Source organism: Ictidomys tridecemlineatus, chromosome 3 (assembly GCF_052094955.1).
Source record: "Ictidomys tridecemlineatus isolate mIctTri1 chromosome 3, mIctTri1.hap1, whole genome shotgun sequence".
In the NCBI taxonomy this organism is placed as follows: Eukaryota; Metazoa; Chordata; class Mammalia; order Rodentia; family Sciuridae; genus Ictidomys; species Ictidomys tridecemlineatus.
The window spans coordinates 66,119,635-66,191,165 of NC_135479.1; the positions used below are offsets into that span (position 1 = coordinate 66,119,635).

Sequence of the window (71,531 nt, forward strand, 5' to 3'; positions counted from 1 at the left end):
GGTTGGGCTTGTATTTCAGTGGTAGCACGTAGGAGGGTGCTAAATTAATTCCCAGCACCAAAACAAACAAATAAGTACTTTGCATTTGCATCTGAACAACAGGAAAGATATTTGAGGGCACCTCAGGAATCGGCCAGACCCCACCTATCTCAGGCTCAAGGGTGTAAAAGAATAAACTCATAGGAGAGCGTGCACAGCTTACACAGGGCCACAAGGTCCAGGTGGGCCCTGCTACTGTTTGAGCTGGTGGCAGATCTTGGCATCATCTTTGTGATGCTGGTTTTGCAGGAATGCTGAATACAAGAGTTTTGGGGTCATGGCTCCCTGGCCACCAGGAGGTAAGCAGCTCTGCTCTGCCACATGCTGCGCACTATGCTGCTGCTTCACCACAGGCCCAGAGTGATGGGGCTGGACAGTGTGTGGCAGGGTTGGGACCTGAGCATGAAGCCCCAGAAGGGTAGTGTGTGAAGCTGCGAGAGAAGTTAAGAGATGCCAGGAGCATGGCTCATCTACCAATGAAAACTGCAGGCAGCAAGCAGAACCAGCCCAAGAGAGTGGCCCTCTGGACTACCGATGGCAAAGCCCAAACCCATTAGGGCCTCACCCACCCCCACAACATGCCCCAGGTGCCAGTCGTGGAGCTACAGGACTCAGTGTTTGCCTTGCTGGGTTTTGGTCTTTCTTTGGTCTGATCCTTCTGTGGTTTTCTCCTCCTCCTCCTCTTCAGAATGGAATGTTCACCCTGTACCATTGGTATACTGGACATATGTAACCAGGTCTGTTGTTTTTTTAAATAGGTACTCACAGTAAAGGTTGGCCCGAGTCTCAGAAGAATTTTGGATGTGTACCTGTGTTGCTAGGATTGAACCCATGGGATCCTAAGCACTAGGCAAGTGTTCTGTCACTAAACTATTTTATTTTGAGACGTGGCCTCACTTAGTTGCCTAGGTTGGCCTTGAACTTGCAATTGTCCAGTCTTAGGCTCCCAAATAGCAGGGATCACAGGCATGTGTGCCATACCTGCAGCATCTTGGACTTGTGAGGAATGCTCAGACTGTCGAGACCAGGGGATTCTTGGAGACCAACTGAATGCATTTTGCATGGTGGGACGGGCACCTGCCTCTGGAGACCTGGGGTGGAGGTGGGTAGGGAGTCTGGATCTCAGGCGCCCCCCAGAGGCAAGGTATTGAAGCTTTGGTTCCAGGCCGATGCTGTTATTAATAGATGGTAGGAACTTCAGGAAGTGGGGCTTCACTGGGGGACCTGTTGGGACTCGTCTCCTCTCACTCTGCTCCCTGGCCACCACGAGGTAAGCAGCTCTGCTCGGGCCACATGCTGCGCACCATGCTGCTGCTTCACCACAGGCCCAGAGTGATGGGGCCGAGCCACCACTGATTGAAACCAGGACCCAGAATAAATTGTTCCTGATTTTAAGTTGTTTGTCTCAGATATTTGTCACAGTTGTGGAAAGCTGGCTAACACACCCCCTGGGGAGAGCAGAGACAGGCAGGATGCTCTGCTCTACCTGGGAACCCAGGTGCCATATCCCAGCCTGGACATCTTCCCAGGGAGGGAAAACTGCCAGTTCTCACTCTTGAGGTGGAGACAAGAACTGGAACAGATGCCTGGAGCCCTACCACCTAGAGCCTTCTGCCCTCCCTTCTCAGTGAGAAAATCTATCCCTTCCCCTCCCTGCTCCTCCAAGGAATCCTGAAAGGAAACACCCCGGCCAGGGTCTTAGAGGGAGCCTGGCCCCAAATGAACGATGGGGCCAGGAAACCCTGTGTATAAATATATAGGCTGTGTGTTTATTATATAAAGGCATCTGGTATGTATATGTCCATGCACAGCTCAGGAGCACGGCGGGCAGCCGGGCCCAGCACTGGGAGCAGAGCCTCAGCCTGGAGCAGGCTGGAGCCAGGTCCCTTCCCAGAGGCCTGGCCACCTTGGGCCATCACTGGAAGTCAAGAGTCCTGTTGCTGGGGACGTAGAGGGACTGAGTCTGGCAGCTGCAGCGCGGCGTGGCGTTGAGAACATCCACACTTTTTCGGCTGGAGTGCACGACATGGGCCACAAAGCTGGTGCAGTCACTGCAGACATCCTTCAGGGTGCAGCCGTGGGCATAGATGTGGGGGAACTCCTCCTCCACACTTTGACACTGAGGCCCCTGCAGGGATCTGGGGCGGGTGGGGACCCAGAGAGGACTGTCAGGCTGGGGAGCCAGCAGGGCTCACACATCCTGGGGGCCCTGAAGTCCCCTAGGCTCTCCTGCTGCCTGCCCCTCCCCTTCACCACCACAAACCCACAGAGACCTGGGGAAGCAACATGCCTAGCAAAAAGCATCCCAAAAGGGCTCTGGACAGGAACTGGAGTTCTGGGTCCTGACCACCCCAGCTCAGTTTCCATCTCACCACTCTGCCTCCCCACCCCTCCAAAGCCATCTGAACTACACCTCCAGGGGGCATCCTCACAAAGGTGAGGCCAACCCCTGCTCCTGCTCCCAAGTCCCTGCAGAAGCCTGACCACCACAGACACCAGTACCCAGGCCAGGGAACACACTGGAAGATGTCTCGCCTTGGCGCCCGGTTTTGGCAGCGGGTGCCCTCTGAGGACTCTCAAAACCCAGTGTGTGGACAGGGATGTGTGCACACTTCTTAGAAGGCATCTTCATCTGCAACAGAGGGAGGCGTGGGAGGCCCCACAGGCACTTTGGCTGGATACCCAACAGGACCTCCTTCCTGTCACACCCCAACAGTGTCTTCTGCTCAATGAGAGAGGACTTCTTAGGAGTGGGAACTGTACCCCTTTATACCAGGAAGGGTGCAATGTGAGCCCTAGACACAATCGGTGTTCAACACCGGGGAGGAGGAAGTTGGCACTGTCGAGGGTGGATCGTGAGGAGGGTGTGAAAACAGGTGGGCAGAGGCCCTCCTCAGCGGGCTTGTTTCCAAGCTGAGGCCAACGGACACGATTCTGAGTGACACTGTCTGTTCACCTGGGTGCATGCTGCATGTCACTGGGCCACAAATGCAATGACAGATCTGGGGGAAGGCACTCCCAGGAAGGAGGCTTCAAGAGGGGCGACCTCCTCACATGGAGTGCTCACTGCTTCCTAAAAAGCCTAGCAGGCCTGGAAAGCGTAGGGCAGAGTCTGCCTGGAAGAAGTGATGGCAAGGTGCCTGTGGGGCTGGAGCGCTGGTCCATGCCCATCCCATCTGGGAGAGACCCTGCAGATCCTAGGAGATCCTCACCTTCGTGCTACAGGAAGTGAAGACGGCTCTGGAACAGAACAGAAGAGGCAGTGAAGAGGCCCAGGAAGGCACAACTGCCTCCAGGCCCCTGGGTCCCACCCCAGACCCTGCAACTACCCGTGCACTCTGCCTGATGCCAGGTGGCTCTGGGCTTTCACGGTTCACTCCTGGCTCTTTTTCTCCTCCTCCTGGTCTCCCACCCAGTGCCCCTCAGCCCCTCAGTTTGCTCCTGGTGCATCTGGCTGTAGTTCTTCATGCATCCATACCTGGGTGTGCCAGACCCGCCTCACTGAGAAGCACCATCTAAGCACAGGCCTCTTGCTGAGATGCTCAGTTTCCAGCATAATTGAACATGCTTGTAGTCCAATGCCCAATGTTATGGAATGGAAAGGTTTTCTTATAGAAGATTCAAACATCAGTGTTACAATTTACCCACCCACAGAGGTGATCTCTGTTAGCAATACAGCCTTCATCCTCAAAACTATTCTAGACAAATAACAAAATTATTTACACATGGAAGTGAGGTACTGTGTAAGCTATTCTATAAAGATACACCAACATCTCTTCTCCATAGTGAGAGAAATCATCCAGACTCATTTTTTAGAACAATGGGCTATGTCCTCTGGAATGAATGTCCTACATTGATTTTTCCATCAACAAACCCCTAGGTTGGGGCTGCAGACTTGGCTTAGTATTGGAGCATTTGCCTAGAATGTGCAAGCCCTTGGGTTCCATCCCTAGTACCATATTAAAAAATAATAACAGGGGCTGGGATTGTAGCTCAGTGGTAGAGCACATGCCTAGCATGTGTGAGGCACTGGGATTGATATATATAAATAAATAAAGGTCCATCAATAACTAAAAAAACATTTAAAAAAATAATAACAACAGCCAGACACAGTGATGTACACCTATAACTCCAGCAACTCGGGAGGCTGAGGTAGGAGCATCACAAGTTTGAGGCCAGCCTCGTCAGCTTAGTGAGTCTCTAAGCAACTTAGCAAGACTCTGTCTCAAAATAAAAAATAAAAAGGGCTGGGGATGCGGTTTAGAGGTAAAGGGCCCCTGGGTGCAATCCCTAGTACCAAAAACTCAACAATACATTATCATTAATTTAAAAAAAATTTTTTTTAGTTGTTGATAGATCTTCATTTTATTTCTTTCTTATATGTGGTACTGAAAATCGAACCCAGTGCCTTACACATGACAGGCAAGTACGCTACTGCTGAGCCACAGCCCCAGCCCAGTTGTCATTAATTTTGTTTTATTTTTTTATTTTTTGTTTGCCTGGCAATCTCTGATTGGATACCAAGTCATTTTTTTTTCTTGCGTATGTTTTGTTCCTTTTTATTTATTTATTTATTTTATGCGATCCTCCTGCCTCAGCCTCAGTTGCTGGGATCAGAGGTGTGCACCACCGCACTCGCTATTCCCATTCTTCAACTGTGTTCTGGGAAACAATGAAGATACTTGGAAGCAGTTTGGTCCTTTCAGGTCTTTCCATAATGACCTGTCAGGCCTGGAGAAATGCCGACTCCAGTGACTTACTCTACACCTGTGTGGCAAGACCCGCCTGCCTTTCCGCCCCATGCTCCAAAATCATGGCACTCCAGCGGTAGCTAGTGGACACCGACATGACACTTGGCCCTGAGTACCTATCACTTTCCTTTAAGTCTGCATGTGCCCCTGCCACGTGGTACTGGGAATTGAGCCTAGCAGAGCTCTACCATGGAGAGACATCTCCAGCCCTTTTCATTCACTAGGATCACAGTATGTGCCACCCTGCCTGGTTGTTCCACTGAATGTTTAGGACACAGGTAAGCGAACACTTCTGTAAAGGGCAGGACAGTGAACATCTCAGATGTGGCTAAATGAGAAATGCTTAAGTGCGTGGCTGTGGGTGTGCTCCGACTAGCTTTATTTACAGAGCCAGTGGTGAGCAGATGGGCCCAGGGGCTGCCTGCCAGGGCCTGCCTTAGGATGGATTTGTCCCTAGCTTCAGCCATCTCCTCGCACCTCTCCTCCAGCGGCTCAAGGAGACCTCTCTGGGGGCTTTCTATGCGGCTGTGCCCTGAGAACTCCGCTGCCAGTCCTCCCTCCACGCTCAGCCTTGCCTCCTGCCTGAGGAGATCCTGGCTCAGACCCCAGACCTAGATGCTTCCTGTGTGTTGCCAGTACCCTGGAAACCACCATTTCCCATTCCGCCATCTTGTTCCAGCTGGAAGGTGCCTGTGACCCCATCTGGGTTGAAGGTCAGAGCCTATTGGCTATTTATGTTTAATTTAAATAGAACTCAAAATTCCATTCCTCAGCCTACTTTTCCCCAAGACTACCATTTTCTGGTCTTTAGTCACAGGGAGGAGCACAGAGGGAGGAGACAGACCCTCACATGTGTCCTCCGGGCCTCGAGAAGCCAAGGAGATGCTGCTTCAGCACATACGTGCAGATCTACAGGAAGGCTGGCGCTGCTACTGAGAAGAAAGGCCCACAGAGTTTCTAGGCCACCAGGAGGGTCCAGGGTTAACCCACCTGTCCACAGAGCCACCACGAACAAGCAAGTCAAGGGCAGACTCCTGCCCAGAGGGCCCCTGTGTGTCTGGCTAAGAGCCCAGGCAGCTTCCCACAACCCATGAAGGAAATCGATGCCCAAGAGACAAGTCCCTATTTCCACTGAAGCCCCTGCCTGCTCTGCCCAGGAAGCCCACTGTGGGAATCCATGGGGGGAGGCTGAGTTCCACAAATCCACCCCTAATAGATGCAAAGAAAAAAATACCTCCTCAGTGGCACTGACCAATCCCAAGGACTCAACAGCCACGGCAGGTGACAGAACATCCCACCATCACGTGGGTTGCCCACCGCAGGCCCACTCCTCTTCCTCCTTGTTAATTGGTAGCCAGGTGCACTGAAGGCTCACCTCTTGCAGAAGAGACAGGTGGGTGGCCAGGAGAAGAGTGGGAACTTGGCTTGGCAGTAGCAGCAGATCTGTGAGGGAAGGCACGCTGGGGCTCAGCTGTGTTCATGGCCCACCAAGGTCCTGCCCACACTGGCCTGCCCCTGACCTCCTATCAGGAGAGATCCGCCTTTAGCTGTCCCCAGGCCCTACCTTCCCCCTCTTCAGGCTGCTGAAGAGCTCCTGGTCCTGGGTGAACTTCTCCATCTTGGCCTTCACCAGCACTCGACGCACACCCACCACCTCCTCCACAGTCAGGGCCAGGCTCTCCACGGGGTGGTGGAACTCCTGCACAGAAGGTCCTGCTCACGAAGCCCAAGAGCAGGACCCCACCAGCTGCATCCCTTCCCTGGGGCCAAGCACTCTGTGGCTTTCTGAAGTCAGACAGCTCCCGCCTTCTCTGAGGAGGCTTTGCTGCAGCAAGACTCCCCTGCTGGCTCTCCAGCTCCCGGTCCCCACCCTTGGCTGCCCGTGCTCCCCAGCTCCCCAGCTGCCTGAAAACACACACCCTGGGCTGATCCACATCACCAGAGGACAGGCTGTGGTGCACGCCTATCATCCCAGAGACTTGGGAGGCTGAGGCAGGAGGATTACAAGTTCAAAGCCAGCCTCAGGCAGAGAGAGGCGCTAAGCAACTCAGCCCTATCTCTAAATAAAATACAAAATATGGCTGAGGATGTGACTCAGTGGTCCAGTGCCCCTGAATTCAACCCCAGGTACCCCTCTCCCCCCAAAAGACTGCCAGAGTCCATTTCAAATTTTCCTCCCCTTGGAAGTCTCCAAACTGAGCTCTCTTTCCTCTCCACTGACCACACAGTAGGTGCCCTGTCCATACAGCATGGCACGGAGTCAGCCTGGTGCTACCTCCCAGTGCTCAGCACGGAACTCATTGTGGACCTCACTGAGCTTCACTCCTCTGTCCATGGGGTGGATTTCAGCTCCTCTGAGGTAACATATATAAAGCCCATAGCCCGGTGCTGGGCACACAGAGCTCAAAAGGCCAGCTGTGTTCCCAGGGCCCAGCCTGTGAGTGCCAGAGACAGAGCTGGGAGGGCGTCCTGTCTGGGTCTTCAGTAGGCCGTCCGTATGGGGCTTCGTGGCAGGGGAGAGGATCTAGACCCTGCTTTCTTCTCCACTTGGCCTAGAGCCTCTGGCTTTGGGTCCAGGCTCTGTGCCCATTGCCATGGCCAGGAGTTCTGCTGTCAGGTCAACCATGGCCTGCAGGCAGGGGAGGCACCGTGTGTGCCAGAGCAAGCCTGGCAGCCACCAGCTCTGATTTTGATAGTCAAACTTTTCAGAAGCACTTCCAGAATATTAAAGCTGAATTTTAAAACATGTTTCTGATTCCTGGACCCAGAAGTGGTTCTCAATTCTTCTCCCCTTGGGAACAGGCTGGATTTGGTGACTCACGCGCAATGAATAGTGGAAGCATGGCTGAGACCTGATTGTCAAATACACTGCAGCTTTCACCTGGCCCTCTCCTGGTCCACTTGCTTGGGGGACGCAGCCACATGTGGTGAGGATGTTCAGTGGTCCCCAAGGCTCTGAGTGGCATACCCCTAGCATGAGAGAAGCTGTCTGGGCAGCAGCTCCTGCAGCCCCCAGACAGCCTTCAAATGACACTGCAGCCCCTGCTGATAACCCAACTGCAAGCTTGGAAGACACAGCCAGGGCCCTGATGGGCTGCTTCAGGATCTGACATTCAGAAGCTTTAAGGAATAACAAATATTGATTTTTTTCTCTTTTTTTTGGAGGGGGGGGCATACTAGGGATTGAACCCAGGAATGCTCTACCACTGAACTACATCCTAGCCCTTTTTTTTAATTTTTATTTTTACTTTTGGTGGGGATACCAGGGATTGAATTCAGGGGCACTGGACCACTGAGCCACATCCCCAGCCCTATTTTGTATTTTATTTAGAGACAGGGTCTCACTGAGTTGCTTAGTGCCTCACCATTGCTGAGGATGGCTTTGAGCTCACGATCCTCCTGTCTCAGCCTCCCTAGTTGCTGGAATTACAGGTATGCACTACTGTGCCTTTTTTATTAAAATATAATATATATATGTTTATTTTTAATATTATATATATATATATATATATATATATATATGGCATTGAAATCAGATATGCCTAACCACTGAGTCACATCCCCAGCTCTTTTTATGTTTTACTTTGAGACAAGGTCTTGCTAAGATGCTTATGGCTTCATTAAATTGCTGAGGCTGGCCTTGAATTTGTGACCCTCTTGTCTCAGCCTTCTGAGTTGATGGGATTACAGGTATGTGCACTTCATCTAGGCTGGCCTTGAACTGTGGTCCTCCTGCCTCACCTGGGATTACAGGTGTAGCCCTCACACTTGACAATAAATGTTAATTTTTTATACCTTTATTTTGTTTATTTGTTTTTATGTGGTGCTGAGGATTGAACCCAGGGCCTCACATGTGCTAGACAAGCTCTCTACTGCTGAGCCACAACCCAGCCCATAATTTTTTTAAATATTCATTTTTTAGTTGTAGGTAGACAAACAATCTTTATTTCATTTTTCTGTGGTACTGAGGATCAAATCCAGTGCCTTATGTGTGCTAGACAAGTACTCTACCACTGAGCCACAACCCCAGCCCCTAAATGTTAATTTTTAAAAAGCCAAATGGGGATAACTGTTTGGGGAGTAGGGTACTAGAGATCGAACCCAGGGCCTTGCACATGCTAAGTCACGCCGACCCGTTTATTGATTTATTTGTTTGTTTATTTTAAAAAATTTTGGTACCAGGAATTGAACCCCATGCTCTTAGCCTCCCTAGTTGAGGGAATCACATCCCCAGCCCTTTTTACTTTTTATTTTGAGACAGTCTCACTAAGTTGCTAAGACTGGCTTTGACTTGCAATCCTCCTGCCTCAGCCTCCCATGGCTGGAGTTAGGGGCCTGTGCAGCTTGAGAAGGAATGTTAATGCAGGAACAGTAACTAACCCTGAAGGGACAAGGGTCACCGTCCAGTTAAAATCAACAGCACTGCCTTCCTTTCACACAGAACACTTTTCAAAGCATTTCCACACCCATTCTCAGAGGGGTGTCTTGCTGCCAACCACACCCAGCAACCCTCCACCTGCCTGAGTGCCTCTGAAGCTCCGTTCATTCCTGTCACCTCGCTTGATAGAATCATATGTTGACAGGTCTGGGGCGGGGGCCTCAGAACAGGTGTAGGCAGAATCTCTGCACCACCCTGCATCAGACTTGGTCTCTGCTGATAGACCGAGAACCAGGAAAATCTTGGCCAGGTGAGGGTCTCATCTCTCAGCATGTATGTTACACAGAAGGCCCAGGATGCAGCCTTCAGGGCTTACAGCTGCCTCAACTCACACACTCCACCCTTGGGGTCACAGTGCCAATGTGCTCCAGCAGGGGGCAGCAAAGACCAGTGTCCCAGACAGCACCAGCAGCACAACCTGAGGCTTCGGGGACAAGGCCAGACCCAGCCAGACCCCAGGATTGGAGCCTGGGTCTCCCTAGCACCAGCTGGTGCTCAGACATCATAAAGATTCACTCAAGAGGTCCCCACAGGACCATCACTCACCAACCACAGGTGCCTGGTATCTGGTGCAGAAGCCTCAAGTCTGTCTGCTGAGCTCAGGCTGCTGAGCTGGGAGGAGCTGGGATCCGGCTGGTATTGGACACTCACAGGACAGGAACCTGAAAGAACACAGGCCTATGAGGGTCACCTGGTGGAGTGCTGGTTGGAGGGCTGTGAGTGAAGGGGGTGGTGTGTGCCTCTGTGGGCTAGGATGATCGAGTCAAGTAGAAAGCATGTCCCCCTTGTGGGAACCTGTACCAGGGTCCATGCTCTTCAGAGGCCACATGGGACCCTGAAGGGTCCTTCTACTGAGCCCCATGACAAGCCAGCATTAAGCCCCCGTGGTGCAGCAGGCAGTCTGAGAACTGGCAGGCACACACCAGGAGGGTCCCCTTCCCACATGTATGCTGGAGGCTCCAGGGCAGGGGAAAAGGGACAACTGGCCCAGGGAGAGACCTGGGCAGCACATGGTGTAGAAAGGCCTGGCCCAGCCTCCGACCCGGAAATTGAATCATCAGGACCAATGGGTTGTCCTGAGAGTGGCCAGAAGGCTGCAGGGCTGCTCAGGGGACCATGCAGGCCACCAAGAGGCCAGCCATCCCTGGGGGCTGACAACCCACTACCTGACAGCTCTCAGAAGAACTAACCCTGCCTGGCCGCAAGCATCAGCCGATGCTCTGTGTACTCCAGCGGGAAAGGAACCTGTGGAAAGACCCACATGCCTCCGAGGGACTCCTGCTTCTGTCCACAGAGAGGACTGTGAGCTGGCTGGTGTCTGGCCAGGCAGCTTCCCTGCTGTGTGTCAGCTGCCTTGAGATATAGTGAGGCTGGAGAATCAAGTTCTTGAGGAAATGTTTTATAGTAAATGAAAATGTCCTCAAGTGAGAAAGGGGGTGTCAATGGGAGACTGAAGGTCTTATTGCAAGCAGCAGCTCCTGTACCCTCGGGAGCTACCTGCTCAGGACGGCCTGGGCCTGAGCTGCCCTGGGCAGATCTGAGGGAAAGGTCAGGCAGGAGGTGGGAGCAGCACTTGCCCTGGTCTCGGGTGCTGGGTTTCCAGGTGTGCATGCTGCCTGCTCGGAGCTGGGGTGGCTCCGTCCCTCCTGGGGGCTGTGTGGCTGGCTGCAGGCCAGAGGCCATTTCACTCCGGAGCTGGGCCAGGTCATGCTCCGAAAAAGAGCGGTCCCGTTTCAGTGCCACCTCCCCACAGGGCGACTCTTCTTCCTGCAGACACGTCAGATAGAGCCCTGCCCTTGCCACGATGCTCCCAGTGCCCTGCCCATCCCTGATCGAAGCACCAGACCCAGGGGTGCTATGAGGTCCACAGACACCCTAGGCTGCCCTCTGCCCACTGCTGGGCTGCTATGATAAATAGCATCTACTAGAAAGTTCATAGCAAATGCCTTAAAAACCCAACCCTCCCCTGAGGTCTTTGGAAAATCCCGGAGAGATGTACAGGAGAAAGCTGAGCCCACCAAGAGGACCACCACAGGAGTCATCTCCTGTCCTCTTGGGAAGGGGAGGGCTGTGGTCAGAGGGCAGCAAGAGTGACAGCTTTTCTTATCAACCAGGGACTGATTAGCCTTCTGGGCCCAGATGATGGGTCACATCTATTCTCAGCTTTTTTTTTTTTTTTGCTGTGGGAAGAAGTGGCCCCAGGCCACTGTCCCAGCATCCCAAAGTTACTTCTGAGCTGCCAAGATGGGATAAGGGCCCTAAGACCCCTGCCACCCCTGGCCAGTAGCCCTGGCAGTAGATGCCCCACCCAGCTGAGCACTGTGGCCCCCCTCTGGTCCTCAGGAGTCTCTGTGGGCTCTGACCTCAGATGTGGTCATCTCCATCTCAGCCAAGGTGGGTGCCTTGAGCAGGACTCGGGGTTGCGAGCGCTGCACACTGCTCCCAGCATCGGGAATGGACATGTTGATGCAAGAAGTGGACTTGACATCGCCAGAACAGGCACTGAGGATACAGGGCAGAGAGCCGAACCCTGAGAGGCAGGAGGCCACGCAGGTGGGACATGAGTGGGGAGGAGACGCACAGGACCCGTGCGGCCAGCCTGGTAGACAGGGATTGGCTTAGTTCCCTACTTTACAGAATGGGAGCCTGAGGGCTAGTCAGTCACTAACAAATTGGACACCCAACCCGAGGGACAGTGCAGGCTAGCCTCTCAGAGACAGAGAACAAGGACTGCAGATGGTCTCCACTCTGACCGGGAAGATCAGGTCTCAGACATCTGAATAAATGCCTGAATTTCCCAGACCCCAAAACTTCGGTTTAATTTTGTTTTCCGCCTAATTGTTGAAATTTATCATAGCAAAAAGTACAAAGTCAGGTCAAAACCCAGAGTAAAGTCAGGGCACTTTGAACTTCACAAGGCCAGACTACAAACTGGGACGTCCTCTGCCCAGGAGCTCGTGGAGCGGACACCGACTCCTGATTTGTGGCGTAACCAGGGGAAGTGGGGGACTTCATCCAGGGCCTCCTGGGGTCTCTTCTCCCATCACCCCTCCTCTTGCTCACCACGGGTGCCCAAGCACTGGTCCCCCACAGGGCGCAGCCTCCGCTCCTGCTTGATCTCTTCCAGGATCTTCTCATGCAGGGTCCTCTGCTTCTGTGGCAAGGGGCGCAGCCTTCTCTCCGAGACCTGCAAAGAGGATGAATCACAAGGTAGGAGGGACTTAGACAGTGACAGGGGCTGCTCAGGAGTGGGGAGATACTCAAGGTTCACAGGACACAGGGCGCTAACTCTTGGCTCTCCAGGAAGGAGTGCTACCCAAAAGAGCTCTGCCTGCCACAGGCATGGGGGGAGGTGACCAGCACCATCCTTCTAGAAGGACGGAGGCCCGGGGCCCATGCCCAACCTTCCAGCCAAGAGACAGGGAGCAGAGCCCACCCCATGGTTAGGCAGATGTATGCTCAGGGCCCCCCTGCAGGAGAGACACAGGACAGCACCAGGGCTGGAACGCCCTGCAGGAGGCACAGCATGGGCACCTGCTTCAGCGGAGGCCGGGAGCAGATGAAGTCCAGGATAAGCTCATGTGCATCCTTCTTCACTCGTGGGGGGATGTCCCCATCGACCTGCCGCAAAGAAGCCCCAGCTCAGACCGGGGCTGACCTGAGTTCATAGGGGTTGTCTGATGGTGACTGGGAGGGCTCACTCAGCCCCTGACACAGCCTGGCCTTCATTTCTGACCTGCCTCTGATGGCATCGGCTCCCTGGGACCAAGCTGTCTCTAGGACAGGTACACGGCAGGTAGTCAGCTACCACCTCCAGTACTCACACCTCTAAGCCCAGCCATTTGATCTCTCTCTACCTTGGATTCTTCTAGAAAGAAGCTTGCTAGTACCCACCTCAAAGGGTTGTCACGGGAATGAATGAACCTGTTCATTTAAAATTCTAAGAGTAGCTGGGAGCTGTGGTACACGCCTGTAATTCCAGAAGCTAGGGAGGCTGAAGCAGGAGGATCACAAGTTCAAAGTCAGCCCTGCAACTTAGTGAGGCCCTAAGCAATTTAGCGGGACTCTCAAAATAAATGAATGAATGAATGAATGAATAAATAAATAAATAAATGGTGCTGGGGATGTGGCTCAGCAGTAAAATTAATGATAATCATAAAATTCCAAGAGTGGCATCAGCCCACACCAGGGCTGCTGGGTGCTCCTTAGGTGGAATAGCCCTGCAGCCTCAGTTCCAGGCCTCCAGGGCAATCTCCATATTCCCCATCTTCTTTGTCAAACTGTGTCCCCAACACAACATTGAGCTGTGGGGCCCAAGGGCCACACCTGCCTTATTCATGATCTGTGTGCAGTAAGGGGTTCAGTGTTCAGCCTAAGAAGCCAGGGCCTCCAGCAGAGGTGGGCAGGAGCTCGGCGCTCACCATGACCTTGCGCAGCTGGTAGTTCCTGGTGCGAATGTCCTGCATCAGCATCTCGAAGGGGGTGAGCTGGAACTCGGTGGGCAGGGGGTTGAACTCTTGCTCCTGTACCTTCTTGAGCTTCACCCCATGGCGCAGCTCCCGCATGAGCTGGACCCACAGCCGGGCCTGCCCCAGAGACAGACAGGGTCCTCAGCCTGTGCAGCCTCCTGGCACAGCCCTGGAGTGACTCTCCTGTCTTACCCAGTCAGTGTGTCCCAGGTTGTCCAGCTCCACCAGCGGCTTCTCCACCTGAGGCTCATCCTTCCCCAGCTTCTGTAGCATCTGAGACCACACATCTGGTTAGTCCAGAGAAGGTGGGAGGTGGCAGACATGGGACATGGGCTTCCTCACCACACGGCTACTGCTAACCAGCTGAAAGGGGGCCTGTGGAGTCCTGGCCCAGGTTGTGGGGCTTGGGAAGATGTCTGGGAGAACCACGCTCTCCACCTCGGAACCAGACAGGTACCTGTCCGTCAGCTCTAGGTGGCTCCTTCTGGGCAGGGGCTGGTGAGAATCTAGTACCCATGTGGCACCTCCTCCCGTCTCATCCACATAACCCAGGGAGGTGTGGCAGGGGTGGGAGCCCAGATCTCAGTGCACACAACACCTCCTCAGGGGCACCTTGGCCAGCTATGGCCCACGCATTCTCCTGAGACATTCACAGCTGCTCCTCCACCATGATCCCTACAGGAGGCCACATGGAACCCAGCACCTCAGAATCTGCAGCTGGACCTGCCGCAACATGGCACAGGCTAGGTCCTCAAACTGTTTGAGCAGATGGTGGTGGGTGCAGGCCAGTGTGGTTGCCAGCAGGTATGGGGGGGGATCATTCCCAAACCAGGAAAAATGCCAACATCATGGTGAGGGCCAGGAAACATCCTGGCATTAGGGACTGTCAGGTGACTATTCTGGAGTGAGAATTTGGGGAAGGCTGCTGGACTAGCTGCCTTGGTTGCCCTGCATCTCAGTGGCAGCCTGACTACTCTGACTCCCCTGTCCTGGAGAAGCATCTGCCCTTCAGCCCACAGCCACTCTTGACCAAGACAGAACCGGTTACCCTGGCTGCACCCCAAACTACTTGCCAAATTGCTCTGAGACACTCTAGGAAGTACTGCCAGCTCAGAGAAGCACAAGGCATGCCATTCTAATAGCAGTCCCCAGGTGGGACCTGGCCAGCCCAGTGGCACAGGGCAGGAGGGTGGCTCTCCCATCCTGAGCAGGCTGCTTCTCTCCAAAATGCCCGCCTAGAATAGCACAGCTGCACCCCACCGAGGGACCTGTCTCTGTGCCCCCTACCACCAGTTCCCTGAACTTCAGGCCAATGGCTCGACGTCCAGAGCTGTGTGTTCCTGCTGAAACAGGAGCCTTGCTGTCTGGGTGAGAAACTGAGCAACAAGACACAGGCTAAGTTCAAGGAAGGAGGAAAGCATCAGGACCACCAACTGTCTGTGGAGTCACCGGAGAACACCCCTAGGATGTCAAGGAAGAGCTGGAGAGAAGGTGGGATGACCACAGGAACTGGGCACGGGCTGGTAACCTCCCCATCTTGGCATGTGAGAGCTGCAGGGGAGGCTGGCAGCTCCAGCCTTTTCTTAGGACCCAAGGGTCAGTGAAGCTGCCAAGAACCCCTCTGTATTAGAAGGAAAGAGCACCCAAAAAGGTGAGGGTGGAGTCAGGGACTATACCAGGTAACTCCCAAAATACCTTCCAATACCTAAGCAAAGGAGTGCAGCCAATCTCTCTGACCTCTCCAGGTACCCCTCTCTCCTCTGTGGAAAGCTGATGGGCCCAGGGTCCCTGCACTTAGGACACTGCCAAACAAACCCATAAGCTCCATTTGAACAGCACCAACTCCTCCAGGAGGGGCTGAGAGCTGGGAGAGCAGACTGCACACCATCCCTGAGGTCCAGGGGGATCAGGACAGCCCCAGAGGAGAACTGTGGCTTGGGAGCCCAGGGAGACCAGCCCTGCCCTATACTGGCTCTGCAGCTCCCGGCAAGGATCCAGCCTCCCAGAGCCTACATCTGCCCACCTGCAAAACGGGTCTAACCTTAGAGGGGTACCTGGAGAGCAAGGCCAGGCACAGCATGTACCCACAGGTACCTTCACGGAACTGCCCACCCACCCCCTTGAAGGGTCTGTGTGGTTCTGAGAGGTGGGAAGGGGCTGCCATTGGCATTGTCTTCAGAAGAAACTGGGACCTGGGGAGCAGGTGGGGGCAGCAAGCAGGACTCCCTCACAGAATCATGACAGCTGGCTTAAGGCAGCAGGAACGAGGCTCGGGCAGAGGCTAGGAGCCAGTTGCTGCCTCCCTAGGCCTTGGTCCCCTTCTCCAAAATGTATGAGGCTTCAGCACACAGCCCAGAGCAGCTGGGGCACTCCAACCCGAGGGGCAAGGTACCCACTAGTGACTCACCAGATCCCCTTCGGGTCTGGCCATCCGCGGGCCCCACCTTCAGCACTGTGTTCCCAAGCTCACCTCCTTGGCCTCCAGCACCCTGGCTAGGAAGGCCTGGAGCTCCAGCATCTCCACAAAGAGAGAACGGCACACAGCCTGGTAGTGGGCCTGCGCACCCCGAGGGTCAGTCAGCTGCACCACGCACAGCCGCATGGCCTGGGAGAAGGTGCGCAGGGCCCGGGGGCCACCGTCTGCAACCTCCTCCTCCTCCTCTGGACCCCCGTAGCCCTCTTCTGCTGCCCCACAGCCACTGTCCTCGCAGTCGCTGTTGGCCATGAGGTTGATGAGCTGCTCCAGCTGTGGACTGAGCTCGAGCTCCTCGCTCTCGTACAGGCCCCAGTCCAGTGTGCGGTATATGGCAAAGCCCAGCAACTGCAGCATCTGCAGGACAAAGAGGGGTTGGCGGCAGGCGGCAGGGAACAGTGCAGGGCGCCCCAGAGCTGGGCAGGCTGCCAGCCCCTTCACAGGCGGGGAGTGGCCAGGCCCAGTGACAGGCCAGGAGGGAGGAGCCAATGGCCCACTGAGCGGATACACCAGGTGCAACACGGTGAGGTGCGTGACTGAAGGGACTGCCTGCGGCACACCACTTTGCAGAACAGCTTGGCCCCTCGCAATCCAACAGACGTGGGACCAGTGCCTCAGCAGCTCTCTCCAGGTGCTGAACTGATGGGTCCCCAGCGCTGCCACTGGAATGTTCTCCAGCTGAGAGTGAGACCGCACTCGGGACACTCACAGGGAATGCTACCACACAGCAAAGAGGAACCAACACGCACTCCTACGTGCTGATCCAAGGGATAGGATTGGCAGAGAGCCTTCAGGACACACCGTCCCTTCCAGGAGCCTCGGGGAGCTGAGCCTGATCAGATGCAGAGGGTCAGGGGCTCCCCACAGGCATCCTCACTGGGGTGCCACTGAGAGGGGTGGAACTTCCAGAGGTTCCACTGCAAGGTCTTCTGCTGGAGTGGGCCCTCGGAGAGAGAGTGCAGCCCAGCCCTTCCCTCCTCTGCCCTGTGCTCCCACCATGAAGTCCTGAGCCACACTGGCCCAAAGCTGCAGGGCCAACTGCCATGGACAGAAACTTGGACACTGTGAGCCAAGATGAACCTTTCCAGGTACTTGAGTCTCAGAGGCGGAAAGCTGGCTGACCCCAAGCCAGACATAGTGAAGTCTGACCTAAAAAGTCATAACACTGGAGTGGGTGGTGGGTGAGATGAGGAGATCACCAGGCAGGGTGGGTGCGTGGGTGGGACCCAGTGCCGTGGCACCCAGTGAACCACGCACCCTGGGCTGTTCTGCCTGCTTTGGATAAGATTGAGGCTCTCTGAGTTCTTCACCTATTGGTTCGGTTTGGTTTGTGGCACTGGGTCTGAACCCAGGCCTCCAGCATGCTAGGCCAGCACTCCACCTCGGCTACACCCCTGCCCACAGGAAGTGTTTGTTGTTTGTTTTTTAAGCTCATTTTTAAAATCCGAGAGGTCTCTTGGTGGAGGCCTCTGGGCTCAGCGCCTCTCGGCAGGGAACCCTTTTTCCACAGTCTGCGTTTAGGGGCCTGGGGACCAGAGGTCTGTGGAAGAGGAGCGGGTCCTGACACTGCTGCACGGGGACTGCCCTGCCCTGCACAAGGTCCTTGCTCAGCATCTGGAAGGCCATCCTCAGTAACAGCCGCCATTTTAAGAGAAAAGTTTTGCTTTCCTGCCCCAGGACCTTCCTGAGAAAGGCTCACCACTCCTCACACCAAACCTCATGCCAACCCTCATCAGGGCCACCCGGCTCTGGTTCCCGAGCCTTCCCCCTGAAAGTCCCAGGACCCCAGCCCATTTGCCCTCCCCCATCGAGATGGCCGTTATCTGTCAGCTCTAACAAGTGAACTCTCGTGTCTCCCAGCCTGGCTCAGACTTTCATCCCTGGCTTACCCTCTCTCCTCCCCTCGCCCTGGCCCACGGGCTCCCTTGGAGGGCTGGGTGTGCTCCCAGCACTGTGACAGGCCACAGCTCTGCTGAATGCAGTGGACAGCAGGGCCATCCCAGCCTCAGCCTCAAGGTGGCCCACCTTCTTCCCTGGACGCATCACTTCCCCAGGGAGTCCGTGTCTGACTCCTGCTGAAACTCGCTTCCATCAGGTAAGTGTAGAAACCCATGGTCCCAAGTCTAGCTCCCCCTTCCCTCTGGTGACTCCTCAGACCTTTCTCCAAAGACGATCTTCTCTGTGACATCTCCTGGTGACCTGCACGGGATCTTCAGAGGTACTGACTTTGCAGATATCTGGCCCACCGGTGATTTGGGGTGGGTGGGGAAGGACTGGCAAATCATCCCAGTTCCATGTTCAGAAGATGGCAAGAGTCCCATAATTGAGGCCAGCATCTGTCTTCTTCAGAAGAGTGAAGGAGGAGACTTCTGATCCCCAACTAGGCATGGCCATCACCCCTTGCCAGCCTGAAGCAGCCACAGAAGACCGATGTTTAGCCAGGCTTGGTGCACATGTTTGAATCCCAGCAGCTAGGAGGCTGAGGCAGGAGGATCACAAGTTCAAGGCCAGCCTCAGCAACGTAGTGAGACCCTGTCTCAAAATGAAAAAAAACAAAATGGGCTGGGGGTGTAGCCAGTGGTGAAGTGCCCTTAGGTCAGATCTCCAGTGCCAATGGAGAGGAAGAAAGATTATCACCTCTCACAGCCCTTAAGACTAAGGGTGCAAAATTTCTGGGGGAATAAGATAAAAATTTAGGATAAAAAAAGATATCTACTAAGTCTCAAAGGAACTGCTCAGGAGCCAGGAGAAGCAGGGACCAGAGCTGTTAAGTCTTGAGCCACATGCCCTTGGAGCATGCCCTGTGGAAAGAGGAAGCTCAGAGCTCCACCCTGGGCCACCTGCAGTCCAGCCCCAGCTACAGCCCTCTATAGCATCGCCCCGGCCCCAGGTGGGACTTCTCATCTAGAGAGCCCACATTCTCCCCTGAATGGGTATCTACTTCCTGAATAAACCTCTGTTTATTTAGAAAATCATGCAAAAAATACAAATAAATAATGATACTCCTGCCAGGTGTGGTGGTCACATTGATAATCCCAAACAGGAGGCTGAAGCAGGAGGCTCACAAGTTCAAGGCCAGCCTGGGCAACTTAGTTAGACCTCTGTTTCACAATGAAATGAAAAGGGCGGGGTACAGCTCGGTGGCTCGCACTCCCTAGCCTGCGCAGGTCTGGGCTCATCCCCAGCATACGACCTCCCTGTGATCTGCTGGGCATTGCTCTTAGTGCTAACGGACTTTCATGCTTTTCTTTTATGACATGGATCAAAAGGATGCATTTACGCAAAGACCCTCTCCTAGTCGGAACCTGGGCTGAGCCTGGTGTCACTCTTCTGCTTGGCTGTGGACAACCCACCAACACCATCTCTCATCTTGCAGTTTGGGAAGAGAGGCACAGAGAGGTCAGGTTGCCTGGGCACAGCTTGCAAAGAGCTGGGCCTTTGCTTGGCCAGGCCTGGGTCTGTTGTGTAGAGTCCTCAGCCTTGTCCCTCACCAGGAGGCCACTGTCTTTTCCGGGAACCTTCTGGGTCACCTGCTTCAGGGCCTCTAGCTTCCTGTGTGCCCACCTCTGGGAGCCTGGGGAGCCAGAGCCTGCGCCATGTCTAGCAAGAACAGGTGGCCAACCCAGTGCCAGGCAGAGGGCCAGCAGGAGTGCAGGGCGGCAGTGGGGCCGAGGGTGGCCCCCTGGAGGCCACCTCAGCATGTCTGTGCCTTCTGCAGATGAGCATCAGGGACACAGCTCCAAGCCGCACCCGAGACTCTAGAGCAACAGCCACAGTCACAAAACTCTAGCAGTCACACCTGACAAGTGCCAGCCTGAACCCGGCCCAGGCAGGTGAAGCCCGGGGTCAGGGGTGCTCCAGCAGGGCCTCAGGGCCCCTCCTGGGTACCACGGTGACGGGGGCAGGCAGGAGTTACAGTCCCCTCGAATTCCCGGTGATCCTTTTGGCCTCTGGGTAGGGGCCAAGAATGAGCGAGGAGGTCAGAAGGGCATCTCACTCCTACTCCGTCTGCCTCGAGCTCCAAGCTGGCTCTGACAGTCTTTCTCATGCAGACCGCCCATCCCATGGACAGGCGGACAGACTGAGGGCACAGGAGGAGAGCCCCCTCTTCCTCCTGGCCCCGAGCTAGTGCCACACTGGGGAAAGTGCCAACTGCAGTCCAGTCTTATCTGACAGCTGCGTCAATGAAAGGTCTTCTGTGCCTCCAGTCATCGGAACTCTCTGGAAGTCAAGAAAGCTCGTTCCCCATAAGGAAAAGTCTAGGCAGTTGGCCAGGCTCAGAACCTCTAGCCCTGCCATCATTCTAGCACTGGACAGGCTCAGCAGCCTGGGGGTGGTCAGAAGCTGCAGGGGTCCTGTGGGCACCTCTTGCAGTCCGAGTAGCCCCAGTCGAGACGAGGTGCAGGCAGCTCCCCTGCTGAGGCTACTTGCTCTCAAGTGCACCTGGGGCCTCTGAGAACAACAGTCCTGACTGGACTATTCCCATACACCGTTGTTGTGAATATTTATAAATTTTTAGTTGTAGATGGACCCAATACCTTTATTTTAATGTGGTGCTGAGTATCAAACCCAGTGCCTCACACATGCTAGGCAAGCGCTCCACCACTGAGCTATGGCCCTAGCTCCTCTTTATAAATCTTTTTAAAACTTTGGAAAGTTTTCAATAGACTACTTGGGGACTCTGCACAGCAGGGGCCAGCTGCCACCCAGGAGCACTGCACTTGGGAAAAAGAAACTATCCAAAATATTATGCAGCCATGAAAAAGGATGACTAACCACCGCAGGGCAATACAGAGGAGTCTTGGAAACACACAATGGTTTGAGGAATCTCTATGTAGGACAAGAACAGAGCTGGTAAATAAAGTTGGCGATGTGCTATTTGAATGGCAGTATTCCAAGGTGAGTGACTATGGGAGGTGAGACACACTGCTAGTTTCTGGGTTCTCAACAACAGATGGTATATCCTCTTCTTGTCTGTGCCCACTTCCCCCTGAGTGTGCCACTGTGTTTACTGTAAAACAGGTGTTATATTAGAGCAGTGGTCTAAAGACACAGAGAAGAACCAAATCCAGGACGTGATCTCGGGGCAGGTGGGTGGAGGAGGAAGGGGTTGGAGATGTGGGCTGGGTGGGAATTCCTTGGCTTGTGTCCTTGGCTGGTTTTCCTGTTTGCTCCTGAAACTCACACCCAGCCCCCAGCATTGTGCCTGTGAGGCCAACCAGGCAGAGGTCATCACCTACTTCCCTCTGGGTCAGTAGCAACTCCTCCCTTGCTCCTGCCCTAGAGCCTTTGACACCCTCCTGGGCCCTTACCACCTGTCCTCTGTGCACAGCTTCCTCCCAGGACCCGTGAGGCCCTCTGGGTGCTGCGCTGTCCTGCCTTGACGAACAGCTACAGGACTTAATATGGTCAGAGTGTCCATTACGCAATGCAGGTTCACTCTCACAGGATCAAGTCGTCTTTAAAATTGTTTTCAGTATCTGAGCTTCTGAGCTGGCTGAGGACACCATCGTGGTCATGGGCTCTGCAAGAAAAGACAGTGAGTCAGGTTCCCCCAGCACCCCAGGACCCAAGGACAGTCTGCTGCCCCTGCCTCACCTCACCATGACCCCAGGAGCCCACACACAGGCAGCTCCCCAGCACCCCTGCAGCTGCAATGGCCACCTGAGCCCACGGGAAGGTGGGACACCCCCCCCGGCCCATTTCCCTGTAGGAAAATACAGTAATCCCCCCACTCTCCCAAGGAACCCCAGAAAGTTCATTGCCAGCTGAGCCACCAGGTCACTTGCAAGGCCCTTCAGGAGCCAGCTCTGGGCAGGACACCTGGGTGCCAAGAGTGACTGTCCCTTTCTGCACTAGAGAAGGCAGACCCCAGTGCTCCCCAGTGCCTGCTCTGAAGAGTGGTCAGCAGTGCTGGTGAGTGGGTCCAGGGGCTGGGGTCCAGGCCTGCTTGGAGACAGAGGGAAAGGAGGGAGCAGCTCAGGTAGGTGGTGGCTGCAGGCAAGAAGCTGTGATCTGAAGTGAGAAGCTGTGACGTTGAGAACTGAGGTGGCCTGCCTCCGAGTTACACTGTCAGAAGAGACTTGGGCTCAGAGGAGCTGACAGGCTTTGCCTAGCTGGGAATGTGCACCTCGGACTGCGACTCCTGGATCTGAGGCCCACGTACAAGCTCAGTGTGATGCTGAGTGGCGGCAGGTAGTGAGTGGCATTTTGCAGGTGCTCATCCATGTATGCCGAATCCAACCCAGGAAGTGGGCAGCTCAGGCACCCATTCACAGATGAAGAGACAGAGGCTCAGAGATGACCTCCTGTGCTCCAAGGTGGCGGGGAGATAGTGCCAGAGCAAGGCAGGGAACCCCAGAATCTGGACCACCAGTTGCTGCCCAAGCCTCCCCGCCCCCCAGGTTCCAAGGATGCCACGGAATGAGATGCAGAAACCTACCCACACATACGACGTGCAGGGGCACTAGAGTGGGCATGGGAGCTTCACTGTCTTCACTCCTACTAGAAAGAGGCGAGACGTGGGAAGACAGACTTCAGGACGGTCTCTGCACGAACCTGCTAATGCCACAAACACTTTCAAAATGCCATCAAGAGCCAGGAGGATTGCCCAAGATAAAGGAGACTGCCACCCACTGCAGTAATGGGAACAGTCCAGGCCAGCATCGGTGAGGTCAGGAAAGGACAGCAGTGTGCAGCAGGCCACAGGCTCCTGTCCTGGGCCAGCGTCCTGCCTGCTGGGCAGTCAGGGAAGCTGGCAGCCACAGCTGGCTCCAAGTAGTGGGGAGGTAGAAGCATCAGACCCAGGACCAAGGTGCTTCCTGGAGGCCAGTGCCTGGGTCATGCTGCTGGTCGGGAAGGGCAGGAGGGGCTGACCGAGAAGAGTGGCCAGCCCTTCCCAGCTCTCTGCACACTGATGGCACACGCAGTCTAGCTCTGCAGCCAGCTCTCTGTGGAAATGCTTTCAATTCTTGTGTTGCTGGCTCAAATAGTTCATATATTAGCAAAAACAACAACAAAAAAAAATCATGCCAAAATTAAAGTGTCTGTGAATCTTAATTGTTTTCAGTTGCAAGGACTTAGGAACTCTCCAGGGTTTGATGAGCAGGCTTGGCCTGCTGAGATGGGGAGTGAAGGAGATCTCTCGGGGAGGCCGAGCTGGGGCCTCCACGAGGCAGTCACAAAACTCCAGCAAGTTCCGGCCTCTGTCAGCCACTTGGTAGGGGTGGTGCCAGGAATCCCCCTCTGTGGTGAGGAAACTGGGGCTCAGGCAGACTCAGAGATTTGCCTGAGTCCACCCAGCTAATAAACGGCAGAGCTGGGTCCCCACCAAGCCAAAGCACACTCCTGACCCACCCACCCAACAGTCCAGGTACCACTGCCCGGAGCTGCCCTCACTGGAGTAGACAGAAGCAGACGGAGGCAGCGGGACCCAGGAGATCACGTGTCTATGGTGAGACTTCCAGAGGGGAGATGGAGCCAGACACAGGCTCCCACCACCACTCCCTGATCCCTGCCGTGGGCAGGACCGCTCAGGCACCTCCTCCTGCAGGAAGGACACCCTCGCCAGGGAAAAGGAAACCCACTCCAGATTCTCTTGCGTGGAATGGCAAGTGAGGAGAACTGAAGCGCTCGGCACTCCTCTGAACACTGTTCCGGTGGTGGAAGGACAGACTGCACCTGGAGGAGAGGGGCCCAGAGTACCTTCGCAGCTGCCCCCAGCTGCCACCAGAGGAAGCGCACAGCCCTGCGTGGCAGGTGAGAGGAGGTACTTGCACCTCTGCCCCGTCTGCCTCGGGAGGACAGGAGAAGTCAGATCCTGGCCAATCTGTGGCCCTCAGGCTCTGGGTGTCCTCCCTCGGACATCACTTTCTCACCTGCAGGACAGAGGTGACACCTACGTCTAACAGTGTCACCTCAGAGAGGTGCAGCAACAGAGGCAGAGATGCTTCCCGAGGCGGAAGGGTATGCAGAGCACCTACTGCGCTGTGGCAGGGCCTGGAGTCAGGACAGCCTGCCCAGAGCATCGTGTGGCCACAGCAGGCTGCAGAAACACAGCGTACATGAGCCTGGTAGACAGGAGAACTGGCCGCAACTCAGGAAGGCCACCACCAAAGTCTCTCAAAACCATGGCCCCAGCCTTCCAAGGTAGCAGGTCTGCTTCCCGAAGCCTTGCCACACGGCATGACGCCACCTGCCACTCACTGTAGCACCTTCTTACCACAAGACACTGGAAATACACACACACACACACACACACACACACACACACACACACAGAGAGAGAGAGAGAGAGAGAGAGAGAGAGAGAGAGAGAGAGAGAGAGAGAGAGACAGGAACAGGGCATCCTGGAGTGGAGTGGGAGGGCAGAGGGCAACTCTAGGTTTCAGAGCAGAACCTGTGTGCTGGTGTGAGTGAAACTTTTTACACTGTGGCTAAGAGGCCAGTAGGTGGGGAACATAACACAGGGCTCTGGGACGCTACTCTCACTGCAAGTTCTGAATTTGGGTCTTGTGGACGCACTACAGAGTCAAGAAATAAATTCTTGCAAAAGGGTGCCACTCAACCTGCAGTGCTGCCCTGTCTCAGAGGTGGGATGGAGCCCAGAGCCAGCAGACTTTGGACTCAAACACCCGGTGTGCTCCCAGCAGCCCAGGGTCTCCACCACCTCGGTCCCCTCTCACGGGGAGACACCAACCCCATGGTCACTGTCAGGGTGAGTGAAACACACCCAGTGTCGGTGATTTCAGAGCTCTCCACAAAAGCTCATTCCACAGTCAGGACTCTAACTGCAAGACCCAGTAGGGCCCTCGGTGGAGCATGAGCCTTCAGAAGCTGGAGGACCCCGAAAGGCAGGTTCAGAAGTCGCAAGATCTGTTTGTTCAGCAAACACAGAGCTCTTTGGGTCAAAGGAATACAGGTGTGTCCCTCCTCCTGGGTCACTTCTGCCAATCCGCGGGCTGAGATCAGCACGATTCTCCACACGCTCCCCAGGGGCTCCCCTTAGTCCACTGGGCAAAAATCTGAGAGGAGACCAAAGTCAGGGGATTCAAGAAACTTGGGTGGAATGTGGATTCTAGAACCACTTGGACATTCCTGGGCACCCACAAAGATCTACTGAAGTGGAATCCATGGGAAGGACCAGCACTATCCTCCTAGGTGGGGAGGGGTCCCACTGTCTTACTAGGTCGGGAGGTGACCCACTGTCCTCCTAGGTGAGGAGATGTCCCAGTGCCCACTAGGTGGGGAGGTGTCCCATGGTCCTCCTAGCTAGGGAGGTGTCCCACTGTCCTTCTAGGTGAGGAAGTGTCCCACTGTCCTAAAAGGTCGAGAGATGTCCCACTGTCCTCCTAGGTGGGGACATATCCCACTGTCCTCCTAGGTGGGGAGGTGTCCCACTATCCTCCTAGGTGGGGATGGGTCCAACTGTCCTCCTAGGTGGAGAGGTATCCAACTGTCTTTCTAGGTGAGGACATGTCCCACTGTCCTCCTAGAAGAGGAGGAGTTTCACTGTCCCCCTAGGCGAGGAGGTGTCCCACTTTCCACCTAGGTGGGGATGTGTCCCACTGTCCTCCTAGGTGGGGAGTTTCACATAGACCTCCTAGGTGGAGACATGTCCCACTGTCCTCCTAGGTAGGGAGGTGTCCCACTGTCCTCCTAGGTGGGGAGTTGTTCCACTGTCCTTCTAGGTGGAGAGGTGTCCCACTGTCCTCCTAGGTGGGAAGGTGTCCCACTGTCCTCCTAGGTGGGGAGGTGTCCCACTGTCCTCCTAGGTGGGGATGTTTCCACTGTCCTCATAGGTGGGGCCGTGTCCCACGGTCCTCCTAGGTGGGGCCGTGTCCCACTGTGCTCCTAGGTGAGAAGGTGTTCCACTGTCCCCCTGGGTGAGGACGTGTCCTACTGTCCTCCTAGGTGGGGAGATGTCCCACATTGCTCCTAGGTGTGGACATGTCCCACTGTCCTCCTAGGTGGGGAGATGTCCCACATTCCTCCTAGGTGGGGACATGTCCCACTGTCCTCCTAGGTGGGGAGGTGTCCCACTGTCCTCCTAGGTGGGTAGGTGTCCCGCTGTCCTCCTAGGTGGGGAGATGGCACACTGTCCTCCTAGGTGGAGAGGTGTCCCACTGACCTCCTAGGTGGGGAGATGTCCCACTGACCTCCTGGGTGGGGAGATATCCCACTGTCCTCCTGGGTGAGGAGATGTCCCACTGTCCTCCTAGGTGGGGACGTGTCCCACAGTCCTTTTAGGTGGGGAGATGTCACACTGACCTCCTAGGTGGAGACATGTCCCACTGTGCTCCTAGGTGGGGACGTGTCCCACTGTCCTCCTAGGTGGGGACATGTCCCACTGTCGTCCTAGGTGGGAAGATGTCCCACATTCCTCCTAGGTGGGGACATGTCCCACTGTCCTCCTAGGGGGGGAGGTGTCCCACTGTCCTCCTAGGTGGGGAGGTGTCCCGCTGTCCTCCTAGGTGGGGAGATGGCACACTGTCCTCCTAGGTGGAGAGGTGTCCCACTGACCTCCTAGGTGGGGAGATGTCCCACTGTTCTCCTGGGTGAAGAGATGTCCCACTGTCCTCCTAGGTGAGGAGATGTCCCACTTTCCTCCAAGGTAAAGACGTGTCCCACTGTCCATTTAGGTGGGGAGATGTCACACTGACATCCTAGGTGGAGACATGTCCCTCTGTGCTCCTAGGTGGGGAGGTGTCCCACTGTCCTCCTAGGTGGAGAGGTGTCCCACTGTCCTTCTAGGTAAGGACATGTCCGACTGTCCTCCTAGGTGAAGAAGTGTCCCACAGTACTCCGAGTTGAGGAGGTGTCCCACCATTTTTCTAGGTGGGGAGGTGTCCCACTGTCCTACTAGGTGGGAAGGTGTCCCACTTTTCTCCTAGGTGGGGAGGTGTCCCACTGATATCCTAGGTGGGGAGTAGTCCCACTGTCCTCGTGAGTGGGGAGATGTCCGACTGTCCTCCTAGGTGGAGAGATGTCCCACTGTCCTCCTAGGTGGAGACGTGTCCACTGTCCGCCTAGGTGGAAAGGGGTCACACTGACCTCCTAGGTGGAGACATGTCCCACTGTCCTCCTAGGTGGGGAAGTGTCCCACTGTCCTCCTAGGTGGGGAGATGTTCCACTGTGCTCGTAGGTGGGGACGTGTCCCACTGTCCTCCTAGGTGGGGAGGTGTCCTACTGTCCTTCTAGGTGGGGACGTATGCCACTGTCCTCCTAGGTAGGGACGAGTCACACTGTCCTCCTAGGTGGGGAGATGTCCCACTGTCCTCCTAGGTGGGGACATGTCCCACTGTTCTCTTAGATGGGGAGGTGTCCCACTCTCCTCCTAGGTAAAGAGGTGTCCCACTGTCCTCCTAGGTGAGGAGGTGTCCCACTGTCCTCCTAGGTGGGGAGTTGTCCCACAGTCCTCCCAGGTGGGGAGATGTCCCACTGTCCTCCTAGGTGGGGAGATTCACATAGACCTCCTAGGTGGAGACATGTCCCACTGTCCTCCTAGGTAGGGAGGTGTCCCACTGTCCTCCTAGGTGGGGAGTTGTCCCACATTCCTCCTAGGTGGGGAGATGTTCCACTGTCCTTCTAGGTGGAGAGGTGTCCCACTGTCCTCCTAGGTGGGAAGGTGTCCCACTGTCCTCCTAGGTGGGGATGTTTCCACTGTCCTCCTAGGTGGGCCCGTGTCCCACTGTGCTCCTAGGTGAGAAGGTGTTCCACTGTCCCCCTGGGTGAGGACGTGTCCCACTGTCCTCCTAGGTGGGGAGATGTCCCACATTCCTCCTAGGTGGAGACATGTCTCACTGTCCTCCTAGGTGGGGAGAAGTCCCACTGGCCTCCTAGGTGGGGAGATGTCCCACTGGCCTCCTAGGTGGAGAGGTGTCCCACTGACCTCCTAGGTGGAAAGATGTCCCACTGTCTTCCTGGGTGAGGAGATGTTCCACTGTCCTCTAGGTGGAGAGATGTCCCACTGTTCTCCTTTGTGGGGATGTGTCCCACTGTCCTGCAAGGTGGGGAGATGTCACACTGACCTCCTAGGTGGAGACATGTCCCACTGTGCTTCTAGGTGGGGACTTACCCACTGTCCTCCTACGTGGAGAGGTGTCCCACTGTCCTTATAGGTGGGAACGTGTCCTACTGTCCTCCTAGGTGAGAAAGTGTCCCACAGTACTTTTAGGTGTGGAGGTGTCCTACTGTCCTTTTAGGTGGGGAGCTCTCCCACTTTCCTCCTAGGTGGGGAGGTGTCCCACTGTGCTCCTAGGTGGGGAGGTATTCCCCTGCCTTCCTAGGTGAGGACGTGTCCCACTCTCCTCCTAGGTTGGGGGGTGTCTCACTTTCCTCCTAGTAGGGGAGGTGTCCCGCTGTCCTCCTATGTAGTTAGATATTCCCTTGTCCTCCTAGGTGGAGAGGTGTCCCACTGACCTCCTAGGTGGGGAGATGTCCCATTGTCTTCCTGGGTGGGGAGATGTTACACTGTCCTCCTAGGTGGGGAGGTGTCCCACTGTCCTCCTAGGTGGGGAGGTGTCCAACTGTCCTCCTAGTTGGGAAGGTGTCTCACTGAGCTCCTAGGTGTGGAGATGTCCCACTGTCCTCCAGAATGGGGAGATGTCCCACTGTCCTTCTAGGTGGGGAAATGTCCCACTGTCCTCCTAGGTGGAGACATGTCCACTGTCCTCCTAGGTGAGGAGATGTCACACTGACCTCCTAGGTGGAGACATGTCCCACTGTCCTCCTAGGTGGGGAGGTATCCCACTGTCCTCTTAGGTGGGGAGATGTCCCACATTCCTCCTAGGTGGGGAGATGTCCCACTGTCCTCCTAGGTGGAAAGTAGTCCCACTGGCCTCCTAGGTGGGGAGATGTCCCACATTCCTCCTAGGTGGGGAGATGTCCCACTGTCCTCCTAGGTGGAAAGTAGTCCCACTGGCCTCCTAGGTGGGGAGATGTCCCACTGACTTCCTAGGTGGAGAGGTGTTCCAGTGTCCTCCTAGGTGGGGAGGTGTCCCACTGTCCTCCTAGGTGGGGAGGTGTCCCACTGTCCTCCTAGGTGGGGACGTGTCCCACTGTCCTCCCAGGTGTGGACGTGTCCCACTGTCCTTCTAGGTGGGGAGATGTTCCACTGTGCTCCTAGTTGGGGATGTGTCCCACTGTCCTCATAGATGGGGAGGTGTTCTACTGTCCTTCTAGGTGGGGATGTATGCCAATGTCCGCCTAGGTGGGGAACGTGTCAAACTGTCCTTCTAGGTGAGGGGGTGTCCCACTGTCCCCCATGGTGAGGAGGTGTCCCACTGTCCTCCTAGGTGGGCAGATGTCCCACTCTCCTCCTAGGTGGGGACATGTACCACTCTCCTCCTAGGTTGGGACATGTCCCACTGTCCTCCTAGGTGTGGAGGTGTGCCACTGTCCTCCTAGGTGGGATGGTGTCTCATTCTCCTCCTAGTAGGGGAGGTGTCCCGCTGTCCTCTAGGTGGGGAGATGTCACACTCACCTCCTAGGTGAAGACATGTCTCACAGTCCTCCTAGGTGGGGAGGTGTCCCACTGTCCTCCAAGGTGGGGAGATGTCCCACATTACTCCTAGGTGGGAAATGTCCCACTGTCCTCCTAGGTGGGTAGATGTCCCACTGAACTCTAGGTTGGGAGATGTCCCACTGTCCTCCTAGGTGGAGAGGTGTTCCACTGTTTTCCTAGGTGGGGAGGTGTCCCACTGTCCTTCTAGGTGGGAATGTGTCCCACAGTCCTCCAATGTGGGGACGTGTCCCACTGTCCTCCTAGGTGGGGATATGTTCCACTGTGCTCCTGGTAGGGACGTTTCCCACTGTCCTCCTAGGTGGGGAGGTGTCCCACTGTCCTTCTAGGTGGGGATGTGTCCCACTGTCTTCCTAGGTGGGGACGTGTCCCAATATCCTCCTAGGTGAGGGGGTGTCCCACTGTCCGCCTAGGTGAGGAGGTGTCCCACTGTCTGTTGGGCTTTAAGTGTGCAGAGTTTAGCTCCCTCAGCCTGACACTTTGTAAGAAGCTGTGGCTGTGATTTAGGTCAGCTGAAGGCATGCCTCGCTAGGAGAAGGAAAAGTCCTCTTCCCCTTACCACAAGACACAAGCTTCTGCATGGTTTGGACTAGAGGAAGAAGCTTTCTGCATACTGGACCTGGGAACAGTACATTCAGGGATTAGATAATGTCTACAAAGAACTTTGGGAGGGTACTTATAAAATGAACAGGAACAATCTGAATTTAGCTCTGTGTACCCGCTTAGGCATGATATTTGGGCTATGTGGATTAAGTGTTACTGAAGAATTGCTTGCTTTGTTAGAAGAAGAATATAAAAGGAACTTGCAAATAAACATCAGCATGCAGTTGCAATTGCTGCCTTGGTTCTGCATCCCCTGTGTCCCGGTGATTTCGCGACCCTTACCCAGGGACCAGAAGGCACTAGATGTTCACAACTGTCGTCCGAGGTGGAGAGGTGTCCCACTGTCTTCCTACTTGTGGAGATGTCCCACTATCCTCCTAGGTGGGGACATGTCCCACTGTCCTCCTAGGTGGGGAGATGTTCCATTGTGCTCCTAGGTGGGGAGGTGTCCCAATGTCCTCCTAGGTGGAAAGGTGTCCACCTGTCCTTCTAGGGGGGACGTGTCCCACTGTCATTTTAGGTGAGGACGTGTTCCATTGTACTCCAAGGTGAGGAGGTGTCGAACTGTCCCCCTAGGCGAGGAGGTGTCCCACGGTACTCTTAGCTGGGGAGGTGTCCCACTGTCCTCCTTGGTGGGGAGATGTCCCACATTCCTCCTAGGTGAGGACATGTCCCACTGTCCTCCTAGGTGAGGACGTATCCCACTGTCCTCCTAGGTGAAGGGGTGATGCACTGTCCCCCTAGGTGAGGAGGTGTCCCAATGTCCTCCTAGGTGGGGCGATGTCCGACATTCCCCAGAGGTGGGGACATGTCTCACTGTGCTCCTAGGTGGGGAGGTGACCCACTGTCCTCCCAGGTGGGGAGGTGTCTCACTGTCCTCCTAGGAGGGGACGTGTCCCACTATCATCATAGGTAAAGACGTGTCCCACTGTCCTGCTAGGTGGGGAGGTATCCCACTGTCCTCATAGTTGAGGAGGTGTCTCACTCTCCTTCTAGTAGGGGAGGTGACCCGCTGTCCTCCTATGTGGGGAGGTGTTCCACTGTCCTCCTTGGTGTGTAGGTGTCCCACTGTCCTCCTAGGTGGGGAGGTGTCCCACTGTCCTCCTAGGTGGGGAGGTGACCCACTGTCCTCCTAGGTGGGGAGGTTTCCCACTGTCCTCCTAGATGGGGACATGTCCCACTGTCCTCGTAGGTGGGGAGATGACTCACTATCTTCCTAGATGGAAAGATGTCCCACTGTCCTCCTAGGTGGGAAGGTTTCCCACTGTCCTCCTAGGTGGGGACGTGTCCCACTGTTCTGCTAGGTGGGGAGGTGTCTCACTCTTCTCCTAGTAGGGGAGATGTCCTGCTGTCCTCTTAGGTGGGGAGATGTCGAACTGCTCTCCTAGGTGGAGAGGTGTCCCACTGACCTCCTAGGTGGGGAGATGTCCCACTGTCCTCCTTGGTGGGGACATGTCATACTGTCCTCCTAGGTGGGGAGATGACCCACTGTCCTCCTAGGTGGGGAGATGTCCCATTGTGCTCCTAGGTGGGGAGGTGTCCCACTGTCCTCCTGGGTGGGGACATGTCATACTGTCGTCCTAGGTGGGGAGGTGTCCCAGTGTCCTCCTAGGTGGGGAGGTGTCTCACTCTCCTCCTAGTAGGGTAGGTTACCCAGTGTCCTCCTAGGTGGGGAGGTGTCTCACTCTCCTCCTAGTAGGGTAGGTGTCCCGCTGTCCTCTTAGGTGGGGAGATGTCGAACTGTCCTCCTAGGTGAAGAGGTGTCCCACTGACCTCCTAGGTGAGGAGATATCCCACTGTCCTTCTGGGTGGGGAGATGTCCCACTGTCCTCCTAGTTGGGGAGATGTCCCACTGTCCTCCTAGGTGGGGACGTGTCCCACTGTTCTCCTAGGTGGGGATATCTTCCACTGTGTTCCTGGTGGGGACGTGTCCCACTGTCCTCCTCGGTGGGGATGTGTCCCACTGTCCTCCTCGGTGGGGACGTTTCCCACTGTCCTCCTAGGTGAAAGGGTTTCCCACTGTCTGCCTAGGTGAGGAGGTGTCCCACAGTCCTCTTAGTTGGGGAGGTGTCCCACTGTACACCTAGGTGAGGAGGTGTCCCACTGTCCCCCTAGGTGGTGAAATGTCCCACTGTCCTCCTAGGTGGGGAGATGTCCCACTATTCTAGGTGGGGACATGTCCCACTATCCTCCTAGGTGGGGAGATGTCCCACTGGTGTCCTTGTGGGGAGATGTTCCATTGTGCTCCTAGGTGGGGAGGTGTCCCAATGTCCTCCTAGGTGAAGAGGTATCCAACTGTCCTTCTAGGTGGAAATGTGTCCCACTGTACTCCTAGGTGAGGACGTGTCCCACTCTCCTAGGAGAGGAAGTTTCCCACTGTCCCCCTAGGCGAGGAGGTGTCCCACTTTCCTCCTAGGTGGAAAGGTATCCCACTGTCCTCCTAAGTGGGGAGGTGTCCCACTGTCCTCCTAGGTGGGTACGTGTCCCACTGTCCTCCTAGGTGGGTACGTGTCCCACTGTCCTCCTTGTTGGGGACGTATCCCACTGCCCTCCTAGGTGGGGACATGTCCCAATGTCCTCCTAGGTGTGGGGGTGTTCCACTGTCCTCCTGGGTCAGGAAGTGTCCCACTGTCCTCCTAGGTGGGGAGATGTCCCACTGTCCTACTAGGTGAGGAGGTTTCCCACTGTCCTCCTAGGTGGGGACGTGTCCCACTGTCCTCCTAGGTGGGGAGGTGTCCCACTGTACTTCTAGGTGGGGAGGTGTCTCACTCTTCTCCTAGTAGGGGAGGTGTCCTGCTGTTCTCCTAGGTGGGGAGATGTCGAACTGTCCTCCTAGGTGGAGAGGTGTCCCAATGACCTCCTAGGCGGGGAGAAGTCCCACTGTTCTCCTAGGTGGGGACGTGTCCCACTGTCCTCCTACATGGGGAGATGTGACACTGACCTCCTAGGTGGAGACATGTCCCACTGTCCTCCTAGGTGGGGAGGTGTCCCACTGTCCTCCTAGGTGGGGAGATGTCCCACATTCCTCCTAGGTGGGGACATGTCCCACTGTCCTCCTAGGTGGAGAGGTTTCCCACTGTCCTCCTATATGGGGAAGTGTCCCACTGTCTTCTTAGGTGGGCACGTGTCCCACTGTCCTCCTAGGTCGGGATATGTTCCACTGTGTTCCTGGTGGGGACATGTCTCCCTGTCCTCCTCGGTGGGGAGGTGTCCCACTGTCCTTCTAGGTGGGGATGTGTACCACTGTCCTCCTAGGTGGGGACGTTTCCCACTGTCCTCCTAGGTGAAAGGGTGTCCCACTGTCCGCCTAGGTGAGGAGTTGTCCCACTGTCCTCTAGGTGGGGACGATACCGACTGTGCTCCTAGGTAGGGAAGTGTCCCACAATCCTGTCCTCCTACGTGGGCTCTGTCCCCCTAGGCGAGAAGATGTTTCACTGTCCTCTTAGGTGAGGAGGTGTCCCACTGTCCTCCTAGGTGGGTAGGTTTCCCACTGTCCTCCTAGGTGAGGAGATGTCCCTCATTCCTCTTAGGTGGGGACATGTCCCACCGTCCTCCTTGGTGGGGAGATGTCCCACTGGTCTCCTAGGTGGGGAGATGTCCCACTATCCTCCTAGGTGGAGAGGTGTCGCACTGTCCTCCGAGGTGTGGAGGTGTCCCATTGTCCTCCTAGGTGGGGACGTGTCCCACTGTCCTCCTAGGTGGGGACGTATCCCACTGTCCTCCTAGGTGGGGACATGTCCCACTGTCCTCCTAGGTGAGGGGGTGTTCCACTGTCCTCCTGGGTGAGGAGGTGTCCCACTGTCCTCCTAGGTGGGAAGATGTCCCACATTCCGCCAAGGTGGGGACATGTCCCACTGTCCTCCTAGGTGGGGAGATGTCCCACTGTCCTCCTAGGTGGAAAGGTTTCCCACTGTCCTCCTAGGTGGGGAGGTGTCCCACTGTCCTCCTAGGTGGGGAGGTGTCTCACTCTTCTCCTAGTAGGGGAGGTGTCCTGCTGTCCTCCTAGGTGGGGATATGTCGAACTGTCCTCCTAGGTGGAGAGGTGTCCCAATGACCTCCTAAGTGGGGAGATGTCCTACTGTCCTCCTAGGTGGGGAGATGCCCCACTGTTCTCCTAGGTGGGGACGTGTCCCCCTGTCCTCCTACATGGGGAAATGTGACACTGACCTCCTAGGTGGAGACATGTCCCACTGTCCTCCTAGGTGGAGAGGTGTCCCACTGTCCTCCTAGGTGGGGAGATGTCCCACATTCCTCCTAGGTGGGGATATATCCCACTGTCCTCCTAGGTGGAGTGGTTTCCCACTGTCCTCCTAGGTGGGGAAGTGTCCCACTGTCTTCTTAGGTGGGAACGTGTCACAAAGTCCTCCAATGTGGGGACGTGTCCCACTGTCCTCCAAGGTTGGGATATGTTCCACTGTGTTCCTAGTGGGGACGTGTCCCACTGTCCTCCTTGGTCGGGAGGTGTCCTACTGTCCTTCTAGGTGGGGATGTGTCCCACTGTCCTCCTAGGTGGGGACATGTCCCACTGTCCTCCTAGGTGAAAGGGTGTCCCATTGTCCGCCTAGGTGAGGAGGTGTCCCAATCTCCTCTAGGTGGGGACGAGTCCGACTGTCCTCCTAGGTGGGGAAGTGTCCCACAATCCTGTCCTCCTAGGTGGGCTCTGTCCCCCTAGGCGAGAAGATGTTTCACTGTCCTCTTAGGTGGGGAGGTGTCCCACTGTCCTCCTAGGTGGGTAGGTTTCCCACTGTCCTCCTAGGTGGGGAGATGTCCCACATTCCTCCTAGGTGGGGACATGTCCCACCGTCCTCCTTGGTGGGGAGATGTCCCACTGACCTCCTAGGTGGGGAGATGTCCCACTAACCTCCTAGGTGGAGAGGTGTCGCACTGTCCTCCAAGGTGTGGAGGTGTCCCACTGTCCTCCTAGGTGGGGACGTGTCCCACTGTCCTCCTAGGTGGGGATGTATCCCACTGTCCTCCTAGGTGGGGACATGTCCCACTGTCCTCCTAGGTGAGGGGGTGTTCTACTGTCCCCCTGGGTGAGGAGGTGTCCCACTGTCCTCCTAGGTGGGGAGATATCCCACATTCCTCCTATGTGGGGACATGTCCCACTGTTCTCCTAGTTGGGCAGATGTCCCACATTCCTCCTAGGTGGGGAATTCTCCCACTGTTCTCCTAGGTGGGGAGGTGTCCCACTGTCCTCCTAGGTGGGGACGTGTCCCACTGTCCTTCTAGGTGGGGAGGTGTCCCACTGTCCTCCTCAATGGGGAGGTGTCTCACTCTCCTCCTAGTAGGGGAGGTGTCCCGCTGTCCTCCTAGGTGGGGAGATGTCGAACTGTCCTTCTAGGTGGAGAGGTGTCCCACTGACCTCCTAGGTGGGGAGATGTCCCACTGTCCTCCTGGGTGGGGAGATGTCCCACTGTCCTCCTAGTTGGGGAGATGTCCCACTGTCCACCTCGGTGGGGACGTGTCCCAGGGCTCTCCTAGGTGGGGATATGTTCCACTGTGTTCCTGGTGGGGACGTGTCCCACTGTCCTCCTTGGTGGGGAGGTGTCTCACTGTCCTTCTAGGTGGGGATGTGTCCCACTGTCCTCCTCGGTGGGGATGTTTCCCACTGTCCTCCTAGGTGAAAGGGTTACTCACTGTCTGCCTAGGTGAGGAGGTGTCCCACTGTCCTCTTAGTTGGGGAGGTGTCCCACTGTCCACCTAGGTGAGGAGGTGTCCCACTGTCCCCCTAGGTGGATAGGTTTCCCACTGTCCTCCTAGGTGGGGAGATGTCCCAGTGGTATCCTAGGTGAAGAGGTGTCCAACTGTCCTTCTATTTGGGGACGTGTCCCACTGTCCTCCTAGGTGAGGACGTGTCCCACTGTCCTAGGAGAGGAAGTGTCCCACTGTCCCCCTATTTGAGGAAGTGTCCCACTTTCCTCCTAGGTGGGGAGGTGTCCCACTGTCCTCCTCAGTGGGGAGGTGTCCCACTGTCCTCCTAGTTGTGGAGATGTCCCACTTTCCTCCTAGGTGGGGACATGTACCACTGTCCTTCTAGGTGGGGAGATGTCCCACTGGCCTCCTAGGTGGGGAGATGTTCCACTGTCCTCCTATGTGGAGAGGTGTCCCACTGTCCTCCTAGGTGGTAAGCTGTCCCACTGTCCTCCTAGGTGGGGAGGTGTCCCACTGTCCTCCTAGGTGGGTACATGTCCCACTGTCCTCCTTGTTGGGGACGTATCCCACTGTTCTCCTAGGTGGGGACGTGTCCCACTGTCCTCCTAGGTGAGGGGGTGTTCCACTGTCCTCCTAGGTGGGGAGATGTCCCACATTCCCCCAAGGTGGGGAGATGTCCCACTGTCCTCCTAGGTGTGGAGATGTCCCACTGTCTTCCTAGTTGGGGAGGTTTTCCACTGTCCTTCTAGGTGGGGACGTGTCCCACTGTCCTCCTAGGTGGGGAGGTGTCCCACTGTCCTCCTAGGTGGGGAGGTGTCTCACTCTTCTCCTAGTAAAGGTGGTGTCCCGCTGTCCTCCTAGGTGGGCAGATGTCGAACTGTCCTCCATGTTCATTGCAGTACCTCTTTAAGTGTTCAATTTCTACAACAGCATGCAAATATATATACACATATATAATATATACATATATTATATGTACATTTGCATTTTAAATAGGGCATATGAAGAGTAGAAAGGTAAGTAGTTCTTGAAAATGAGTAAATGCATACACATATTCACATACAGAAGACAAAGATGAGCCAGATGTATGTTCTTACTCTTAATCACCGGACAATTACCTGCTCGATAGATCATCAAGGGCCTGAGTCTACATATTAAGCAGGCAGATAATGAGTTTAACATCCATCATCCCGGCTTACTGGATGGTCCTCTGATTCTTTGCTACAATGAGATATAAATTAGGGCCTAAAAAGTAGTGTGGCTAAAAGCGAGTAAGGTTTCCTTTATTCCCTTGGTCTAGGGGTCTCTCTTTTGCAGCAGCCAAAGGCCCACCCAGATGGGATTTGTAGTTTGCAAATTCAAGTAGTCTGGCTAATGGTCAGGGGGAGATAGCATCCCAGACATACTGGGGCAGGGGAGGAGAACAGGATGCACCCTCTGGCCCTGCCCCCTTCACTGACCTGTGCAGGAGCAGCGTTTCTGGGTTCCCCATGACCTGTGGGCTGTCCTAAACTGAACTCTGCTCAGCTCCATCCTGCTGCTCCCTGCTCGCTGCAGGGTGAGCCTGCCTCTCACTGGCTGGGCCTTCCCTACCTTATTTGGTTTAAATTACTTCTTTGTACTTTGGTCTCATTATTTTTGGAGAGTCATTTGGTCTGGAAGATTTTGTTTCTGTTCTCCTTTCTTTTCATTCTCTTGGATGTGCTTCCTGAGGCCTCTTTTTAACCATTTCTTTTGGGTGGTTTTTATTACCTTCATGCATCTGATCTGAGTAGGGAGAAGCTCCAAGACCATTGTCATCTCCCCCCTCTGGATTCCTGCTTGTTTGGTTGTTACTAGAGCTCCTCAGTTTAAAGGGCTGGGGAAACTCTGTCCTCCAGCTGCTCATGACTAGTTCACAGTCTGCCTTTTCCAGTACAAGAAACCAAGCCCAGCTGTCATCCTGGACTGCCACAACCTGCTCCTGACTCTCAGGAACAAAACCATAGATCTGGGGCTGCCCTTCAATGGAGAAAGCTAAAGATCCCAGGCACTACTGCTTTCTCTCCTCTCATGCTGAGTTTGATTTGGTAGTTGAACTGCATTGGATACTATGGACTGCAAGTAACAGAATCTGTACCTCTCAACTGACTGGATTAATTCAGAAAGCATATTATCTCCCATGACAAAAGTTCAAGGGTAGAGCAATTTGTAGTTCACTGACATCACCAAGGCCTGTGTTCCTTCCATTTGTTTGCTTCACCACCCTCCCTGTGAGAGCTCATCCTTAGGCTAGCTGACCACTGGTGTAAGATGGCTACCCAATCTTGTTGATAATAGAATGAATTCTTAAGTCCCCCCAAAGTTCATATATTGAAATTTAACCCCCAATACTGATGATATTAAGAAGCAGACTCTTTGGGAAGTGATTGGGTTATGAAAGCCAAGCCCTTATAAAAGAAGTCCCAAAGAACAGCCTTGCCCCTTCCACCATGTGAGGAAGCAGTAAGAAGCCATCTATAAACCAGAAAGTAGGTCCTCATCAGCCACTGAAATGTAGGTGCATTGATCTTGTACTTGAATCTCTGATGTTTATAAGCTTGTTTGTGGTACTTTGTTATTGCAGGCAATGAACTATGACACCCAGACACCACAGTGTCCAGCAAAAAAGTGACCTCACCTACCCCCCATTAACATGCCTCCCACAGAAGGCTCCTCATAAGACATTTTCTCACTTTTTTAAGCTATAATATGTGTCCAAATAAATTTCTAGCAAGAGCAAAGCCACCCTTACTGGCTCAAATCAGTCATGAAGTAGCCTCTGTGGCTGAAGACGTGGTTCCATCCTCCCCAAAGTCTGCATCTCCACAGAGGAAGGCAGATGCCAAAACAAACTCAGCAAGCTATCATAAAGGAGGGAAGGGGGAACAGGTGGACGGGTGGGCTCCAAGATCACCATCATCTTCTCCCCTGAATTCCTGTTTGTTTGGTCCTTATGGGTGCTCCTCCATTTAAAGAGCCGGGGGAACCACTTCCATCTGCTACCATGTAAAAGAATATCAAGAAAGACTTCTACCATGAAGTCTTTATCTCTGTCTTGCTAACTCACCCTACTTGTCTCCAGTAACTCAATGTTTTTTTATACCTATGTCTCTATATCTCTTACATTTCCTGGGGAGGCAGAATAGTGTAGCAATTAGATACCTGACTTTAGAGTTAGCCCTGGATTTGAGGTCCTGCTCTAACATCTACTAGCTGTGAACTTTTGCAACTTCCTTTTTCTCTCCAGACCTTTCCTCATTCCAAATAGAAATAAATAATGGCAACCTCTTACATTGTGATGGTTATATGCCAACCAGACTTCTAAGCCTTTACATCTATCAACACATTTAATCTGCACAACAATGCAGTGAGGTCAATATTATCATCCTATTTTAAAAATGAGGAAACTGAGGCACAGAGAAATGAAGTGAGCTTCCATTATCACACAGATGGTGAAGAGCAAAGCTGTGATGTAACTCCAAGGTCTATGACCCCAATCATTGCATTTTACTGCTTCTTAATGAAATAGTCAATAAGTCTAGTGCTCATGGTCTAGAAGTGACTATGTCAGATAACACAGGTCAGACATTTAGCAGAAAGACTTCTGAATCACAAGTACTCAGTAAATACCAGATAAAGATTCTGCAGTCCATCTGATAACAAAAAAATTAAACCGCCCTTTACTGGTTCAGAGACCAAACTTCCCTCTCTTTGTGCCACAACTTGTTCTAGAACTCAGCCCTGGGTTTCCTTATGATTTGTTCCTTTGCTTTCCTAGCTGTTCATAGACCAAGGCAAGATCTCCATGGATACCATGTTGTGTGATCTACAAGACTCCATCTGTCTCCACCTGCCTGTGACCTAGAAATCCTTCTAAGGCTCTCAGGCCTGAGGAAATCCCCCATTGAAACAAACCTATACCTGCTTTAATCCCTGTTTCTGTAGCTATACAGTTTATTTTTCAATTTTCTTTTTCTTCTCTTAAAATCATCGTGACATATTTCTAATACGTGTAAAATTATAGATGAAATGAAAAAAATAATGTACCACCATAGGCACTTTGAAAATGTCAATATTATCCTATATGTTTCAGACCTTTTTACAAAATAAAGGATTAAAGATGCAATTTAAGGTCCTTACCAACCTTCCCTATTTTTGGTAGCATCTCCTCTAAAATTGTTTCCCCTCTATACAAGTATTTGTATTTTTAGTAACATTTTTTATATAGAAGGACACATCATTGTTTTGTGTGTTTGGTAAACTTGAAAGTAAGTAGGATTGATTGCATGTAAGGTTCTGCTACTTGCTGTTTTGAACCAATGTTTATTTTACTTATTTTGTGCTTTCCCTTTCACACTTCTTTTTGTTTATACCTTTATAACAGCTACTCTGGTTTATTTTTATTCATTTATTTTATGTGGTACTAAGGTTTGAACTCAGGCCTTACATATGCTAGGCAAGTGCTCTACCACTGAGAGCCCCACTTCTTTTTTCAATCCTAGTTTTCCTCTTTCCCCTGACTTATTTTTGATCAATACAGGTCCAAATATTCTCCCCACTGTCACCAATTTTTTCCCTCTTGGCTTCTGGTTTAGAAGCTAAATCATTATTTCTTCTATTTTAATGGTTACTCACAAAGTTTTAATTATATGTACACATATGAAAATTTCTGCTAAGTTCCTAATGTATTCATTATCTTGAGCCTCCCCCAAAACAACAAAAGGATTGTGGAATTGATTCTAATTACCAAACTGAGCATCCCCTATGTTCTTTGATGCTGCTTAGGCTTTAACTTGATTCTTTTTAACACACACAAAAAAATTTTTAGTCAGTTATCAGTGCTCTTCACTGAAATAACTTTACAACTATTTCTGCCTTGCTTCCAATTGTTTTCTCTAATTTCACTTTTGTTCCTTTAGAACTAAATACAAGACTCCATAAGTAGTACATTTCTTTAGTCTTTATGTAACTGAACGTGTTCTCACTTTGCTTTCACAACTGAACAATAATTTAGCTGGGTATAAAATTCTAGCTTGACTTTTTCTCAGCACTATCAAGATATTAACTCATGTAATTCTTCTTTCAGTAACTTTTTTCTCCTGATAGATTCATTTTTATTATTCATTTTCTATACATCACAATAGCATAAATAAATGTGGGTTTACTTTTTATTTATTCTATTTGCACTCGATGTGAACTTTCAACCTAAGAACTCATGACTTCATTACTAAAAATGTATATCATTCTTTGTATCTTTTTCTCTTGGAACTAAATCAGATGCATTATGAAGCTTCTCAATCCATTCCCCATGACTCTTAACTACCCATCACATGTTTACAAGTATGTATGTATGTATGTATAATTTCTATTGTGTTCATATTTTGTTATGAGCCTAGGTTCTGTTATCCTATAGTAATAGAATTCTCCAAAGAAATAGGACCAATAAGATATATATGTCTTCTTGAGAGACAGGGAGACCGAAAGAAATTTATTATAAGGCATTGTCTCATACAATGATGGAGACTGTCCAATCCAAGTCTGCAGTCTGGCTGAGCATGTGTAGGACAGCCAATGATGCAGATGCAGTCTGAAAGCAGTCTTCCCGAAAATTCCCTCTTAGTTGAGAGAGCATGGCCTTCTTCTTGCAATCAGGCCTTCATCCACCCTGATTGGCTCACTCACATTGTAGAGAGCAATCTGCTTTTCTGTACCAATGAAAATGTAAGTTTCATCCAAGCATACCCACGCAGAATCACCTGCATAACATCTGAGCAAATATTTGGGCATCTAGTGGCCCAGGTAACACATAAAGTTAATTATCACACCCATTATTTTCTTTCTTTTCTTTCTTTTTCTAATGTGTTAGTTCTAAACTGTAGATAAAAGTTTATTTCATCTGTTAGCAGTTCTTCTTGATAACTTTATTTTGTAGTATCACAATTTACTACTGTTACTTTAAATATTCTCTTATGTGCATACAATTTTTTATTTCATCATTTTTCTTTTTACTTTTATTATAGTTTGTCTTTGACAATCCTAAATAGACTTATTTTTCAATTTTCAGCTTGCTGTATTATTGTAATGTCCCCAGAGTTAAGTTCATTTTCCCATATCTTTTTTTAATTTCATTAGTGCCCACTTTATTCTTCACGTGTTTCTGGATTTGGGCTTCCAGGTTCATCTAGTGTGAGGCCACTTAAATATACACAGAGGCCACTTGGGATTTCTGTCTGCATGTGGTATTTGGAATAATATCCAAGCCAGCAATAATCTTGACCTTGGCCTGTGCTCTGGGGTTTTCTGCCATCTTCCATCTCCCAAGATGTGTGGTTCTAAATAAGCCGCAGACCCAAGCAGAACTTCTCTGAAGCCTCTTCATGGTTTTACAGAAAGGACTGTGATCGGGTCTTCTATACCCAATTGTAGACTAGTAGTATTGAATGTGTAGTGGCCTCTGGTGCTTTTTCAACCTAGGACCCACAAGTCAGTAGGTTTACTCTACCAATTAAAATCTTATCCAGAGACATTGACACAGAAACTCCCAGAATAATATTTGACCAAATATCTGGGCACCTCAATGACCCCATTCAAAGTGATTCATAAAACTAATCATCACACCCTCTTTTTTACTGCATTTAGAGCAGCAGGTAAGAGATTTGGAAGGAAGTGAATTTTCCATAGCAAAGACACACAGAAAACTTGTCAGAGGTATCTGCTTTTAAAAGCACATAAATCTCAGCCTTTGATCAACTCTCTTTTCATTTAGTATGACCCATTCACTCAAAACCACTTCCTCTTCACTTTAGAGCACCAGTTTGCAGCTCAGAACAATATCAGTTGACAGCACTCCATCCATCAGGAGAGCAGAACTGTGGGACCCCAAGCAGAGACAGGACTGTCCGTAAGGCCTGTCCTGACAGGCTGCAATCCCACATGGAGAGGTGAGAAGAGAAAAGGAGGTGGAAGAGAAAGAGGTGCTCAAGACTGAACAGGCAGGTGGGATTCAGTCTTTTTTTTTCCAAATTAAAGAGATGTCTTCTCTGCCAGGGTTTCTGGGCCCTGATACAGCAGTAAGTCAAATACCAGCATTCATCTTCTTGCAAATGGGAACCACTTCCCCTCCTTGGAGCCCAGACAGAATGCATTTGAGAATCCCAGTGGAAAAAGCTGAGTATGGCTGGGCTGCCACACAGAGGCCTTTGCCTCTAAGTCTCCTTGAGTTCCCTCCCCAGGAGGGACAAATATGCAGGGCTAAGTGGTGTCCAAGGAATGCAGCGGTCTCCACCATTCATTATGGAGGCTCAAAACCACTGGGGCAGGAAAAGCAGACAGAGAGCTGGGTAGGAACCATCTCCAGTGATGTTTGGAAACAGGAGATACCCCTGGCTGTGCAGGCTGAATTGATGTGGTCTGGCCTAGGGGCAAAGGAATGGAAAGAATGACCATCACAGCACTCGGCCAGCCCGGTGGGTCTATGAAAAGAGATGTTTGATTCATTCTCGGGCCCTACCCAAGTGACTCTGAAATATTCCTAGACAGTTGCCAGGAGAGTCAATGGTGGAAGAAACAAAGATACAGAAGCCAAATATTGGGCTTCCAAGCCATTTCCTTACACATTTTTAAAGTGTTTTCCTTTCTGTCTGCTTACTGATTCTCCTTCTCCAATAAGTTCTAAGACCCTGAGGACAGAGCTACTTTCTCCTGCCACCTTCTTCTGCCTCCTCCTCTAAGCTAGATTGGGTTGCCTTAAAAAGAAGAGTTTCTGATTGACTTGGATCATTTCTTGACCTGACAAGTGGCAAGGGCTAGGGAGAGGAAAAGAAAGAGCCAGGGCAGCAAGAATGACAAGGAGAAATAGCCCTGGCATCATGATGGTTACTCATTTATGGTCTTCCAATTTATACTCCACTCTGATGCCCATGAAAGAAAAAGGAAGTTATTTAAATAAAATGTAGACAAATTGCCTGACAACTCCCAGGCCCAGAAAAATGAGTTTCTTACCTGGAAGAAATTCCACCAAGCATGAAGTTTAAATGGGAACCCAAAATCTGAAACCTACTCACATCTGGACACATTTGGATCCTATAGATACAGCTGTGTGCAGACATACAGATTCATCAAAGGGATGTCTGGAATTAGGTACTAAGAACCAGAGAGAGTGAGTCAGGAAAGCCCTCTCACAAGAAGTTGTTTTGAGTAAAGATTTGTGGATGAGGAAGAAATTTGGAATAAGGAGAGGTAGGTACATCCTCTAGGGGTGGTGACGGGCCAAGGATTGAATGAACAGGGGGCTTGGGCATGCAGACAAGGATCAGGAAACATTTTAGGAGAGCCTGCAAATAATAGGAAGGGAGTACATGGTAAGATTGGGCTTGGGAATGAAGCAGTGTGGAGTCAGGGATAAGAAGATAAGAAAACTAGATTGAATCTAGAAACAAGGGACCCAGGGAGACAAGTTGGAAACCCATCCAAGCATCTGTGGAGACATGTAAGAAGTTGTGATCTCTCTAGTCTCTCAAAGAGAATCACAGGAGATTCTTTGATAATTGTGGGTTTCCAGTACAAGCAGATCAGGGGAAGGAGAGAAGCTTTCCCAGAAAAGCTGAGAAGCTAAGCAGAGGGGGGGATTAGCAGTCAGTGAGTGAAAGCATGCATTTTTGATAAAACCTTTTATAGGAAACTTCCCCATCCTAGAAAAAGAAAACCACTCTTTGGCTTGGTATGGATATAAATGAGCTTAATTTAACATCCGAGGATTACTCAGTTACATCAAGAGAGCAGAAATGCTGGCAAGGATGTCAGGAGAAAGGAGTCACTGCATGAGTGTCCTTCACTTACCAGACACCTATGACTGACAGCCAACAGGAGGGCTTGTCCCGGGTCTTGTAGCTGCCCTACACCCCCATCACTGACAACCTATGACATAGAACCAGCTAATTTCAAAAGTTCATCTTCACTTTAGTTCAACAAAAGATTTTTGAATATCTATTTCAAACCAAGCACAATTTGACACTGGGATGTGTAAGAATAGATGCTTCTGTTCTAGGAGACATGCTTGCATCCCGATGCAAAGAATGCAAATGAAACAAACAAATACACAACTGCAATCGCTGAGTTGGTGCTCAACACTGTGAAGAAAATAAGACATCCAAGCCAAGCACGCATGGAAGTGGCATACTAGAGGGTGACACACAGCACAAGCTGGTAAGAGAGGACTCTCTGAGGAGTTGATGTTTGTGCTCAGACAGAAAAGGCAAAAAAGGCAGCCAGAGGGAGAGCTCCCTGTACAGAGGGAGAAATACATTCAGCAATCTGATCTCTGGAGCTGAGATTTATAAAAAGGAAACAAATAAGATGTTCAGTACTCAAAGTGAGGGGTGGACTAAGATGCGGTATGCACAGACAGAAAGGGAGATTAGAAAAGTAACATGTTGGACATTTTAATGGGACATAACACAGGTAAAAATTAAGAAAGAAAGACAACCAGAAATACACAGCTGAGATGTCCGACTGTCCTCCTGGGTGGGGAGATGTCCCACTGTCCTCCTAGGTGGGAAGATGTCCCAATGTTCTCCTAGGTGGAGACGTGTCCCACTGTCCTCCTACATGGGGAGATGTGACACTGACCTCCTAGGTGGAGACATGTCCCACTGTATTCCTAGGTGGGGAGGTGTCCCACTGTCCTCCTAGGTGGGGAGATGTCCCACATTCCTCCTAGGTGGGGACATGTCCCACTGTCCTCCTAGGTTACAGGTGTCCCACTGTCCTCCTAGGTGGGAAGGTGTCCCACTGTCTTCTTAGGTGGGAATGTGTCCCACAGTCCTCCAATGTGGGGATATGTCCCACTGTCCTCCTAGGTGGGGATATGTTCCACTGTGTTCCTGGTGGGGACGTGTCCCACTGTCCTCCTTCGTGGGGAGGTGTCCCACTGTCCTTCTAGGTGGGGATATGTCCCACTGTCCTACTAGGTGGGGACGTTTCCCACTGTCCTTCTAGGTGAAAGGGTGTCCTACCGTCCGCCTAGGTGAGGAGGTGTCCCACTGTCCTCGAGGTGGGGTCGTGTCTGACTGTCCTCCTAGGTGGGGAAGTGTCCCACAATCCTGTCCTCCTAGGTGGGCTCTGTCCCCCTAGGCGAGGAGGTGTCCCACTGTCCCTCTAGGTGAGGAGGTGTCCCACTGTCCTCCTAGGTGGAGAGGTGTCGCACTGTCCTCCGAAGTGTGGAGGTGTCCCACTGTCCTCCTAGGTGGGGACGTGTCCCACTGTCCTCCTAGGTGAGGGGGTGTTCCACTCTCCCCCTGAGTGAGGAGGTGTCCCACTGTTCTCCTCGGTGGGGACGTGTCCCACACTCCTCCTAGGTGGGGACATGTCTCACTGTTCTCCTAGGTGGGCAGATGTCCCACATTCCTCCTAGGTGGGGACATGTCCCACCGTCCTCCTAGGTGGGGAGATGTCCCACTGTCCTCCTAGGTGGGGAGGTGTCCCACTGTCCTCCTAGGTGGGGAGGTGTCCCACTGTCCACCTAGGTGGGGAGATGTCCCACTGTCCATCTAGGTGGGGACGAGTCCCACTGTCCTCCTAGTTGGGGACGTGTCCCACTGTCCTTCTAGGTGGGGAGGTGTCACACTGTCCTCCTAGGTGGGGAGGTGTCTCACTCTCCTCCTACTAGGGGAGGTGTCCCGCTGTCCTCCTAGGTGTAGAGATGTCCCACTGTTCTCCTAGGTCAAGAGGTGTCCCACTGACCTCCTAGGTGGGGAGATATCCCACTGTCCTCCTAGGTGGGGAGATGTCCCAGTGTCCTCCTAGGTGGGGACGTGTCCCACTGTCCTCCTAGGTGAAGAGGTGTCCCACGGTCCTTCTAGGTGGGGACATGTCCGACTGTCCTCCTAGGTGGGGAGGTGTCCCCACTTTCCCCCTACGTGGGGAGGTGTCCCACTATCCTCCTAGGTGGGGACATGTCCCACTATCCTCCTAGGTGGGGAGATGTCCCACTAGTCTCCTAGGTGGGGAGATGTTCCATTGTGCTCCTAGGTGGGGAGGTGTCCCAATGTCCTCCTAGGTGAAGAGGTGTCCAACTGTCCTTCTAGGTGGGAACGTGTCCCACTGTCCTCCTAGGTGAGGACATGTCCCACTCTCCTAGGAGAGGAAGTGTCCCACTGTCCCCCTAGGCGAGGAGGTGTCCCACTTTCCTCCTAGGTGGGGAGGTGTCACACTGTCCTCCTAGTTGGGGAGGTGTCCCACTGTCCTACTAGGTGGGGAGATGTCCCACATTCCTCCTAGGTGGGGACATGTACCACTGTCTTTCTAGGTGGGGAGATGTCACACTGGCCTCCTAGGTGGGGAGATGTTCCACTGTCCTCCTAGGTGGAGAGTTGTCCCACTGTCCTCCTAGGTGGGAAGGTGTCCTACTGTCCTCCTAGGTAGGGAGGTGTCCCACTGTCCTCCTAGGTGAATACGTGTCCCTCTGTCCTCCTTTTTGGGGATGTATCCAACTGTCCTCCTAGGTGGGGACGTGTCCCACTGTCCTCCCAGGTGAGGGGGTGTTCCACTGTCCTCCTTGGTGAGGAAGTGTCCAACTGTCCTCCTAGTTGGGGAGATGTCCAACATTCCCCCTAGGTGGGTACATGTCCCACTGTCCTCCTAGGTGGGGAGATGTCCCACTGTCCTCCAAGGTGTGGAGGTTCCCACTGTCCTCCTAGTTGGGGACATATTCCACTGTCCTCTTAGGTGGGGAGGTGTCCCACTGTCCTCCTAGGTGGGGAGGTGTCTCACTCTTCTCCTAGTAGGGGAGGTGTCCCGCTGACCTCCTAGGTGGGGACAAGTCCCACTGTTCTCCTAGGTGGGCAGATGTCCCACATTCCTCCTAGATGGGGAGATGTCCCACTGTCCTCCTAGATGGGGAGGTGTCCCACTGTCCTCCTAGGTGGGGAGGTGTCCCACTGTCCTTCTAGTTGGGGACGTGTCCCGCTGTCCTCCTAATTGGGGACATGTCCCACTGTCCTTCTAGGTGGGGAGGTGTCCCACTGTCCTCCTAGGTGGGGAGGTGTCTCAATCTCCTCCTAGTAGGGGAGGTGTCCCGCTGTCCTCCTAGGTGGAGAGATGTCCCACTGTTCTCCTAGTTGAAGAGGTGTCCCACTGACCTCCTAGGTGGGGAGATGTCCCATTGTTCTCCTGGGTGGGGAGATGTCCCACTGTCCTCCTAGGTGGGGACATGTCCCAGTGTCCTCCTAGGTGGGGATGTGTCCCACTGTCCTCCTAGGTGGAGAGGTGTCCCACTGTCCTTCTCGGTGGGTACATGTCTGACTGTCCTCCTTGGTGGGGAGTTGTCCCACTTTCCCCCTAGGTGGGGAGGGGTCCCACTGTCCTCCTAGTTTGGGAGGTGTCCCACTGTCCTCCTAGGTGGGGAGATGACCCACTGTCCTCCTAGGTGGGGAGATGTCCCTCTGTCCTCCTAGATGGAGAGGTGTCCCACTGACCTCCTAGGTGGGGAGATGTCTCAGTTTCCTCCTAGGTGGGGAGATGTCCCACTGTCCTCCTAGGTGGGGACGTGTCCCAGTGTACTCCAAGGTAGGGAGATGTCCCACATTCCTCCTAGGTGGGGACATGTCCCACTGTCATCCTAGGTGGGGAGATATTCCACTGAACTCCTAGGTTGGGAGATGTCCCACTGTCCTCCAAGGTCTAGAGGTGTCCCACTGTGCTCCTAGGTTTGGAACTGTCCTTCTGTCCTCCTAGGTGGGAACGTGTCACACAGTCCTCCAATGTAGGGACGTGTCCCACTGTCCTCCTAGGTTGGAATATGTTCCACTGTATTCCTGGTGGGGACATGTCTCACTATCCTCCTAGGTGGGGAGGTGTCCCACTGTCCTTCTAGGTGGGGATGTGTCCCACTATCCTCCTAGGTGGGGACATTTTTCACTGTCCTCCTAGATGACATGGTGTCCCACTGTCCGCCTAGGTGAAGAAGTGTCCCACTGTCCTCTTAAGTGTGGAGGTGTCCCACTGTCCCCCTAGGTGAAGAAGTGTCCCACTGTCCTCCTAGGTGGGGAGGTGTCCCACTGTCCTCCTAGGTGGGGAGATGTCACACTATTCTCCTAGGTGGGGACATGTCCCACTGTCATCCTAGGTGGGGAGATGTCCCACTGAACTCCTAGGTTGGGAGATGTCCCACTGTCCTCCAAGGTGGAGAGGTGTCCACTGTGCTCCTAGGTTTGGAGGTGTCCTTCTGTCCTCCTAGGTGGAAACGTGTCCCACAGTCCTCCAATGTAGGGACGTATCCCACTGTCCTCCTAGGTGGGGATATGTTCCACTGTATTCCTGGTGGGGATGTGTCCCACTATCCTCCTAGGTAGGGAGGTGTCCCACTGTCCTTCTAGGTGGGGATGTGTCCCACTGTCCTCCTAGGTGGGGACGTTTTCCACTATCCTCCTAGGTGAAAGGGTGTCCCTCTGTCCGCCTAGGTGAGGAAGTGTCCCACTGTCCTCTTAGGTGGGGAGGTGTCCCAATGTCCCCCTAGGTGAGGAGGTGTCCCACTGTCCTTCTAGGTGGGGAGGTGTCCCACTGTCCTCCTAGGTGGGGAGATGTCTCACTATTCTCCTAGGTGGGGACATTTCCCACTCTCCTCCTAGGTGGGGAGATGTCCCACTTGTCTCCTAGGTGGGGAGATGTTCCATTGTGCTCCTAGGTGGAGAGGTGTCCCAATGTCCTCCTAGGTGTGGTGGTGTCCAACTGTCCTTCTAGGTGGGGACGTGTCCCACTGTCCTCCTAGGTGAGGACGTGTCCCACTGTCCTCCTAGGAGAGGAGTTGTCCCACTGTCCCCCTAGGCGAGGAGGTGTCCCACTTTCCTCCTAGGTGGGGAGGTGTCCCACTGTCCTCCTAGTTGGGGAGGTGTCCCACTGTCCTACTAGGTGGGGAGATGTCCCACATTCCTCCTAGGTGGGGACATGTACCACTGTCCTCCTAGGTGGGGAGATACATACATACATTTTGAGGAAATAACACAGTGCATATTCTTTCTTATATGATCTTCATAGCAAATGTTTTGTTGAGGCAATATCTTTCAAGTTCACCATACAGGATATGGTGCCACTTTCACTGTCTCCCCAATTTGGAGTCAACGGTTCCACGCATTTATTTCTAGTCTGAAGGCAACTTTAATACTTTAATTTTCTAACATGCGGCTAATAGGAAACATGCCAAGGAGAAATGTGTGGTGACTACAGAGTTTCCTTTGTAATTGTTGCAAATGGAAACTTCTTTGAGTTTAATAGTGGAAGTACTAAATACTATAACAAGCAAAAATGAGAATCCTGAGGTTTGAAATGAGGATTGTCATGATTTTCCTTCTGAAGAAAAGTTCTTGAGACTGTAAAGACACTCCTTATTTAGGCAGCACAGAAAATCATTACTGAGTAATTCCTCAACAATTAGCAAAATGATTACTTGTGACTCCTTCAAAATGATTGCCTGTAAATCCATGGATCATGACTTCTTCCTAAATTATTTACATTATGCCAGGGCCTCAAAGAAGCATATCTAGTAAGAATAATATGGGTCTTGGGAACTGAGAAACTAGTTGAAGTCTCAATTATGCTAAGTTATTACCTGTGTGACATTTGGCAGTTCATTTAGCCATTTTGATTCTAAGTTTTCTTATCCAAAAAGGGGATTTTAATAGCCACAGCCACCTGATAATCTGGGTATGAGAAACAAAGGGAACTTTATTATTGTTACTCTACTACATTATAATTATATATCATTTTTATAATTATCTATGATTTAATTCCTTAAAAGGAAATAATGATGATTTTTTAAAAAAATTATTATTTGCTTTTGTCACCACCTGAGATGTCAATGTTGCACACCCACCCCTGGAGGGTAAGAAATCATAGTTCTGCTACCAGAAGACTATATCTGGAAGTCAGAATGCCGTGTCCCACTGCATACCACTAAACCATGAAGTTGTTATGGTTCCTTTTTTAAAATTGGAAACTTCTCTTTAAAGGGGAGATTCCATAGACAGTCCCCAAACTACAGATAAGATTCTTAATAATCCCATATGCATGTAGTGTGCTTTGAGGTTTTCAGACTCTCTCTCTTTTTGCTCCTTTTAAAAACTGGTGCTTCCATTAAGATAAGCACAGAGAGCCTCATTGAAGACCAGCAGGTCAGCCAGCATCTCCATCATAAAAAGTGATACCTTGGCACACAGAGAAGTTGGTTGATCCCTCAAGATGTGCAATGGTCCCTTTCCTCCTCACAGTCAGTTGCCCCTTTTATTTTTGTCAACAATGCTTCCTTTTGACTTCTTTCCCTCTGACTAGGAAGTGCGGCCCTGACGCAGACACAATACACCTCTTCATGAGGAAGGCAAATGAGTATGTGCCAGATGGGCTGAGGGGATTACAGCATGTTTCCTGCTCCCATGGTGACTCAATGGGGCTGGAATGAGAACTCATCTTATTCAAGAAGTCAGCTTCCCCTGGCAGAAGTATGAGTCACAGTTCCTGGGTAGAGAGCTCCCTTACCAATGGCATTTGGGGAAGGGACACTCCTTGGATGGATTACAGTAAAGGTCATTCAAAAAGCAGCTCTGTTCCACTGAGGAACCAGCTCTCATTAACTTCAGAATTCCTTGATCTTTCAACAAGAGAGACATGGTCATCTCTCCTTTTCCTTAAAGGTGAAGCAGAACATGGAACCACAGTGAATTACTAGTACAGATTTAAACATTTCTAGTATAAAGCTAGCCAGTTTTAGGGGGTATTAAAGAGGGTGATATGGAGGGACACTTATTCATCAATTTAACATGTATGTATTGAGCACCTACTATGTCTCTGTGTGTCATTCATCATACCAAATGTTTGGAGATCAAACAGATGGACAAGTCTGTGCACTCGGGTAGCTAAAACCAAGAGAAGGAAGTAATGATGAAGAGAGGGAGGGAAGGAAGAAAGAAGAAGAGAAGAACAGGTGTTTAGGGAGAAAAAAGAGTGGGGAGGAGGAACAGAAGGAGGACAGGTAGGAGAAGAAGAGAGAAGAAAGAGTTAATGTCATTCAGGAAATAATAACCGGTATGAAGAAAATGAAAGACAGGAGAGGAATAAAAAGTGATTGGCAGGGTTGTTTCAGTTGAAATGGACAAGGATGGAAGGAATGTGAGTAGTTAACATTCAAACAGAACTAAATCAAACAAGAGCAAATTAACAGTGGGGGTTATATAAAACATATTTAAAAATCAGGACTCATGGAGTCAGTCACAATCAAATGAGAAACACAAACAAGTAGGAGAAATGTTGTGATTCTAGTATACACCATCTATATAGCAGTGTATCTCAATGAATATCATCCATTGTTAAAATATACCCTTTCCTCTGTGAAGTCCCAAAGGGCCAACAAGTTTAGAAGTTATCTCTACTTTCAGCTTTGAGCTGTACTCTGTCCTAGTTATTACCCCTCCTTTAGAGCTATTTTTGGTTTCTAATACAATGTTTTAAGTGGCATAGAAAACTGAAATGCACCCAGCAAGGATGATCAGGTTGGTAGGAGGGCTCAAATCCATGCCACGTGATGCATAGTTGAAGATATATATTGCAGAAAACTCGGGTCCTAGTTATATAATCGCTGATTCAACATTTCTGGAGCCTTCTCACATAGAATAAGAGTTAAAGCAGGGCTGGGGATGTGGCTCAAGCGGTAGTGTGCTCTCCTGGCATGCGTGCAGCCCGGGTTCGATCCTCAGCACCACATACCAACAAAGATGTTGTGTCCACCGAAAACTAAAAAATAAATATTAAAAATTCTCTCTCTCTCTCTCTCTCTCTCTCTCTCTCTCTCCTCTCTCACTCTCTCTTTAAAAAAAGTGTTCATAAAAGAGTTAAAGCAAAGATACTCAAAGAATAGACCATGGTATTCAGGAGAAAAAAATTATACATGGGAATCTTTTTTTTTTTCAAATGAGGATTCCCACATTCCAGCATTAAATTTAAAGAAACATTGCATTAACTATTTTCTGTTTCAATCATACAGCTGAACTGAAAACATCTATGGTAATGACAAAGAAAAATTTCTGTTTGTACTAAAAACTTTCTAAAAATGCAATCAATCCAAAAATACAATGGGTGATCACTAGTTAGAAGTACCAGGGGGTGATTCTGAACAGCAATGCTGGAGATGAGAGGAGATGGCAAAACATGCACTTTCTAATATCAAGGCCCTTCCAACTCTGAATTCATATGTTCCGGGTTGATAATGGCTTCTCATTTATTCAAACTCAGTAAAGGTCTTGGCTGGCTCCTCTTACAAAATAACCTCCCAGGAAAGAATGAGACTACAGAAAAGTCCTTTTTTTTTCCTATACAGAAGTATTACGGCAGAAACCCATCATTGGTTTTTGATTTGGTTTATGATTTTTGGTTTGGTGTCTGGTTTGTTTTTAGGGGCTTAGTGATCTATTAACCACTGAGGCCTTCCTCACTGCAGGCTAAAGCTTGAGAAATAGACAGTGCTACCATCACTGCCATTTGTTTTCCCATTGGCCCTAGGGTAAGGGAAAAGAAGCAGTCTTCTAATTGTCTTGAAGGTGATGAAAATGTCCTCTATCTATACACAATGGACCACATTACTAAAGTGTCCTGTGTCCATGAAGACTAGAGACATCAACGATTCTATCACCAGATTCCTATCACCAAATTCTTCTACATATGATTCTGTGCTACCACAGAAGATAATGGACAGAAGCATTATTTTCTTTTAAATTAGTCTTCAGAAAGAGTGGATACATTGCCCTGAACATGACTTAAACTTCAATTGATTGTCAAAAGTCATTCACTTACCTGAGGCATCAACCTGCAGGATCCCATAGAAGCAGAGACTCATTACACACCACCGAAGTCCCATCCTGTCAAGACAGACACGAAGATAAGGCAGAGCATTTGCTACTCTCCAGTGTTTAAACAGTAAAAACTAGAGCGTAGGAACACTGATCATAGAGTGAGAGCGGCTAGGAGAGTTTTATAATACCAACAGGTTTAGTTATTAGAGCCTACCAATTATAGGGGTTTTATTTTGTCATTTATTATTTAACCTCCAAATTACATACACATAAGGAAACCCAGACAAGTCAAAGCAACATAACCAAGATCCTTTGGCTAGAAATATGTAGCACTATGATCAAAAACCAGTTATCAGGTTCCAGAACTCTCTCTTAATCATAAAACTATAACTTCCTACATAAAATATAATAATATATTCATCTGGATGTTTGACCAGGAGTCACATTTCTGGCAGAGAAATTTTACCCTTTTCTGAGGTCCTTTGGTCCATTCCAGTGGAGAATATTTTAGGAACCAGGTACTTTTCCTTCTCAGTGATAAACGGAAAATCTAGAAGTCCTGGATGCAGACTTAGTCTGTTGTCCACCACAATCTGAATTTATATTAAGGGGAAATATACAAACTCTCTGCCCTGCTGCTCTTACTCTTCTCACCTGAAGAGACAGATGATGAGGCAGGAGTCCAATTTCTGTGATCTCTAGCCTTCCTACTGATAACCAGCTGAAGCTGCCAACATGCAGAAACCCTGCCCTTGCATTTGGTTGTGTGATCTTTAATGCAGAAGACCTAGAGATTTAACAACTCTGGAAGGAATTTATTTTCTTCCTACCCTAGATATGTCCAACCACTGGTAAATCCTCTGTAGGTTTACAAACACTGAAACCTGGAGATGACTCAGAAATTCCCTGCTCAAGACCTCTGCTATCTGTTTTGAAGAAAACAGCCATATAAAGATGCTTACAGAGGTCTTGGTAACTTGTCCAGATCATGTTTCTGGAGAGTGACAGAAAGGGAATTTATACCCGCATCAGGCTGACAGCTATTATCTCAAAGAACCTATGATGCAGTTGGGCATGGTACACAAGCCTGTAATCCCAGCTACACAGGAGGCTGGGGCAGGAGGATCAAAAGTTCAAGCCCAGCCTCAGCAACTTAGCAAGACCCTGTCTCAGAGAAAAAAAAAATAAAAAGGTCTAGGAATGTAGGGATATAGCTCAGTGGTACAGTGTCCCTGGCTTTAATTATCAGTAACAACAACAAAAAAAGTCTATACTCCAAGTTTCACAACCAAAGGGACCTACCATCCTAATACAGCCAAAGAGGTATTCAATAAATAGCATGATCTAGACCATCAATTAAATGTGCCACTTTTAAGAATATTACATAGAAAGATAAGGTATAAACTGGTACTGCCAAGCAGTCTAAGGTTTGGTAATCCTAAAGGACAATGTAAGCTTCCAATCCATGTCACCTGTCTTAGTCACACATCAGCAACAATCTGTGGGTCATATCATGCTTCCTTCTCTATCCTAGTCATACAAAAATTACAAAGGGTTTATTATAACACAAGCAGCTCTTTTACTGAGATTAAATGTATCTTTCTTCTCCAACCCACTCCTTTCCAATATTTACATCATCACTTTGTGGAAATCTACTGTTCCCCATTAGTTCATGATTTATTCAATAAACATGTATCAAGGGCTAGGGGTGTAGCTCACTGGTAAAGCACCTTCCTAATCTACACAAAGCCCCAGCACTTCTAAAAAAAAAAACCCCATTAAGGAGCATTTTCTGTTTACAATTTACTATAAACTAACTGCAGGGGCCTCTAGCAAGCAAGATATAGAGCCTTTTCTAAAGGCACTTCTCTTCAGAATAAACTCCATTCAAACCACTTCAGTGTCATCAACTGTGTAGAAAACACACACACAGGCACTTAGGAAAGGCAGAGACATATCAGACAGAAGTTACAGCACTAGGCAGAGTCTAGCAAGGACTTAAACTGTATACAAGTAACTGCACTACACAGTAGAAATTGGTAAAAATTGAGAGGATACAATAAGTGTTATTGAAGATTAGCAAGGAAAGTGATGACTGCAGCTGAAGCAGGCACAGACTGAATACAAGAGATTCTTTCTGACTGAACAAGAATTGGTTTGGCTGGTTATAATTGAGAGAGAAAGTATGGTAAAAAAAAAAACTCTTGGTGGAGATAATCTTCAAAGTTAATGAAAATATGAGACAAATATAGGAAACAGACTATAAACAGCCCAGTTTGGCTCAAGTACAAGGTATTAGAAAAAGAACTATAGAAGAATTTTCTGGAAAGGAGAGAGCTTTAGAATCAGAACATGGCAATGCCATGAAGAGAAGACTGAAGACTTAGGATTTAACTTAAATAGAAAATAGGGAATCATTAATATTTTCTGATTAGAGGAGTGATATAGTCATCAAGTTGTGCCTTATGAAGGTCACTCTGTTAGGCATGTATTGGATGGACTGCGACTAAATTCTGTCTTGAAATCATCTTGGGTCCTGAGGCTGTCACAGTAATTGCTATCCTCTTAGCTTTGTGTCATCCACAAACTCGATCAGCATGCTACCTATGTCCTTATCCAAGTCATTAATAAAAGTAATTAATAATTCTGCATTAATCCTTGTCAGCAAGAGCAACTAGACAGTTCATTGGAGATTCTGAGCACAAGTAATTTCAGCCCTACTACTTGGCTATACTGAAACCATCTGGCCTTCTGAACTGCTTTGGCTTATTTTAAAAACCCATGCACACCTCTAGATTTTCCCAATTTGCTTGTTTATAAGCTGCTGAACTCCTAAAGCAATACTTAGAAGACATTCTAATTAGTGTGATTGAGGACCTTAATTGATATTCCCAAGAGTAACTGGACTACGCCAGAGGCAGCAGAGAGGTCACCAAGGTAAAGCTAATCCAAAGGTAACCTATGTGCAAAGACAAATCTAGGATGAGTCCTTCCCTGTGATGACTTAAAACAAAGCACAATGAAAAGAAATGTGATTGAAGGGGCTAGTTTTGACAGACTTAAGGTACCAAGGTTAGCAAGAGGCAGTTGGCTTCTCTGAAACTCCTTGGAGAACACTGGTTCATTTAAAAATCATCTTGCATTCAACCTTGGAATTTTATTATTGTAAACAGTAATACAATTTTGGTTCTTGTTTCTTAGGGTAAGGAGGTGTTGGGTCAAAAATGGAAAAACTGTCAGAAAACAAAGGAACCTGCCTAATCATGCAACAGCTCCCTGTATCTGAACTATAGCTGAGCTTTAGATTATTGTTTTGGGCCCCATCAGATCTTGTTATTCATTTTATATACTGTATAAACATTTCTATATGTCCCACCTTATGTATTACTACTTCTCTCACATTTAATGACATTATTTTCTAATATATCAACTTAGATGTCTAGATCATGTAGCAAATATGTATTTAGTTCTGTAAAATCAAGAAAAAAAGTTAACAAACATTTATTAACATGTGCTCAGCACTGTAATATCTGTCCCTATATGTGGAATTTTCTAAGGTCTGCATTCTCTAGCTTGATAAACTTCAGGACCTCTTTATCTCAGAATCACCCTGACTATTGGATTCCCTGATTGTAATAGCAGGGGATAAGCTGAAACTATGTTTACTGCCCCAAGGCTGGTGTTGCTTTGGGTCACCATTTGTCAGTATTTTTTCTCCACAGTGGCACTTCACCAGTCCATAGGACTGAATTTATCCCAGTTTCCCAATTTCATGGGTAGCTCCATATTCATACAGACTGCTCAAGGCTTGGAACTTCCACCTGGTGGTTGTCAGTTCTCCTTCCCAGAAACTGTAAAGTCTTGTTTTAAACTGAAGTTATGGTTTGCATCTAGAATGTCTCCCAATGTCTCATGTGTCCTGAGGTGGGCTTTTGGGGAGTGATTGGTCATGAGGGCTCTGACCTCACCAATGGAAAAATCCACTGAGGGCTCCATGAACTACTGAGAGATGAGACCCAGTTGGACAAAATAGTTCATTGGGATGCACCTTGAAAGAATTTATCTTGGCCCTAATCCTTTCCTCTCTGCTTCCTGGCAGTCATGAGCTGAGAAACTCTCACCAGGCCCTCTGACATCATGTTCTGCCTCACCTCAGGCTCAAAACAATGGAGGCAGACGACCATGAACTGAGATGTCTGAAACTGTGAGCCAAAACAAAACTTTACCTCCTCCCAGTTGTTTCTGTCAGGTTTTTTAGTCACAGTGATGAAAGGCTGACTGACACAACCAGATAAACCTCCTGTAACCATGACACTGCTATTACTTGCTTCGTTTCTGCCATGGTTGACAGATGCCCTTGGCTATCATCTGCCCAGTGAAAAACCTGGCCATTAACACGAGGCCATTCCCATGTGGGGTCAAACCTGCTACCAAATCACTTGCCAGATTCCTGCTGACCTCATCCATATTTTTTTCCTTTTCCCTTCTCTAATTTACTGACAAAATTTGAGTAGGTTTTGGATTGGTACAACCTTCAAAATGTGACAATCATACCTTTGAATGACACAATGAGCTATTAATTATACTATTTTACAGAAAAGGAAATAACATTTATTCAGAAATCAGGATTATTTTAATCATCAAACTCTTACCTAGTTTATAATTTTTTTAAAGAGAGAAAGAGAGAATTTTTAAAAATTTATTTTTTAGTTTTCAGTGGACACAACATCTTTATTTTATTTTTATGTTGTGCTGAGGATTGAACCCAGGGCCCCATGCATGCCAGGCGAGCACGCTACCTCTTGAGCCACATCCCCAGCCCTAGTTTATAAATTTTTAATCATAAGAGAATCCCTGTGAAGGCTATTTCAAAATCTAATATTTATCAGTAAACAAGTTTTAGCTAAGGGACATAGAATCTCTAATTTTTCTGGGTAAAATGAAGGAAACATTCTAATCTGCCTATCTCAGGGAATGCAGCAATATTTTGGGGACTCTAAAAAGCAAATAACAGCATGTTCTTTTTAAGTATACAGAGGACATTCACCAAGATGGGTCATATCGTGTACCATAAATCAAACCATAACAAATTGAAAGTAATTGAGAATATATTCTCTTATCTATAGAATTAAACAATACATCCAAAACAGTAAGTCTCCGAACACTTCAGAATTTAAAAATGTACTTCTAAATAATTCAGACATTTAAGAGAAAGTCCCAAGGAAAATTAGATAATATTTTGAATTTGAACAAAAATTAAAGTACAGCATACCAAATATGTACCTATGGGATAATCTATTGAATTAAAGAACTTTAAAGAAGAAATAGCTCTCAAGTAGATGATCTAATCTTCCCCGGCAAAAAAATGCAGGGGAAAATAAGCCAAGCAAGCAAAATGCAAGAAACCATAATAAGTAAAGATCAAAAAATACTAAAATAGGAAAACATGGGTTATTTAAAAGGAAAACTAAAATTGATATACCACTAGAAGATACTCATCATGAATAATAAAAATGAAAGAGGTAATATGACTACTGATCATAGAGGCATTAAAACTGTAATAAATCTATTCTATAAAGTCTAGGTACATAAATTTCACAACTTAGATAAAATAACCCAATATATTGAAACCAATAAACTACCAAAACTTAAAAAAAAAGAAAAGAAAAAGAAATAGACCACCTGAATAGCCCTATAACTATTAAAGAAATTGAAATGTTTCATAACTCATCTGTAGAGCATCAAGCAAGGAACACAACCTTGCTGACCCCTAGAATTCTTAGCCTCATAAAACCCTAAGTAGAGAACCAGCTAAATCACATTCTGCTTGGCCTTCTGACTCACAGGAACTGTAGTAATACATCGGTTCTTTTAAAGTAACTTTTCTAGTAATCTGTTACAGTTGTAACAGAAAATAATACAAGAGATCAACCACATGATATACCATATTCATGAATTGAAAGACTCAACATTGAGAAGATGTCAAGTTTCCCCAAACTGACATGTACAGATTTAAATAATTCCAATCAAAATCTTAGCAAGATATATTTTTAGATACTGATGAGCTAATTCTAATACTTATATGGAAGGATAAAGACCCTACAATATTGAAACAATTTTTAAAAGAAGAATAAAGTTGAAGGGTACATAATACAAAGAGCCCAATTTTAAAATGTTCAGTCATGAAGAGATAATTTACAAAGAAGGATATGCCGAAGATAAACATGTGAGAAGATGTTCAAAATCACTAACCATGAGGGAAATGTAAATTAAAATCACAATGGGATACCATTACACACGTTTCAGAATAAATTTTTAAAAATTATTGAAAATACCAAGAGCTGAAGAGAATGCAAAGCACCTGGAACTCCCATACTGGTGGAATATATAATAGTACAGACTCTCTGGAAAACAGTGGCTGTTTTTGTATAAAATTAAACATCATCTTGCCATAGAGCCAGCAATCTCACTCCTAAGTATTTCCCCCAAGAGAAATAAAAACTATGTTCACACCAAAACACTCTACATGAATATTTTAGTAGCTCTACTAGTAATGGCCTCAAACTGGAAACAACTCAAATATCATTCACCAGGTGAATGGACCAACAAACTTTGGTGCATCCAATAAAACAGAATATTATTCAGCAGCCTTGAACAATGAGCTTTACGTATTGTTATTGATAAACACTTTGGATGAGCCTCAGAGGCATGTCAACCTACTGAATCATTTCATTTAAATGACACTCTCAAAAAGGCAGACCATGGTGGTCAGCATGGCAGATGAGAATGACTACAGAAAAGCACAGAGGAACTGTTGAGGGACACAAAACAGTTCTGTATCCTGACTGTGGCAGTAGTTACATGATTCAACACACAAGAGAAAATTCATATAGCTCTACTGTAAAAAAAAAAAAAGTTCACTTTTATTGTAAAAATATACCTTTAAGTGGAATCATTTTTTCTTTTTTAAAAAACTGAACAAACGATTTTTGAGCCCTTTTAGGCACTTAAAATAAATGAAGGCTGTTTTAACCTAAATATGGTTTCTATTTTCAACGTTCACTTTCAAAATAACAGACTTGTCATTAAGCACTGAATGTTCCAGAAAAGTCCAGCAATAGACACACAGGGAGAGATCAGTGAACTGCCTCAACTTTTGGCTTACCAAGCCAGTGCTGCTAACCTTTACTGATAGAACAGCAGAGACAAAGTTCACAACAGAAAATATAAGCACACTCCTCTTAGGTATTGCCTTCCCCCATAGATTCAAAGTGCTCAGAACTCTGAGAGAACAGATATAACATAATATACCACCTGCCATCTTTGGAAGCTTGGAATAGAATGTGAGCAGATTGATTTCCTTTTGTTCTTTGGTATTTTGAATAGCAACATGCTCTCAGGGGTGAGGGAAGAAATATCACCATGAAGTCCTGTGTCTCATGGGGAGAACTAGAACTGTGTTTTCAGAGAGGGAGGTGAAAGAGCAATTTATAAAGAGCACTGATTTGGAGCTCTATGTTTGATTGCATGATCTTGGACATCCTGAGAAGAGAGGTGAGGCAAATGCAGTGACCACTTAGGAAGAGCTCTAACCCATTCACTCCTCATGACCAATGTAAGACTGACACGCTAGGGATTCATGGGAACTTCTAAATGAGTTCAGGAGTGGGTGGAAAAGTTGAAGATGAATGTCCCTGTATATGGACACTTGAGGCTAGGGAATGATAAGAATTAATACATACTACCTCACCATTTGTTGTGAGGAATATTCTTGGAAATTCTGGTGGACTTAGCATGGTCAGTATCATAAATACTATCAATAAACATTATTTTCAAAAACAAGCTCAAGCAACTTGGTCCACATTTACAATGGACCACTGTGATAATGGTCATATTTGCCACATCCTACTCTAAACTCTTGGTCCAGGTTTAGTGCTGTTTCCAAAATGTTTAAAAAGGAGCAAGTCAAAAGTTAAGTTTGGACTCTATTACATCCAGAAAAGCCAAGATTATAATGATAGGCTCTATGATGAAGCCTGACCTTCTGGCCCTCAAATCCTCATTTTTAAAAGTACAGTAAAACCTTTGGCTTTCCTATCTCATAGAGTGATTATAGAAGATCAAATGATGTTCCCAACATGTGGAAAGAGGCTCTGCAAGTATAAAGGCTATATTAATACAAAGTGTTAAAATTTGGTTACTATGAAATAAGTTTGATTTTTGTTTTGTTTTGCTTAAATTTGAAAGAAGCAAATGGAACAGAGATCTAAAGTCAAAAAGGCAATATTTTGTAACTTACTGAATTCAGATTAGAAAATGGATTACCTTTGCAGACATTGACAGGGAGGAATAAAAGTGAAGCTTGTGGGGTCTGATAATATTCTGATTCTTTGATGATGGTTACCTAATGATGCCTTTGTTAAACAAAATCAATAAGTTGTACAGTTATTTATGTATTTTACTGTTAATGTGTTTCTATAAAATATATAGGACAGTTTTTGCTTGTTTAAAATTAAGGGGTGCTTAGAACAACAGGAAGCCCAGAGCAGTGGTGCACACCTGTAATCCCAGCAGCTTAGGAGCCTGAGGCAAGAGGATCACAAGTTCAAAGCCAGCCTCAGCAAAAACAAGGCACTAAGCAACTTAGTGAGACCCTGTCTCTAAATAAAATACAAAATAGGGCTGAAGATATGCTCAGTGGTTGAGTGCCCCTGAGTTCAATCCCTGGTACCCCAAATAATAATAATAATAATAATAATAATAATAATAATAATAATAATAATAATAATACAGGAAAAAACTTACAGAAGGTACAGAATACACACACACACACACACACACACACACACACACACACACACATCTTCCTTTTTAAACCAAAAAAACCAATTAAGTCCCACACATACCCGTGACATGAAAAGAATTTATCCCCAAAACCTCTAGGGCTGGAGGAAGGAAAACTGATGATGAGAGGTTCTAATATTCCTCCTGTTTCACTCAGCAGATATTTATATAGCTCTGAAAACAAACAGAAAGAAGAAGATAGAAATTATCCCTATCCTCATGGAGGTGGTAAGCCCATCCCCAAGAGAGCTGTGCTGCAGAGCAGGGACTGCAAAGCACATGAGTGCTGCCCAAGAAGAGGAAGCAACTCAGTTGGGCCATGCGGTGTCATCTGAAGTTCAAGTAGGAAATTTGGGGTAATTACAACCACCACAGACACAACAGAGTCATATCACCTTATGGACCAAGATCCAGTCACTTCCAGGTTATTGAATTACTTACTTTTCTAGCATAGAAAAGCTTATTGGCCAACTGAGGTTTTCACTTCTTACATTTCATGTAGCAACATGGCCACTAATAACCTCTCTAATTCAAAGGGATGGCCAGAAGGTCACAGTCCTGTCTGTGAGGCTCGCAAGAGAAAGGCATATTTGTGGGCCTTTCTGTCAGGAAGGACAGAAGAAAAAATCCTGCAGCCAGGTTTTCATAGATTTACCCATCAAGACTATACACTTTGGCTTCTCAGTCTATAGCATCAAGCTCCGCTCACACCAAGCAGTATCTACTGAGCCCCTAACCCTTCCACACACTGGAATAGAAGCTGTGTACTATATTGAAATAAGTACCCTGTTTTTATAGTCAGGAATATCACAACTTTGGAGCAAAGATACACATAAAATAAAAAGAGAAAAAAATCAGGAAAGTAAGTAGCCAAGTTCAATACAATCCCACTAAAATGTATGTTTAAAACCACTGTGTCCTGTAGTGAGCATTCTGTAGATGCTCACGGACAAACCATAACAAGTCATCCAAACCTGTTATGCTTTGGACATGAGGTGTCCCCCAAAAGCTGAGTATGAAACAATGCAAGAAGGTTTAGAAGAGAAATGATTTGGTTGTAAAATCAATCCTAACCCAATCAGTCAATTAATCTCCTTATAGGGATTAACTGAGTGATAACTGAAGTGGTAGGGTAGTATGGCTGGAGGAGGTGAGAATCGGGGCATGGCCAGAGGGTATATATTTGTATTTGGCCAGTAGAGTCTCTTTCTACTTCCTGATCATCATGTGGGCTGCCAAACTCTTCCACCATGAGGCTCAGCCTTACCTATGGCCCATGGGGAATGGAGCTGGGTGTATATAAAACTGAGATCTCTGAAACAGTGAGCCCTTAAATAAACTTTTCCTACTACAGTTGTTCTGGTAGGGTGTTTTAGTTATAGCAGAAAAAAAATTGACTAAAACACCCCCCACCAAAAAAAGAAATATGAGTTTAAAAAATAATGTATCTAATATCTCCCAAAGAGTTACAATAAACACCGGCATTATAAAGGCTCAAGGTAATCTATCAAGTAAATATTGTGGTCAGCTTGGTTTAACAAAACATTAACCAAAGTTATTAGACCATGAACTCTTTTTTTCTTTGGTACAATATAGCTATTCAGGTTCCACTGGATATAGACAATGAAAGTTCTCAACTGGAAAGGGAGAGCTCAAGTCACATATCCCAGATAAATCCTCAGTCCAATAAGTAGCTGCTGGGTTTGCACTTGAGACTAAACTGGCTACCACTGAAAAGAAAATGAATCTATCTTTCCAAGCATCTCCTGCAAGCCCCACCTTTCCTCTGCAGCTTTTCCTGGTTCTCTCTTATCTTCCCTCTCCAAAAATAACTATCCTTTCTCTAAAAACTGTGAGCAGGTGTCTGTTCCTCTCCTAGATCCCTGAGAATTTTCTGCCCTCGTCTGTTTTGTTTAGGTTCTGTCTTATCCACTCCCCCCACACACATTCAGACCAGTACTCCAAGTGTATATCCACCACATAGGGTCCAGTGCTGTTATAGAGTAAACACGTATAAATATAGGACAACTCTGGGTGGTAGGAGGAGCACGACACAATCAGCCTCTGATCCTTTTCTATTGGTCATTCTGTTTAGCTGTGGTCTTGGATTATTTATGCAATCCCTCTCTATACTGGTATCTTCATCAATAAAGTAGGGATAACGAATTATCACCTCAAAGGAAGCTGTGCGGTTACACTGAATGTTTATGAAAAGGCTTCATACATGGTGACGTGTGATACATAATGATGATGTGTGATACACCTGTTCATAGGTACCTATTCACAAGTGGCTAAGGCAACCCTCAGAAAGCAGCTCCCCCTAGGCACTGATCTAAGCAGATGTCACCAAGAGTTCTGTGACTGTCACAAGATCCTGTGTTCAGAAATCAAACATGAATGAATCTTGAAAGCCAAAGTCAGCTGTCCCTTCAGAGAGCATGCCTACCCTCGTAGCATCCTCCAATTCTACCAGAAAATAAGTGCCTTGCTAGAGCTCATTCATCAGACTAGAGCCAAACCTCCCCACCCTCTGGTTCAGGGGCTGGAAGCCCTAGGCCTCCCAGCTCTCAGGAACTCCCCACACTCTTACAAGAGAAAAGGTAGGACTAGCCCAGGACCCTAGTCCTGACTGCACCATTAACTCTCTGTGTGCCGTGGGTGGGTGTGCACTTTATTGTCCTGTGCCTCAGTTTACATAACTACTTTTATTAGGAAGAGTTAAAGTCAACAACTAAAGTAAAGCCTTTATGAAGGACTCAGCATATACCAAGCTGATAAAGAAAACACAGCAGAGCCTCCACATCCACTCATTGTCAGTCTGCAGGGGAAAGCAGTCTGTTTGGTATCCTCGTCATCCCCATCCCTAATCTTCTTCCTGGTGTAAAGGTAATATCACAAGTCTTCTGGGAATTTACATAAGCAAAATAATAATAATAATAATAATAATAATAATAATAATAATAATAATAATAATAATAATAATAATAATGGTAAAAGCAAGTCCTAAAGAAAATCCCATGCCTCTGTATCTAAAGTGATAAAAGAAAATCCCCTGAACTAACACTGAGGAGGTCTGTGTGAGTCTGTGTCCCTGTTGAGAAAATTCTATGGCTTCTTTCACCAATTTTTGGGCACCAGGATCATCCTGACAGATGGCAATGTGCACCCACCAGTCCCATAGTCTGGGCTGTGACCTCAGTCCACCAGTTACACTGGGTGGAGGGAAGGGGTGGGGGACTCCAGTCATGGTTCTTTTTATATGCAGTTGGCATTTGGTGACTTTATTGCAAATAAAGTAAGACCCTGCAATCCATCTTACATAAGAATGAAAATGAGCTGGAATTTTATAGTGTTATTACCTACCAATCCATAAACGACTAAAGACTCAAGTGACCCTAATTTCAACAAGTATGCCTTATCTTCACCATACAACTCCTTACAAAAAACACCGGCCTCCCTCTCAGAGAGGTGTTCAAGCAGTGCTTAATATGAGGTTTTAAAATGCTTTGACAGGCAAATTGAGCAGGCGGGCAGAACATGTACTAAAAAAAATACTGACAGATAACAAGGGGGGGCATTTTGCAGCTGCACTGTAAGCTTTTCAGGGGCATTTTTCCAGTCCAAGCTGGTTAATCATAACTGAGTGCTACAATATGGAGTCCCTGTGCTAAATGCCACAGGATTATACAGATCTTACCTTGCCTAGGAATCTAGGAACTCACAACCTAGTAGGGATCTCCAACGTGGATATAGCTAATTATACCTTGTGAGCTCAAAATCCTATTCTTTTAGTTAAACATGCATTTGCTGAATCTGCCACATAGTTCCTACAGAATACTGGGCAAGTTACTGAATCTCTTTGTGCCTTACTTTTGTTACAGAACTGGGGCCTTGGGAAACTAAGGCAGCAAGAAGGCTCCCGCCCTGATTCTTGCTATCATATCAGAAAGCATCAGAGTATCAGGCATGAGTTTATTAGAAGGGATAGGAAAGGGGAAAGGGGAGAGAACAGGTCCTCTTAGAGAGAAGACAGACACTGTGCCTCTCTATCATCCAGTTTTATTGGGAGATCCCAGGGAAGTTTCTAGAGTCCTATTCAGATCTACCTTTTGACTTTTGACTGACAGAAGGATGATATCAGACTTTCAATTCTCCACTGCCATGACCACTCAAGAGCATTGTGGACCATGCTGACTGGTTCTAACTGGAAGCTGTTCTTCGAGATTTTATGGATAGGGGAAATTATCCTTATCTCCCCTGAATTCTGGGACCTGGTCTGTGTAAGTATCACAAAAGTCATCCCTTGAGGGTACCTTGTATTCCACATATTTGCATTATTTGGAGACTACATTTCTCCTGCAGATAACAGGTAGTTTACTGAGGAATATGACATAGCCTGTCCACTTGAGCCAGGCAGGGTTGTAGGTAAACTGCTTCTTGGAAAAGAAAGAATTCGGGGGTCAGCACAATGGGCCCATTTTATGGAAATATTCCCTTGAGTTTATGTTCCCTCCACTCACATTTCTCTGTCCCTTATCATTTTCTCCAACTAAAAAATGGGGAGAATAATAATTACTACTTCATACATTCACTGAACAGATTATATGTGTCAATATATTCAAAATACCTAAAAGAATATTTGCTATTATTTTTAAACTGTGCACAGCATGCCATCTGTGTTTGCTCATGTTATTAAGTAACTGAATGGGACCAAACAACATGCTGTGCAGAAGAAATTACCTGCATTTTAAAAGGGTATGGGGGTGGGAGTGATGGGGTAGGGGAAGGGGTTTCCACCAAAGGGTGAGGGATGGGAAGACTCCCTAGAGCTGCAGTTGACAGCTGGACTCTGAAAACAGATAGTACTCTGAAATGCCCCCATGCATAAGGAAGACATTCAAAGCAAAATTAAAACACAAGCAAGCCATACTTTCTACCACTGATCCTAGAACAGAAAGAAAAACATATTAAAAAGTGCTAATTAGACGACTATCATCCTGTATGTATTTAGTCCCTAAAACCACAGAGGAACAGGAATTTTATTCTATCCATCATTTCAAGGACATGCATTCCCTGGAGCTTCTAATCACATCAATGCATGGTTGCCACACTCTGCACTGGGAAGTGGTACTACAGGAGTGAACAGGACATTATCCAAGCAATAGGGCCTTGAAAAGTAAGTTAGATTATAATGACACTAACAATTCAAGAATGGAACCCATTCCCATTAGCCCAGAAAATATTTTACAACACTTTACCATTCACAAAGTTTTCTTCAAACATATATACATTTTAACCTCTTAAGATTTCAGGAGTTTGGCATTTAATATCAATCCAAGTTTGCAGAAGTAGTGATTTCCCCAAAGTTCCACAGGTAATAAATGGGGAAGCCTGCGTTCAAACTCAAACACCTTGACACCAAATCTCTGGATCTTTCTTTTCACTGTATGTTCCCTCTCTCCTCTTGCTGTCAGTACTTTAAAAGTTGGTGTTAACGACAACAAGGCTCGGAAACATTATTTTCGACTGGAAGCTGAATGTCTATCTTCTGCTTAGCAAACAAGCTCAGCATTCATCATGTCCTGAGGAAAATCCCATGTTGCTTCATGCCATTGATCTGTAGCAGTCTCCAACAAAAGGACCTGAATGCCTGCCGTGGCCCTGGGAATTTTAAATAAGAAGTCAATGAGAGATGCTGGTAAGTGGTTCTGTAATTGTGTAGGGGCTGATAAAACCTTGGTGGAATAATAATCATATCAATATGCTGGCTACATGAATGATCCTGCAGTGAATCACAACAGTGTACTTCAACTCCAAAGCCTAGGGTGGCAGATCTGCATAATTAATCTCACTCTGCAATAACACCACAGGGTCAACAACATTGGCATTCTGCGGCTGAAATTAATGTCTTATTATTTCATTCCCCTTTGGTGTTTCTTCAGATTCATGAAAATAATATCAGATGGAGCAGCTCTGTTGACACAGAAAGGTTTTAGAGGGTTTTGACACGTTATATAAAAAATAAAAACAAATTCATGTAAATCCTGGTAGGTAGAGGATGTATTTGATACATAGCTCTAATAAATACATCTACCAAATTCAAACCTCTTGATACATTCAAATTTTATTCTCAGATTAACTTGGACCCACCAAAGGCCACTTATTGATCCACATGATCCAGCTTGGGCTTCTACAGAATGATGTTGAGAAGTTATGTTTTGCTGTTTCAATCTCGTTTTAAAGAAACAGCAGGTTATAACAATTAGGTCATCTATTAAGTTAAAAAGTTATCATTTTTCTACAGGACTTCTCAGGTCCTTTTAGAATGCCACAGCACACTATAAAACTAAATTACTTATGAATAATTTACAGTCGTCCTCAAACCTAACCGACTTTAGCAGTTCTTTCATATTATCTCCACGCATTAGGATCCTTGGCACAGTTTTGAAATGCTGACAGAAGTTCTTTAAGAAGAAGGAAGGTTTGGACTGTGGAAGCTATCCCAGCAATAGCCCAAGCTTTGCGAAATTCCTTTAAAGTTCTCTTGTGGTATGTCATCTTCCTAGTGGAGGGGGTTTTATAGTAAGGGTCATGAATTCTTAAATGGGGAAAAAAAAGTGGGAAATTCAAATCAATTTTCTAATTTGCTAATGCATTCCTATGGCCAGCTGATGGAGAAACTGTGGCATAATGACTAGCTAAAATGAGTCATAAGACACGCTGGCTGGTGGATTTCACTATAATGCTGTGCTCCACCAGCATACCTTATTGGAGGTAATTACACTTCTTCTAGCATTTTGGATACTTAAAGACTAATGACAAATCTGAATGTAAAGACACCATCAAAAAAGAGTCACAAAACAGAGGGTAGCCTTTATTCCTCCAATTACAAAAGGAGTCAGCACACGAGGGGATATGTCCAATAACCCCTCCACGTATATGACCTTATATCTGCTAGAAAAATAAAAGGCACTTTTATTTTTAATTGTTCTGCTATTTCTGAAAATGAGAAAGGTGAGCGAATGTGTGCATTCATTAGGCTGATCTACAATCCAATCATTTTTACATGTAAATATTCTTTCCATCCACCAATGCCTGAAAAACAGACTGAAATGCTACCCTCTAAATCCAAAGGAAGAAATGTTTACCACACCACAAATAAGAAAGCTACAGATGTGTTAGGTAAGCTTTGGGTGTCAAGGGGACACGGGTAAAGGCTGACTGATGACAGGGACCAAAGCAATCTTCCCACACAGAACATTCTAATGCTATTTCCCTCTTGTCCTTCATATGACATTCTGGATCATCCAGGATCTGACAGCAAATGCGTCTTTCCAGTCCTTTCCTGCACCACTCCTTCTAGTATAACCCGGACTCCTGCCACAGGTTCACACACAGATGGTGTCATAAATCACCCCTGTGCCTTTGTTCCCCTCTAATTGTTCCTTCTGTCTGTAATGTCCTTCATTCCCATTCCACCTGTACAAATGCTGCCTGTCCTTCAAGACCTGAACCACTTGTTTCATGAAGCCTCCCTGCTTCCCTGTGTCAGATGTAATTTCTCCCTTCTCTTTACAACTTTCACTATGCTTCTCTTACGGTCCTGACAATGTAATTGCTTATCTTGAACTACAATTAAGTATGTATGTCTTGACTCTTGCAAACAAGGTTAACCTCTGATTCATTTTTGTCCCCCAGGGGCTAGCATGAAGCAGGCACACAGGACATACTCTGAACTGTTGATTGAATAATTGCAGTCTTCCAAATAGAATGATTCTACAAGCGGATTCTCAGCCCAGAAAAATACAGTAACTCCTTCATTTGTTTCCACACCTTTGGTCACTGAACACTCATTAATTTCCCAAGATCATCTTTTGGGAGGTGTTTTCTCATAAAATTGATCAATTGACATTCAACAGAATACCCTGAGACTGACACCTACCTTTGTCAGTGTGAGTTGGTTATGCCTCATAATTCATGCATTTGCATCTATCATGTACATGGTGACACTGAACAAGAGCCTCTCGGTGAGTTACCACCCAAGTGTCCACACAGGGAACTCCTGGGATTAGACACTGCATACTGCTTCATTTGGATTCACATCGTCTGATTCAATGTTATTGCAGGTCATTATCTTTCGATAATGGGTGAAAGCCCCTGAGCATGCTGACACTGAGCAAAAACAAGAGAAAATACCCTTCGTCTTAACTGTGTATGTTCCAATGGATGATTATTTGCAACTGCCATTTCTAAATCTACTCCCCACCCCTACCTACTCCTACCACCAGAAGCTTTGGAGAGGAAGCCACATTTAGAAAGAAAAAGCTGATGGACAACTGTAACAGAAAGTCCTTGGGCTCCTTGAGATCATTCCTCAAACTCTGAATTCTTGAGTTTTTAAACCTGAAACATACTTTGGGAAAAGAAAATTTGACTGGGGACAAAAAGAACCCAAAGAGTGGGGAGATGATAAGTCAAGTCAGGAGTACAAGTGGCAAGGAAAACCAGGTGATTCAACTTTTGAGAACAATATCTGTTCATTCACTCAACAAATACCTTCCACATTCCTCTTATGTGCTGGGAACCTGAGTGAACAGCAATGAGTTGTGCTGTGACAGAATGCAAACAGCTTCTGTTTGTGTCCTATTTTACTTGATATTCACATGATTTATTCAGAAAGGGATATAATTTTCCTATTTATGGATGGTGAAATTAAGCCAGAAAGGGGAAGGATCTACCTTCACCTTTGATATTGTCGCAGTCAAATAACAAAGCTTGGTTTTAAATAAGGTTCTCTGACTGTAGCAGAATGTCTGTCTTGATTCTTCTACATCATTCTCCCCAATGCTGATGGCAGACTATTAACGAAACATTTGAAGGAAGTG

The 71,531-nt window shown here is 48.9% G+C and overlaps 1 protein-coding gene and 1 long non-coding RNA gene across 2 annotated transcripts; both read right to left on the reverse strand.

Annotated features, from left to right (window-relative positions):
* Window positions 1-1,784: 1,784 nt before the first annotated feature.
* Window positions 1,785-18,467, reverse strand: LOC110597352 (protein spire homolog 2-like). Its single transcript, XM_078043078.1, is given in 14 exon segments — window positions 1,785-2,177; window positions 2,560-2,584; window positions 2,587-2,671; window positions 3,252-3,279; window positions 6,166-6,233; window positions 6,355-6,489; window positions 9,775-9,890; window positions 10,806-10,995; window positions 11,592-11,758; window positions 12,292-12,415; window positions 12,763-12,849; window positions 13,650-13,814; window positions 13,890-13,970; window positions 16,168-18,467. Coding segments are annotated over 14 exon segments (1,854 nt in total). The 5' UTR covers window positions 16,528-18,467; the 3' UTR covers window positions 1,785-1,954.
* A 2,837-nt stretch (window positions 18,468-21,304) lies between these two features.
* On the reverse strand, window positions 21,305-22,932 carry LOC144376214 (uncharacterized). The gene is made up of 2 exons (XR_013436443.1): window positions 22,613-22,932; window positions 21,305-21,694 (listed from the first exon to the last, which is right to left on the reverse strand). It is a non-coding gene; the product is annotated as an uncharacterized LOC144376214 (long non-coding RNA).
* Between the last annotated feature and the right edge of the window lie 48,599 nt (window positions 22,933-71,531).